Source organism: Mixophyes fleayi, chromosome 3 (assembly GCF_038048845.1).
Source record: "Mixophyes fleayi isolate aMixFle1 chromosome 3, aMixFle1.hap1, whole genome shotgun sequence".
Taxonomy (NCBI): Eukaryota; Metazoa; Chordata; class Amphibia; order Anura; family Limnodynastidae; genus Mixophyes; species Mixophyes fleayi.
In genome coordinates, this window is record NC_134404.1 from 262,143,475 (window position 1) to 262,215,563 (window position 72,089).

General features: G+C 40.0%; 1 protein-coding gene across 1 annotated transcript; it reads left to right on the plus strand.

Moving 5' to 3' along the window:
- The first annotated feature begins 2,000 nt into the window (after positions 1-2,000).
- On the plus strand, positions 2,001-53,285 carry MEMO1 (mediator of cell motility 1). The gene is made up of 9 exons (XM_075203525.1): positions 2,001-2,630; positions 15,155-15,236; positions 18,795-18,863; positions 31,735-31,847; positions 32,064-32,175; positions 33,115-33,257; positions 48,325-48,401; positions 50,932-51,036; positions 52,572-53,285. The coding sequence occupies exons 1-9, from the start codon at positions 2,570-2,572 to the stop codon at positions 52,701-52,703; spliced, it is 894 nt and encodes a 297-aa protein (XP_075059626.1). The 5' UTR covers positions 2,001-2,569; the 3' UTR covers positions 52,704-53,285.
- Positions 53,286-72,089: the final 18,804 nt, after the last annotated feature.

The window sequence follows — 72,089 nt, forward strand, 5'->3', positions numbered from 1 at the left end:
ATAGTCAATGCCGGAGATGATGAGTGCATGAATTAAGGTTTTTGCAGTGTCTTATGTGAGATATGTGCATATTCTACAAATGTTTTTTTGATGTATGTAACATGATTTAGATATAGAGTCGACGTGGGGAACAAAGGATAGTTATGATTCAAGGATTACACCTAGGCATCGAGCTTAAGGGGTGGGAGTTATGGTCATGTTGTCAACAGAAATAGAAATGTCAGGCAGGAAGCTTTTGTTTTTGGTGGGAATATTATTAATTCTGTTTTTGAAAAATTTAGTTGATTCTCCTCTATTAGCAGTTGTTACCTGACACAGATTGGATGACTAACTTCTAAGGATCATAGACATTTATTACAAATAGTTGGGAACACTGCTGCCTATTGTGAGGACAGTGTACAAGAAGTATCTACCTGTGGCTCTCCAAGTCTCATTATGCTCTGCCAGCTATTGGCTGGCTAACTACTGTCAAAGCATGTTGGGGCTTGTAGTTTCATAACATTTAGTAAGCTACAGGTTGGCCAGGCCTAAAGTAGAACATCAAGCCAGCAATACAGGCAGCATGGTGGCTAAGTGGTTAGCACTTCTGCTTCACAGCGCTGGGGTCATGAGTTCAATTCCCGTTCATGGCCTTATCTGTCTGGAGTTTGTATGTTTCCTCCCACACTCCAAAAACATACTAGTAGGTTAATTGGCTCCTATCAAAATTGATGTGTGTGTGTTAGGAAATTTAGACTGTAAGCTCCAATGGGGCAGGGACTGCTGTTAGTGAGTTCTCTGTACAGCACTGCGGAATCAGTGGCACTATATAAATAAATGATATGATGATATGATATAATACAAAATGCATCCCTCAGGGCCTGGTAACAGTGTATGCTTTCCAGGTCTCCTCACAAAATTGTAAGAAAATTATTAGAACCACATGTGGAGCATTTAAAATGTCTCAGTCTATAAACATTAATACACCAGTGCTTCAGCTAGGAGATGGACAACATTGCATCATAAGACAGTGGTTCCCAAACTTTTTCAGTTCGTCGCACCCTTAGAGTCTCCATAAGTTTTTCAAGGCACACCTCCAAAATAATTACAGAGCAGTCCTGTTTTATAAGTAGTTGGGTCAAAATAAGTATTTAGGTCAGGACAGAAATACTTAGTAAGTTGTTTGCAAAAATAATACACATAAATCTAAGGGAAAAGAATATTTTTATATATTTTTTTTCAATTATATTTCTGTAAAAGAACAATTTATAGCTAATATTAAGAATAAGAACAAACAAAATAAAACAACATGTACAAAAATCATCACATTGTGCCCCTCTTCATCCACACACTCTGTGGCCCTCCTTCGTCCACATTCTGCCCCTCCTTCATTCAATAAAAAAAAAGGTTTCCACCTCATCTTTCTCAGTTGCAGTCTTGGTAAAGAAAAAATGAATTACAAATTATTATTATTTCTGGAGCTCAATAGTTGTCAATGCCAAAATATGCTATAATAGTTCTAAATCCTTGTGCTTCCACTTGAGTTAAAAGTCTTTCTCTCCTATTCAAATAAAAATGTATCCACCAAGAGATTGATGCGCACTGTATCCTAAACTAATCAATGATAGTGGCGCTATATAAATAAATGTTGATGATGATGATAGTTTCTGTACCAGGCTTGGGGGACTCTAACGCTATTTAAATATCAATACCAGCAGGACATGCTGTAGTTAATTAACAATGAAAGCCACAGGTATCCTTCTCTTGTTCCACTACAAGGTTCTAAAATCTGCCTCTACCCCCAGAGACAGATTATCCAATCCGTGAATGCACTGGTGCTCCACCCTTATCCATTATTTCTCCTAAGCGTGCACCTTCCATGCCCTACCCAGACCCTCCTGACCAATCTCCGCCAGAATCAACCGGCTTCTGACGTCACCACCGGCACAGGGACAAGGCTCCGCCCAGTCATTGAGCCACGAGCTCCAGCGTGTGAACCAATCGCAATCCTCCCCTCCCTCGTGACCTGTTCCTTAACCGCCGCCCAGAGGGGACAAATAACCAACGCGTTTGCACTACCTCTGCCCACCTCCCACTCTCTATATCTAGCGTTTCAGGCCTTAAATCACCACTGCGACCAGCGCCCCTCTTTGTTCTCACACGCTACTTCTCTAGTGCGCTCACTATCCATCCAAAGCACTGACAGGACGTGTGTCAGCATTACGTTTATACGGAGCTACTGAAACTGCTTTTCCCATCTCATTGTTTAAGGCAAGGCCAGTGGTCTCCAGCAGGGATACCCATGTGTACGGCCGAGAACAGATGCGAATCATAGCCGGCGACTACCTCTCAGTATACGTTTGAATTACGGCATTTCTATTACTATCACTCGCTCTTTGTTGGAGGAGTGTCAGTTCTCTGCTCCGTCCGCCACCTCCCCCTCCTCCTCTCAGTGGCTGCACCATTCATCCAGCCGTCACAGACACAGGGATCTATAGACTGGCACAGGGTGTGTACACACCGTCTATAGAGCCATCTCATCCTCCCAGCGCACCCCCGGCCACACACCATAGGCGGCTCCGGTACCAAGATGTCCAACCGAGCGCTGTGCAGAGAGGCGAGCCACGCCGGGAGCTGGTACACTGCCTCAGGTACCGGGGCTGGGGGCGTGTGGATGGCTATGTGTGGGGGATGGGGCGGTAAGAGAGTAATGGTGTCCGTGTGATGGGAGGAGTGGTGGAGTCATTTACTGTTTTGGTTAAGAGTTGGTCAGTGGAACTACAACGTTGGCTAAATATTTGGGATATGACATCAAATCTTTAGGAGTCACATATTAGGGTGCTTGTGCCAACTTATGTGTAATGTTTGTCCTTCTGGAGAGACATTAATATACACTATTGAATGGGGAAGGTGTTCTATAAATAAATGCCACATAGCTTGCCTGAGTAAAATGATCTAATATGCCCATTGTTCACTGCTCAGTTTGCATCACTTGTTCCTCCCAGCACAACTAGGCTGTCTGGAAATGTCCCACAAGCCAAGCAATTTCACTGAAGTGGCTACATTTTCTGCAGTGTTTGTCTACAGTTAACTAAAGGAGGAATTGAGAATATGTCTCCTCTGGTGGGGAGAACTTTGGGCAATGCTTTACTTATCATTCAGAATGATGTTTAATGTATCTTCTAAAAATAAGATGGGTGAACACATTATATAAATGTCTAATTGCTCAGATTTATATATTTTTCATAAGATCTTTCTAATGCAAGCATAGTGCACATTAATGTTTTTTCTAAAAGCGTTATGTAGACCTTTTAAGTTTCTTGTAGCATCATCTAGGATAGGGGTGGTCAACCAGTCAGAGATGAAGAGCCAAAAAATATCTATAGGTACCACAAAGAGCCAACTTTACCTTTTTATATGTGTGTGCATATACATATGTTTACCCAGTGTAAACATGCACACACTTACCATACACACATAGATTGGAAATATAATATAATTTAAAATATCTTGCTGTGCAAAACGGAAAATATCCAACACACTGCCAAAATATTCAGAATAATCATAAAATCAGCACAGCTCTTACCTTGCTGCTGTGTCCAACAGATGATAGTTCAAAGGGCTGCTTATAGTCTCTCCATAGCTACACACTGCTTCTGCATCCACAATCCTTCAGACCTCTTTACATGCTCATTGGATCTCCCTTTATACCCCTTACATACACATCAGCCTCTCTACATGCCATCAGTCCTCTCTACATGTCATCAAACATTCCCACATGCCCATCAGACCTCCCCATATGCCATTATACCTCTACACATGCAAATCAGATCACCTTATCTGCCAACAGATTTCACCAACATGTCCCTTACATGCCATTAGATCATCCCACATGTCCCTTACATGCCCTTCAGCCTCCCTGTATGCCATCGGCTCTACCCACATTTCTCATACATGCCACCCACCTCACACATCCCTTACATGCCCATCAACAACCAAACATGCCATCAGATGAACCCAAATTCTCCATACATGCCATCAGATCTCCCCATTTATACCATACATACCAATCAAACCTCCCCACATTCCACTACACTCTCTCTTCCCCCTTCCCTGATTAGATTGTGACCTCCCTGCATTGTTCAGAGGAGGTCAGAAGACGTGACTGCTTCGGTAAGTCGAGTAGTAGAATTTTTTTCAATCTGCCCTTGCTGGCACATGGACATCTATACTCTGTTGATGCTCCCAGCCAGGAGCCACATTTCAAAGCTCAAATAGCCAAATGTGACTCAACAGCCACAGGTTGGCCACCGATGATCTTGCATTATGATGGAAAATATAAATTGTGTGGGTTCATGACAATTGTGACCTGATGGGCTTAATTCGCCACCTGGTCTGTAGGGGTGAAGAAGGATGAAGGGATGTTCTTCTTACACAGTTTGTCTGGGTCTCTTTCTCATAGTCAGTAACCGACTGTTACTGACCACTCCTACTGATGTCACCTTGCCACCAGACACTCACCGACTGTGAATGCCAACTGCGCAATATTTGTGGGAGAATCTCGCTGCCATCACTAGCACCACATTTAACATTCATTTAGTTAACACACATTTTTACTCATGTTTAACCCATAATTGCCTACACTCCTGAATTTTTGGGAGTTCACCCAGGAGAGCAGGGAAGCCTCCCAGGTCCTGATCACCTCGTTTGTGAAGTGGAGGTGGGGCTAAATGTCATCCTGGCCCCACCCCCACCAACTGATAAACTGAAATTGTCAAAGGTTGACAGGGGGTGTTTCATAACAATGTGATTCGTGTGGCCCCTCACTCATGATGGAGCCCCCTCCTGGACAGCTTGCTGCAAAAGTTGGTAAGTACGGTTTAATCCATACGCTGCTGCGGCATCGGGTATTAAACCTCCCAGTGCTGCATTGCACATGTAGACATATTTTAGATAATATTGCACAGACATGGTGCCTAGCGTGGTGATTTAACTCCTTTGGAGTCGGAGTCCATTCAAAGATGGCCGCATCACCCATGCAGCGACTGGGTAAAACAGTGGTTCCATATTCTTTCAAGCAAATCAGAAGCTCTAAACTCCTACATTGTAATGAATGTCTGGAAGAGATAGTGAAGAAGGTAATGTCTTTAGAACAAAGCATACTGAAGCGATTGTGGAAAAAGGTGTGCCTGATCAAAACTGCTAATCAGGGGGTAAGCTGAAGATTAAACTGGTAAAATAAATCAGTGTGTATTGATGGATATTTGTAGATAGGATTTAATTCTGTCATTGAGTATATTATTTATGTTTACAGACTAATTTCTGTAGAATGGTTTGTTAGTACATTGTATGAAAAGACTAGGACCCTGCACAGAAGTAGTGGATTTGTGTTTAAGTTGGCAGTTATATGAAAATGCCTGTGTTATGCTCATAAAGCATAAATAGCAGAGACAAACACATACTATCAAAGGTAGAAAGGCTTTAGTTTCAATATTATTGGGTGCAGTATATTTATTACTGACTTGCAACTAAATACTATTTGCTGTCTGGTAACCATCTAGACTGCAGTATTTCATTATCTGTGCAGAATCATACGATCCGTGTCTTGCTGTCTCCTGTAGTGCATGGATGGATGAAAGCATGGCCCATTTTTAATAACCCCTTAATAGTTTCCTTAAGCTTAACAATACAACAACTGGTCTTAATGTAACAGTGCTATGCTATTTAAAATTCCCTTTTCTCTAGCAGCAGACAGACTTCAATATGCGTTCTGAAACCAGGGAACTACTTGATTTCTTATATTGCTTTTAGTCACCAGTGAACGTGTAAATGTGCTTTTCTAAAATGAGACATTTTAGTTTTTAGCTATTTTAGTTAGGTATTATAATTCCAAGTGCTATAGGCATTGTTAGAGTAGGAAATGGTGCTATGAAACAAGGTGGAACACAACAGTGATCACTGTGAGGCGGATTATGTATATCTGCACAGTCCTCACAAGGAAGCGCAATTATGACTGGATGCACTGGAAAATTTTACCTTTCCCCTCATGTAAGCAGACACAAATTTGTATGTCTTGCTTTATTTGTATTCCCTTTTGTAAGGTTGTATTATGTATTCCTCTTTTTCCCCTCACTGTACCTCCATATCAATATCTTACGCCAGTGATGGGCAACCAGAAACACTTCAGGGGTCGCATGGGCATCCCTTTATCCTTCCTAAGGGCTGCACATTACCATTGTTTTCAGTAATAAGTTAAAACAATATATTTCATCAAAGAAAGAGAAATGTTTCTGTAATAACACATCAGATATTTTAAATAAGTGTTACAAGCTATAACAAACAAATCTAACAGTAGAGCAAGGAAGGAGCTGGTGGCTGCAGGTGAAGACCTGTTTATCACTGCCTTGCACTGAAAGCACACAAACATTAAGTGTTTTTTGTTTTGTTTTTGTTTTTTTTTACTAAACATATTGCTTTATCTGGTTTCTTTTTGTGCTTTTCAGCCATGACAACTTGTGTTGTCCTCTGATAAGACAAAATGTCAGTGCTCTGTGCATCAAACACAATTGTATCCAGACTTGCGGCTTAGTGTTGCATCCTAGGGTAACAGAAATAGACAACTGTGATGTACAGGCATTACTGAAACCAGATAAAAAGGCACACCAAAAAGTGAATCTGTAATCAGATTTAAATTGACTGAAATAGATAACTTTGTGCGGATAAAGGCTTATAAAGTTCCTGCAATACAATATCTTGAGCTCCACTTTTGCTGCGCCATCCTAGGAAATGCAGTTTGTACTGTACTTGTAAATTCACATTTTGCGGTATTCAGTGAATGAAGTGGGGGTATGTATATACATTGGTATTTTATTCCTGCACGTCTCCTACTGCCTTCAGTGTAAAACTATTAAATTACATTCACTTACATTCACATTACATTTTGCATACCGCCACTCCTAAATGTTCACTTCAACCACTGACGGAATTTATAGCTTGAGTGGAGCTCAGATGATGACAGTAAATTAATTCTGCTGTGTGGTAGGGGTGGATGCTGGGAACATTTAAGGGCAAATTCCTTCTGCGGAGAATATTTTACTGAAGTATAACAATACATAGAGCTTCATGAATGTTCACCATTATTCTCATGTAACTTTGCATTTTTTTTAGACAGTATCCAAAATAAAAACTGTTTTCTTCATTGGACCTTGGTAGAAAAATTTATTTCACTACCCAAGACTGTTATTCTTTTGTCTTGCATTAACACAATGTCATTGGGTTACACTGTTATTCACTTGAAATTAAGGTATTCATACACACCAGAAATCACAGGTCATGGACACATCTACCCTAACCCCCCACAGTTCACAAAGCTAAATATTGTCCTGACTGTGAGTTTGAACTTCAGCATAAATTGCATCGTAGTATTGCTGGTAGCTTTGTATCCATGTAAATTGTCAATAAAATCCAGGCTGCTGATGGTACGTCTTAAAATTTTATTTGTTCTAACAGCAAGTAATATAACAAAAAAACTTCATAAAACTTGAATACAAATGTGCAAAAGAAAGAGGATTTCTATGAAACAAATGGGGTTGGGGATGGGCCTTGGAAGGATGAGTAGCTCCTTATTCTATGAAGTGGTTATTTGGGGGGGCTTGGGGTTAGATACCTCTATTTTTTTTATTTTTTTTTTTGTGATCTGGACTCCTCATAGCCTAGTTCTCAGCCTGAGGAAAGAGCATTGATGACCAGAAGCAGGGGAACCAGGCTAGTTGATGCCCCTGCGACATAATGTTTGGGTATCAAAGCCTTTTGAGGAGCAAGGAGGAGTCACAGCTAAGGAAGGGGGCTGAATTGAGTCATCACTCTCCACAGTGTGGTTTGAATTCTCTGTCCATTTGGCCCTCAACCAGACCCTGAATTTTTAGCCTCAGGTGGAGTGAGTAAGGAACAAGTCCCAATTCTGGGCCAGATGAGGGAGTTTGTGGCGTGGCATTACCATAAATACAATGGTAAGGAACTTTGTTTCACACTCTATTGTTTAGTGGCACAGTGCTTAATTAATATGGGTGCTGGTGACCTGGCTGGTCAGAGACTGAGATGCAGTTCCCCGTCTGGTGCAGTGGAGGTTTGTGGCACCTTACAAATAAACTATCATGATTATTGTCTGTTATACTACATTTGCTGTTGGTATAATTTTTTTTTAATTTTTTTTTACCATCACTATTAAAACAGCTCTGACCATAGCTATGCTTGCAACATGTAAATGAAAAACAACATCAGAACTTATTTACCTTGTTTGGTCTGTACATCTTGTTTACATTACTAATTTTCTGTTGGATGCAAGGTAATTTTAATAGGCACGAAGGGGCTGCACTGGAGAGAAAGATGAGCAGGTGATTGGACAGCAGCGAATGAGGGGGTTTGAAAGGCAAAGAGTGAAGAACAGACTAAAGGCACTGACGGGGTCTGGCACAGCTGTCCCTGTTATCACCAACTCTTGACAGCCCTCTACATACATTAAAACCTGCTTTGTGGAAACATTAGAAATCAACATTGCCAATATGTTATCATTTATTTGGTAAACAGTATAGTTATAAAAAATGTTTTTTTTAAAAAAAAACTATAACATTTTGCTTAACTTAAATCAAAATATTATCTAAACAAATGAAACCAAGAAAGTTTTATCGTTTGGCAGACTGTACACAGAGGTCATAGGAATTTTATTGACAAATGCAATGGGTCATTAGACCCTTTGGTTTTTAACATATTCAGGTAAGAATCGTAAAGCCCCCTTGCATTAATCTTTCAATAAGTCTAACAAACTAAGAACCCAGTTTAATCTATCAGTAATTTTCCAAAACCTGTCCTAGAAGTAGTCTATTTTTTAAAATGCAGTACAAACATGAAAGCACATTCTGTTTACCATTTCAGCCATCTTTTTACTTCCACTCACTAGGTTATTTAATATGTCCCATAATTTGGACTGCAATTTGATTCCCCCCTCCCCCCCCCCCAATTATTTATAACTATATCCTGCATTTTCTTCCTTGGGTTTACCATAAATTATAACCAGTATAAGAATCAATTATTGTAAATGTAAAACTAAATGCAGTTAGAAGTTATACATTATATGTTCATTACAGAGATGTGAAGGATAGCCTTCTACTTTAACAGGTTCACTGCAGACCTCAGTGGTGTAGCTAAAGACATGAGGGCCCTGGTGCAAAATCTAGGCCAATGCTTGCTGAGTGTTCCGCAGCCAGCCCTCCCACACACAAGTCCCATGTTAGCAACATCAAGTGAGAAGCAGAGTTTAAACAGGGTTCAAGCAATTATTGTGCCTCAATTTGTATGTGAGTTCAAGTATGTTTTTGTTACCTTATAAAACAAAAACAAAATTGTAGGGCAGAAGTAAGCAACTGATTTGTGTATCTTCAGCAAAACAGGAGGTCAGGATGCTATGACATCAGGACTGGTATGTTTTTGAAGTGGGAGGAAATCCACGCAAACTCAGGGAGAACATACAAACTCCACGCAGATAGGGCCATGGTCGGGAATTGAACTCATGACCCCAGCGCTGTGAGGCAGAAGTGCTAACCACTTAGTCATCGTGCTGCCCTGTTATAAAACACAATTTTTTTCTGTACCTTTGGACACTGGAGAGTTGCCCTGCTTGCACTCTTCAGATGTTGGCAATGATAACTACCATAGGATCATTTAAATCTGTTTACTGACAAACCTATGTAATTCTTTCAGTGTACTTATTTTCATTTTTTGGGGGAGGGGGGGTCTGCTTTTCTTGTCATATCAACCATTATGGTAAAATCCAAAGCATTAGTTTCAAGGCCAACAAAGAGTATTATTGCAAAATCTCCTCACACCTGTATTCAGCCATTTAATACACAGTTGTTTTTATGCTGAAACAATTGACATTGAGTTCAGCCTTTCACCCTCAAAAACCCTAACTGATCAAAAGGAAGGAGAAAAAAGCCCTACAAAACATAGTCCAATTTAGCACTATACATTCTGTTTATTAGGGGAACGTTCCTTAGATATTTATTGTCTCCTAATACCAGTGGTTGTGGATTCCAGTTTCATGGTGCTCACTGTAAATAACTATATAATTATAGTTTTCTATATATACAGTGGGTGAAATAAATATTAACACATCAACATTTTTCTCAGTAAATATATATTTAATGTGGCTATTGTAATGAAATTTACACCAAATATAAACAACAACCCTTGCAATCCATGCACATGCAAAGAAATCAAACCATAGATGTCCATAATTTAAGTTTTGTGTAATAATGTGAAATGACAGGGAAAAAGTATTTAACACATGAAGAAAGGGAGGTGCAAAAAGGCATGGAAAGCCAAGACACAATCTGAAATCTATCAGTAATTAAAAAGCAATCCTGCCAGCTGCTTCAGCTGCAACTGATGGCCTATAAAAAGGTGTCACACAAGAAACATCTCATGATGGGAAAAGCAAAGAGCTCTCTCAAGACCTTCTCTACCTTATTGTTGCAACTTCCTTCTGTAACTGATGGCATTGGATACAGAAGGGTCTCTAAACTGCTGAATGTTGCAGTGCGCACTGTTAAGGCCATAATCCGGAAGTGGAAAGAACATAATTTCACAATAAACCGGCCACGAGCAGATGCACCTCGCAAGATTTCTGACAGAGGAGTGAAAAAATTATCAGAAGAGTTGTCCAAGAACCAAGGACCACTACAGGGTGCGTCTTGAAGCTGTCATTACCAACAAAGTATTAAATAAATTTCAGAAAGCGTGTTCAATACTCTTTCCCTGTGCCATTTCACATTATTACACAAAACTTAAATTATGGACATCTATGGTTTGATTTCTTTGCATGTATGGATTGCAAGGGTTGTTGCTGACATTTGGTGTAAAATTCATTACAATAGCCACATTAAATATATATTTACTGAGAAAAATGTTGATGTGTTCAATATTTATTTCACCTGCTGTGTGTGTGTGTAATATACATACATACATACATAGTCCCGTTATACATAGGGATTTCCTGCTAGCTCTGTACTCAGCAGGTTGGCATTGCTAAATATTTTGACCACCCTCGCTAAATGCATAACTTTACATTTATCTGCCATGTTGCTGTCTAAATCTCCCAATTTCTCTACTATTCACATTTTTATTTTATACATTTAGGAACTTGTAGTTCAGCCTAATATTTAAATTCAATTTGCTTATATTCCTAAAATGATTCAATGATGATGATGATGATGATGATGATGAAATATCCACTTCAACATAAATTAGTTTACCAGTATAGTGTTCTATCAGGTATGGATATTGTTACCACATAGAAATAATCAGTTATACTCCTTAGACAATTGGTTAAATCATCATACTTGTGCAAAGCCACTGTTCATGAAACTGGCTGCCTTAAATGCCAACTTGTGATCGTCTTTGTAAATATTTTTTTAATTATGTTGTAGATACAGGGAGGATAGAACATCACTACAAGCAGCTGCTCAGGCCTGTCTGTCTAGCTTGTGGTAGCTTTACAAAAAATGTATTTGTCAACATGTACCTGACGTTAGTAGATAATACAATGTAATTATTTGGGAATTAAATTTAGCATAATGCCTTATGAAATTGTTGCTAAATTAGCCAGTCATCTGAGCATCAAGAATTGAAGCCTGTGGCTGGTTTAAGACTTTTTTTGCTTCTCTTTTTCTATTTGATCCAAGAAATCTCTTCAGAAGAACATACTGGGTTTCACTGTCTGCTAAGAACAGGAACCTGAGGCTACAGTGGGGACAGACAGAACAAAATATTGCCTGGTCTGACAAATCTAGCAAATTTCTTCTACATGCACATAGTAGGATCACAATTTTGTGTACACATAAATCCATGGATCCACCCTGCCTTGTGACACAGGCTGGTTGGTGGTGGAATGATGTGGGGAATGTTTTCTTAGCACACAATGGACCCTTTAATACTAACTGACCATTGTTTAAATGCCTACATAAATATTGCTGACCATGTTCATACCTTTATGGAGTATAATGCATGGTGTAACACCACACACACCCTCCCTCTCTCTCTCTTATGCTGGTTCCACAAACGTGACAATGTGTTAAGTTTACTCAACTGATCTCCACATTCGCAGCACAGATGTGCAGCCGATAAATCTGCAGCAACAGTGTGTGATATATGTATGTGTATATATGTGTGTATGAAGGTATGTATGTATGTGTACATATATTTCTAACTCCAGTAAGTGGAGGCAGTAAGTTATTTAGAATTTCTTCTCTGTGAAGATTTGCAACTGGCCGCGATCAAGTTTATAGTTAGGGACACGAGAATGCTAATATGCAATAAAATGCTCAATACACATGTTCTTATAGGAAGAGTTTCTTTACAGTCCTAGGAAAAAAGGAGAGGACCAACTTAGTGCATACTTGTCAACTTGTGGAAGTTGGCTTCCGGCAGCGGTGGGCGTGATGGGGTGGGGCTCCAAAATTTGCGTTATTTTGGACCTAATTCTGCCCACTTTACTAGGAAGTGGGCAGAAGTCTGCCAGATGCGGGAGATTGCCCCACTGTCCCGGGAGTCTGTGAGACTCTCGTGAAATGCGGGTGTCTCCCGATATTCAGGGAGAGTTGGCAAGTATGACTTGGTGTAGTAGTTCAGCTGAAGCTTTATTGAAACAATGGTATAAAAAACTGGAATAAAAGCTCACGTTTTCCCAATGAAAATGAATGCGGTCTCTGTTCCCGGTGTCTTCTCTGGTAAACTGTGTCTACATTATATTGTGAATGCTACCTTTAGGCAAAATATACATATGTTACAGATAGAACTCACAGGGGGGTATTCAATTGTTTCTTTTAATGCGCTAAAACAAAAAAAAACGAGCGCTCTAAAAATATTACCGTTAATATGGTAATTACTCGCTAAATTTCATCTCGCAGCTCCCTGAGCAGCGAGCTGAAATTCAGCCCGCTGGCAGCGAGTAAGTACCGTATTAACTGTTTACGCGCGCAAAATTACCGTATAATATGAAGTTTTTTTAGAGCGCTCGTTTTTTTGGGTTTTAGCGCGTTAAAACAAACAATTGAATACCCCCCCTAAATATGTATACAAAAAAAATCACTTTATACTACAGAATCCTGTCTTTAGCAGCTTCACATCTGCTTTCTGTGATGGTCCATTTTCAATGGCGCAGAGACGCATTGGTTTCGGGAATGCAGGAAAAGAAAAGTCTGATCATTTTAGAATGTGCCAACACTATCTGCAGTGATGACTGATTGTGATGAAAAATCTATTCAAAACCTGATTAAGGCACGGATCTAAAATATACTACCTTCCCTGCTAATTAAAGATGAATAATCTGCAGGAGAAATGAGGGCTAGCAAAAAATTACACCGGATGAAGGAATTTTGTTTTGCATGTCTCCCCTATCCGATTAGGCAAATGCCTGAATAATTATTTTCTTACTGCAATACTTTTATATAGTTGTAAAATAGTTATGGTTAAAGGAATATAATGATCAAAGTTGTGTGTAACTTATTTTTAAACATGACTATAAATTTTTCACAAAATTGTTTGGATAAAAATCTTTTCTTGCTTGAGCTGCGGTTATCTCAAAGATCTCCTTCAGTCTCTTTGGCTTTTGGTTAGCTAAATTAGATAAGATCCGTTTGTTGAACTACTCTGTCCAAACATCTGATCCAGTTTTGGCTCCACTGGTACGGTCAGAAGATAGGCGCTATCTGCTGTCATCTTACCAAATTTGTTTCCATGACTAAGTGGTAACTATGGCAGAATCCTGTATTTGTGGCATCCCTACAAAGTGGTAATACTCAAACAGCATGTTTCATTAGGAACACCACATACTTGGGTAGCAGCACCTGTGTAGAGAGCTGCAAATGAAGAAAGTAAATATAAGTGAAATATTTTTTGCTTAATATGAAATAAAACCTTCGTTTGCTCCATAGTTGGAAAGTCAAATTGGACAGATCTGGTGCATGTTTCTTTTCAACTTTTCAAACGTTGGCTAACAGATTTGATAGTACAGAAAATCTTGATCTAATTTTTACAATGTTTGGTTAAGTCCACCCATATGCCAAAATAATTCCAAATGGACCAGACATAGTCTTTTCTTTAACATACCCTTTTTATTTAAATGTTTGTAAACATTTTACAAACAAGAATAATGGTTCGATATTTGAGAACAACGTTGCCATATAATCAGCTAGTCTGTTGCCACCACGAAAGATCTTCTCCTCCATTTCAATTAACTTTTGCCCAGGCTAACCAGTTCTTCCTTATTGGCACCTGAATAGATTCCATTTTTAAGTCCTTTGCAGTGTTTAGTAAACAAAACAAAAAATAATCATTTATTTTAGATTTTATTTGAATGTGTATTGTGGTGTAGGGTTCTGAAGGTAGTTTGATTTGCTATTTACATCCCTCCCAACACAACTGCTGATTCCTGCTGCAATGCCGCTAAATATGTAAGACTGTGCACCTCCACAGGTTTAAGACTGACTTGCAAAAACATGTTTAATGACCATCAGAAATGAAGTTTATACCTAGATCTCTTTGCTCCGAGAGCACATATGAGTTAGCAGGATTATCTGCTGCTTAGTCACTGTATTTTTGTATTGCGCTGCTGGCATCCGTGTCCTTGCAGTATCATTCTTCACCTTAAGGGAAGTGGTCATACAAATTCATTTTTTTTTTTTCAGTTTTCTTAAAATGTATTAATGTTATGTACATGGGACTTTACCAATTGTTTTCAGGACTGTTGTAATATTTACTCTTTCTTTCCTGATCTAATAATACATTGGTTAGCTGAATGAAAGAAAAAGCCATTTCAACAGACCTCAAGCATTTTATGTAGCAATTGGTGCTTTTGTTCTGCAGCTTCCTAACTCCTCCTGCAGTAACTAAAGTGCTTGGGCAGCACATTGAAGATAAAGTGTGGGTGTATAGGATCTGGGCATTATTTATATTAGTCCCTGTACTCTGTGAATTATTAATGTTAGCAAAAATAAATAAAAATAAAACTGCTCCCCTTTTGACAGCTTTCCCTATTACAAGAGATGATATATTTGAAAAACAGAAGAGGAGAATTAATAATTGTAAGCGTGACTAAAGTTTGCTTGTAATTTTGTTTTAGGACCCCAGCTGAGCGCCCAGTTGGATGGTTGGCTGTCCCAAGCACAGACCTCTAAAAGACCAGCAAGAGCCATTATTGCACCGTGAGTATTGTCTTAATTAGAGTTTCATCAGTTCTATCAAAATTAAGCCATTACCTTTTTGTGCAGTTTTGAATTCCTTTTTTGTTAATATATTCTGTCGGTTATTTTTGTGTTAGCTGGCAACACACTTTGTGCTATAAGTCAGTTGGTGAGCATGATTGAGTAATCGTAATATTTGGAATAGTTATCGGGCATTTATGTTCATCTGGTAAATTTCACCACTTTCTAGTCCTCTTACAACCCAGTCCAGTTGGTGTGTGTTGATGCAAAGTGATCCAGCTGCTCTATGTGCTGAATAGACAGTCTCATCCAGTTTGGGCATCCACCTTCTGTCAGGCGCTGTCTCCGCACTGACACTTGGGGCAGGAGACGGACGCCTGCACCTTCCAAGCAACCATGTCCTGTTGCCTAGCAGCAGGACGCTATCTCTGCTCACCTGTCTGCAGCCAGCATGTGTTACCGCCAAAATCTCATTAACCCTATCAGGAGGCACCTTAGGGTATATAAAGCAGCCTCTGACACATGTCTAGTGCCAGAGTATTTGGTCTTCAGCCTTGCTCCAGCATTTGTTCCTGTGTTGCTGTTACTTGGATTCTGACCCGGCTTGTTCCTGACTTCTCCTTCGGTTCCTGATTCTGGCTTAGACTGATATTTGGTATTGACCCGGCTTCCTGACCATTCTCCTGCTTCTGATTTGGCTATATCCGTTCCTCTGGTTGTGACCTGGCTTGTTGACTACTCTTCCATCCTGGTGGGCTGTCACCGCTGCCTCAATTGTTACCTCGCCAGCTGACTGATATTGAGGGCCGCGACCTGCGCGTCCCTTGCAGCGAAGTCCATACCTCCTTGCGGGGGTTCCTGGTGAAAACCAGGGGTGTGTTAGACTCCGCGCCTCAGTACTCAGTAGCGCCAACTGCTGGCAGGTATCATCACTTCCACAGAGTAATTCTGACACCTTCATAGCCAACTTGGACAAAGATCCTGATGTTCAGTTGTGTTTTATTCTTTCTTGTTAGCCAGGACACATCCTGGGTTGCATGGCTAACACTAATATTTATTTTTTACTTTTCTTGTAATCCTTTTTTACAACGAAGATGTATCAGAGGTGGATGGTCATGTGACCAAAATCCAGACCTGGGGATAAATGTATTAAGGTCCGTTTTCTGCAAATCGCCGGTATTCGGCGACTTCGCAGGCAAAATTTAAAACAACAATGTGTTTATAGGCAAGTTTTGCCTTTAAACACATCGCTATTTTAAGTTTTTCCTGCAAAGTAGCTTGTAGCTGCTTCTCTGTTTTTTCAGGGTGTCGTTTTAGAAATTTATAATGGGAAGTTGTTACAGGATGGACCGCCTATGCCACCCTGTCTGTTGTTGCTGGGAACCGGCTGGGCTTACTTTGTTACAGTCCCCTTTAGTTATTCCGAATGCGCTCCTCCTGTCACAGTAGGAGGAGCCTGCTGCCACCACTGCGCTCCTTTATGGCGCCCAGAACCACATTCCTTCTGGGTAACTGTCGCTGCTAGTTTACTCTTATGCTGGTGCACTTGGACTGGTACCCTTGACTGCTTACTATGGATCAGGGTTCTGTGGATGGATCCTCCTGGCCTATCTCACTGGCCAGCTGGGTCGAACCTCAGAAACAGCCGGAGAACGGATTAGCTTTAGGGTCTAATCTGCAGGTCACAGGATTACAGCAATATTTAAGAAGTTGTCAAGCAGGGTCTTGAAGCAAAGAGTGATATTTTATTTCACTCAGGTGCCCTGACAAGGACAGTTCCACTGATTAAAGGTATCAGTGGTCAGGTCAGATGGAACATGAGAATAATATATTTCAGAGTACAAGACAGTGCTTTTTATACTGAATTGGACACAGGCTATTTTTAGAATCGGTATGCAATGTGTTTACACAAACATGGATTTACATGCACTGCAAAGCTAACAATATTCACGCTTATCTGTGATATCTTAAACCTTGCTGTGATATCCTGCATCTTACAGTGGACAGCAAGTCTAATTACATCTTCCTATGACCCTCAGACATCAAAAGGTCTACTTAGCATGAAATTAGCATGAGTCCTTTCTTCCAACAGTTGCAGAATACACATTTCTTCCAAAGAAAATAAATTCCCCAGGAAAAGTTGTAAACCCCAAACAAGACATTTCCTTACACCAAGATATACAAAAGGTTTTTAAAACAAAGGCTTATTGTATCATATATACATCAGAATTAAGGCATTTTCTCTAGAAATGTTAAAACAGAAAAAAAAAGAATTTTCTCCCCCTGGTCTCTGAAATTAGAGATTTCCCTTGCCAAAATATACACAATATCACAAATAAGTACATGTGCAATTATATAAATAAGCGCCAAGCCCTATTTCCTTTAAATAAATTTGTACCACAAGTTATTTATTAGTGATCCAGTCTGTGTAAAGAACCTAAACGAAACATTGTTATTGCGAAGAACCTAAACAAAACCTTGTTATTGCAAACAACTTATTTGCAAAGATATCAGTTAAGTGTAAATTAAGGCAAATAGCCTGTTCCATAAACATTGTACTGTACTTTGTCTATTTTATAAATTTGGTATATTGTCATAGGATGCGGGCAACCATGAATACAATTGCACAGGGAAAAAAGAAGTTATGACATCCAAAAAAGATCTTTTAATATGTCGAGCACTAGAATGTTAGAGGAACATTGACAGAGCAAACAAAACATGCCTCCATACAGAATGCTTCAGGGTGTAAAATAAATCAGCTGCTTAAATCTTGGAAAAGAAATGGGCTAAAATTGTTTACTTCAAACTTAGACAATAAAAAAGTGTCATGTAAACCTAGTATATTATAGGAGTAGAAAGAAGAGGGCTTAAAGAATGATAGGTATTTGAAATTTGTAATGTCTGTTGCCATAATCTTCCCAGTATCAGATCAACATGGAAGGCTCCCTGTTTGAATAACAGTTTTTTGGGAAACCAGTTGAAGCATATATTGGGGAATGGGCTTCCTCTTAGTCTTTGGTGTTGTGGTACGAATGTCAGCAGTACATCAGATGTTCATGGACTCTCAGTAAAAATATTGATTGCCAACCCTGCTTAGTAGTTTTATAAATCTATCATGTAAAAGATGTTATCCACATCCAACTTAAACCTTTTATTTTCACATAACTTTATAAAAAAAAAAATACAACTACTCTTCAGTGTGCCCTGCTAGTAACGTGATAACATACCTGCACTACAAACATATTTGAAATATTCCATAGTTTCAAATCCAAGCTACCCGTCACTTTGGCAAATCTGTTTTTATTTCTTCTGCTTTATACACAGGACCTAATAATTTTAACCTTGTTGGAAAACTTTCTGCATATGGGTTATTGAGTGACAAAAGTAGCTGTGTATCTTTAACAGAACATTGTTTTGTTTGACAATTTTTATATTATAGTGTTAGTGTCACTTTTTGGGTGTCTTTTTTAATGTTAGAATATCCACATAGTAAAATCATAGACATCAATGTGACATCTGTGCTCCAGTAATTTAACTATTGCTCAATCCGTTTTCTAGTCATGCTGGATACACGTATTGTGGATCTTGTGCTGCTCATGGATACAAGCAAGTAGACCCCTCCGTTACGTAAGTTTTTTTCATTACTGGTCTAATTTGTGACACTAGAATTTGTTTGTTTGTTTTTTAATGAGCATCATAACCAAAGGTTTTTAAAAGCAAAATTCTTGACAAAAAGCCTTAATGGGAGGGCTTTTTCACTTGTCTATCTGTGTTACATGCTTGTAAACCTCTATGTAACGGCAATACTTTGTTTGTATTTTTCCATTGACTAACGCTATGCAATGTTTTTTTAAGAAATAAACTGTCTGCGTTTCAGCATCTCTGTAACAAAATATAATTCAAACTTTTTTGACATAATGTTCTGAAAAAATTATCATAGATTTGTATGGTCCCACAGTGCTCCGCAGCGCCGTACAGTAGAGAAAACCGGTCATATAAAAAGCAAGGACATCCAAGGCAGACAAATGCAGACAAAGGGTGTGGAGGGCCCTGCTCATTAGAGAGCTTACATTCTAAGTGGAAGAGGGGACAACTGAAACAAGAGGAGCAAGTCTGGCTCAGAGGGGAGATTTGGACAGCTGTGAGGGTGTCGTATGCCTATAGTTCATTGGAAAGACCATAATGTGACATTAACCTTGATCTGGATAGAACTTTGGGATGCACCAATGTTACCAACCATAATCTTTGGGACACTAAACTTTAAGATGGAGCGAGCTATAGTTCAATGTCCATAATTGCCCTAGGGCAGTGGTTCACAAACTGTGTGCCGTGGCTCCCTGGGGTGCCAGGGCAATCTCACGGGTGCCTCGGCCAGGGCCATTTGTAAGCAAGGCATGGGGACTTCTTGGTAAATATTTTGGCGTTTGGGCACCTTGAAAAAATTATGGAGACCCTAAGGGTGCCTTGAACTGAGAAAGTTTGGGATCCACTGCCCTAGGGGATCTTTTAGGCAGAAGTGGAGGTATAAAAAGAGGTGATGTCTGTACTCAGAAAACTAGTTTACCTGAAATTGAAACTATGATAAAAGCAGCTTGAAGATAGAGCTATCCAGGCTCTCTATAGCACATAGAAGAGACAATAATCAAGTACTGCAATTACTGTTTGAAAAGGCAAATTATAGCATGTGATTTGTAAGTGCAAGAATATACAACATTTGTTTTAGACACCATTCAACATGAGTAATGTCCAAAATGTGGTCTAACTAGTGTCTGTGTGTTACTCAAATTGTTCTCCTTTGGTGGTATCCTATGCTGCTGCAAAACTGATCTTCCTCTCATGTACCAGCAAATCCTATATTGGCTCCCTGTGTCCTCCAGAATCCACCTTTTCATACATCTCATATCCAAATACTCTCCCTGTCACCCTCTTAGATATACCTCTGACCTTTGCCTACAAGACTTCTCCCATGCTTCTATCCACTTATAAAATTCCATACCACGCCCAATCAGGCTTCCCTACAGCCTTGAAATCTTTAGAAACCTATCTTTTTGTTTTGTTTTTTTAAGAGCTTACCTTATCTCTCATATTACTCACGCTAGTGCACTCTCACAGCTATTCCAATCTCCACTATAACTACACGCACTACTCTTGTTTCAGCTGTGCGTTCTTTCACGAGCAGGGCCCTCCATACCCTTTTTCATGGCTACATTTATTTTGTATCCCTGTTTTATGTACGGCCCTGCGGAGAACTGTGGCTTCTTACAAATCTGCAATAATAATAGTGTTCCATTCCAGTTCATACATAAATAGTGAGAATAGTTCCAAGTGGAAAGAAAGTCTGTTTAAAGAGAGTCTGTAGGCAAAAATATCCTGGTAGGACGATTTGTTGTTTTTGGTACTGTTGTGTTTCCCCGATCCAGTTTAGCTCATGTGCGAAAAAGAAATACAAATAGTAATGCACCTTCTGGATGTGTAATGGCAATTTTTAATGTAAATTGCACTCGCATTTAGCTATTCCTGTACAGATGTTGATTCTCAGCAGTACATATTCTGTCTGTGGTCCCTGTTGTGTTGTCATGTTTCAGTCTCTGTTTTTCTCCAGGTGCCATTGTAGTTATTGTATCTTCTGCCTTATATTAGAGGTAGGGGGCAGGGGGAGTGAACAGACGGTACAGCAATATTGAAGCATGGACACAATATATTAATGTGAAAACAAATTTGCATGACATTCGGTAAAATAAGGCAGGCATATAGTGGTTCTTTTTACTGTTGTCCTCGTTCATTATCTGTATGATGCTGGTGGTGATACTTGGCATCACGGAGGGGGAAAAAGGGTTACAGACCATGGTGAAGTGCATTCACAGAATCAACAGTTTATGCACTCAGATTAATTGAAAAAGACAGAAGCATGTATATGTCTGCCACTGTTCACTACTCTCCATGTAGAGTATCCTCCTCCGGATCTCGCTTTAGTCTTGGAAGTCTCAATGAGCAGGTTCCTGGGAAAGTGAAATTTGGTTAGTTGAAGTATTGGATAGTTTTGTAATACATTATAAAACTTGTGTACCAAGATTTTTGATTGTAGCATTGTCTCTGCTTTATTCCATATGTTGAAGAACTCTTACATTAAGGCTTGTTAGTCCAGTCAGAAGATCACCAAATACGCAGACCAATAGTAATCGTATTCCAACTACATTTTCACTATTGGGCCACATGTGCTAGTGTGGAGACAACTGCCAATGTGATATTGCAGTCACTGTGGCCAGGTTAACTGATACAAATGTAAACATTCCCAAACCAAAACATGAAAATGTTCTTAACTTGCAGTATATTGCCTTGCTCATGGGTGTTTTCAGTGGCTTTTATAAACTGTTGCAGTGCTGAGCTAAAAATCTGCTGTTTGCTTTTCTTTCCCAAGTAAAGACTTGACTTGCATTGTTTTGACATCATGCACCATCTGTGTTGATGGATGCTGATCAGAGATTTACATCTCTAAAACGTTTTTAAGATCTGAAAAACATTTTTATCCATTACAAGGATGATTTGGACTCTAAGATTTTCATTCTAATGTTCTTTTATAACTGAAGGCTTTAAATATACCATACTGTTCCTTTATATTTTGTTTTGTTCAGGATAGTTCAAACTGATGACATACAATCAAAGAATGTTAGAAGCGGGCAAAAGTCAGTTGGCTCATTTCTATCCCTTTTCTTTTTGTTTAAAATACTTTACTGTTTGATTTGCTTATAGCCACAAAACCGCTACTGTTCACCAGATACTTACCGAACTAACTCTTCTATAATGGTTAGTTCCGCTGCATCAGCAGCTCAGTCAGGAACTAAGAACTTTAGGAATGTGAGGATTCAGCAAAGCCACCACTTACCGCTAAACAGTATTTTGTTTGCAGCCAACCACTGTATCCCTCTTACAATAGGCCAGTACATGATATCCAAAAAGATTGTTTAGGTAAGAATGTCCCACACACTGTGCACTCAAATTGAATAATTGAAATAAAGTACTTTTATTTAATGAATAAAAACATATAATTTCATAAGACTCCTTGTTGTAGCGACAAATTTTACCCATAAGCATGATTCCAGCAAAACATTAAATTATACCATCAGTGACCAGAAAATATATGTAAAAAGTTAATTTATACATAGTGTTGGGGTACATTCTGGACAATTTGACAAATTAATGTTATCGACATACAACTAACATCATGTTGGCATATTTTTGCTAATTATGTTTTTACATTGACTGTGTGCAGTGACCGTTTTCATTGAATTTGATGCAGAAGTCACAAGTAACGGGAAATATTTGCCATCACAATAAGAGCTTTATGAAATTTTTGTTCATTAAACAAATTGCACTATATTTTAAATGTTAGTCTGAACATGTGGGTTTTTCATGGGTTTTTAGTTTACCTTTACTTCACCATTACATCATTGTTTTCAACCTGTTTTGTATCAAAGTATGCAATAGGGATAATACACGCACTGCTGTCAAGTATATGGATATTAGGAATCATTAGGGAGTTATATGTATAAACAAGCCTACAGTGTTGTGCTTGTAAATGTCACATATTTATAAGGGTTTATACATACTGGTAACATCACTTGTATATTAAGAAATGTTTTAAAACATGACATTTTTCTACTTTATTTGATGTATCTTCCATTTTGACACATATGCCGTATATATTGCTATGTATCTTATATTTTACTTATATTTTTAAAATATGAGTATTTTTCAACTTTATTTTGTGTATTCTATTTATCCAGCACTTTATTCTAAGTAGAGAGGGGGGAAATATGAAGCACTATTAATTCTCACCTTACTCTGTGTTTCTATTCATTTTTAATGATAAAGGGGGAAAAAAGAGTTGTGCAAAACTTTTGCTGAATAGGATAACACCATTATTGAAACAAATACAAAAGATAGTGTTCCTGTTAGATGTGGTTGGTAAATTTGACTTTATATCCTAGCACCTCTCAATGGACGCACCATGACCTAGATCTGTAAAATCTAGTATTTGGTAAATTAAGGTTCCCAAGCTTTTTTCCCCTCCCTATATCCCTAAGAAAAGTTCTAGAACATTTGAGTGTCTGTCAACCTTTTTTTTTGTTTTTTTTGCAGTGAGTAAAACTTTTTGTAAATGTAACCATCTTGATTGCATGTTTATCTTCCCCAAGAGAAGTATCAAGTATCTCCTTTATTTCTATTTAGAGATATTAAAACTATATTCTAGTGATAGGCAGGCTGGTAAAACAATCCCCAAATAGTTGACAGTGAAACTGTAGCTGCAAAAGATTAGTTTGGCTGCTATTTATGGAGACCCAATGCACTGGATTCTGCTGGAGGGTCATCAACTGACAAAAGGTAAAGATGCTCTGTTTGAGGTAGTTAGGATGATAATCAACTGAGGTTGAGTTTGATTTTGACTAATATTTGGATCACAAGGAACATGCAAAGCGTCGCCTCTCAGAAATGGATACCTCCATCACAACCTATAGAGGACATTTTTTCGTGAGGTCAAATTCTTCATAGATTTATTTATTTATCAGGATTTTTGCTCAAGTAGCCATATTTGTGGTCTAATAGTTCTATTTATTTAATGATTAGTAGAAAATGGAATAATTACAGAAAAATAGGATCTCTCTTTAGATTTACCATACATAGTAGTGGTTAAATGTATTCATAGAATAGCATTTGGTAATGTAATTATAAAACGTTTGTGAGCAGGTGAAAGCTTGTTCTGATACTGTTCTGTTAGTCTTACATTTTATTTATTCTTTAGTTATAAGGTACATTGTTTCTGTTAAAACCTTGTTTTTTTTACTTTTTTGTTTTATTTAGTAAATGCATCGTTTTTGCATATTTACTTCATAGGAATTTAGTACTGTTTTCTTGTTTCGAAACCTTAAAATATATTTTATGTTCAATTAATCCAAGTAGACTTATTAACAGTGTGATTAAAATGCTTTGTGCTACCATTCTACTACAGTAAATTTGTTCCAAATTTATATACATTTTTCATTCAGTTGTAAAATAGAGGAGTCTAAGTCGAAGGTTCGGCATACCAACTCTACAGCTCTGGTGTTGCCAACAAACGTCTCTGGGTCCATCAAGGTCTTGGATTTCTTTTAATTCTGAAGCCCTATTGAACCAGCCAAAGATTTGTACAATTTCTGATATTTCTGTTTGAGTTTTTTGTTGGTAACCAAGCTATTGACATTTACAATCAATCAATTACTGTTTTCCCCACTGGCTCTTATAAGGAACATTCACATGTTTATTTTATTGTGATATCATTTTACATACATTTTTTAAAGCTAAGGACTACACACTAATAGACATAAGTGGGCAACATTTATCTCATCTTTCATATCTAGCAACATCTGTAGAAATATTAACCACATAAGGTTGCTGTCCAAAATTTCAACTTTATCAACAGTCAGTCCATGTCCAGTTTAATTCTACCACCAAATTAACTTAAATAATTTTTACACATTTACCTTGTTATTTTCACTCATCACTCTAACATCACTATAATGGATGAGATGACTATGAATCACCAAGATCAACATAGAAATGAACGGAGGACGTCAAGTGGTGATATCATTAAGAGGACTTGGTGGCGGCATTCAGTAACCAATGTTAGAAAAATCCTAACGGTCCTCCAGGCCTTGGAGGGTTCAGGGAAAGAAGACCCAGCCTTATTACTCTCCCTAGATGCCGAAAAGGCATTTGACCTGGTAACATGGGAACATTTATTCACTACCCTTCACAAATTCGGATTCCCTGCACACAATACATTAATACCCTGAAAACATTGTATCATTCACCTAATACACAAATCCTGTCCAATGGTTATTTATCAGCTCCGTTTACAGTAGAAAGAGGTACCAGGCAGGGGTGCCCACTATCCCCGTTATTATTTGCATTGGCTTTAAGAAAAAACTCAGACTACATAGGCATAAAGGTTTGGAATCAAGAAGTTAAGTTAGCCCTCTTCACAGATGACATGTTATTGATGGTGTCTAACCCAGAAAAATCAATCCCGGCTATCCTGAGCACAATTCAGGAATTTAGTTCCTTTGCAGGATATAAGATAAACTTTGATAAATCAGAAATGCTCCCACTGGCAGGTACCCAAGCTATAATGAATAACTCATTCCTCACATCTCACTTCACGCTGAGTCATACCAAAATCACATATTTAGGAATTCATATCCCAGCTAAGCTCCAAAACTTGTATGGGGCCAATTACCCAGCTATTATCAAACAAATTTCAATGCTCTTAACCAAATGGCATGATCTCCCACTTTCTCTCCTAGGGCGTAATGCGGTCATAAAAAGTGTCGTTTTTCCAAAGCCATCTTATCCAATAGGATTAAACAAGCTGGACACGCATGTTTGCACAAAATTATTTTCCAAATTTATTTGGCACTCTAAAAAAACCTCGTATACCAAGAAGCAAACTGATTCTTGGAAAAACACAAGGAGGAATAGGCTTGCCCGATATAAATTTATTCACACGAGCAGCATTATTCAGATATATCTCTGACTGGCTTTTTCAACGTAATTGCTATACTGATAAAAAACTTGAAAACGCTCTATTTCACCCATACTCCCCGGCAGCACTTTTACATTTACCTAAAGCCTTGATACCGCCACAATTTGATAAAAATATCTTTTTTTAAGGATACACTCAAAGCATGGATCCATATTAACAAAAAGTATAATAAAGACTTCAAAACAACTACTTTTCTCCCAACCTGGGGTAATCCTGCGTTTCAACCCAGTTTAGAAAATATCAACTTTCTCGCATGGCGTGATAAAGGAATAATGTCAATAAGGGACATTTTTGACCCGGGTGGCAGGATTTATTCCTTTGAGCAATTAAGAGAAAAACTAGGGACCCCTTATTCTCAGTTTTTTGTGTATCTCCAACTTAGGCATTACGCAAACTCAAACCTAGACCCGAGGAAATCTATAGAAAACCCAGATAGTTTGGAAAGTCTGCTCTCCTTTTTGAAAAACATCAAATTTAAAATTAGGTATATATATGCAGATCTATTATCTACACAACAGTGGACAGTGGAGCCGAACAGTGAAGGCGTGGGGAAAAGACATCTCTAGTATAAGTGAGCCAATCACCTTAACTCGGCACTTTGAATGTATGTGGAAATCCTTATCTACTGCTCATCTCCAGGAAGTACACTTGAAGGTGATTCATAGAGCATATATACCATAGTCAAGACGTAGGTTTATGGTTGAGGGAGAGACAGGTCTTTGCCCAAAATGCAAATCTCAAAAAGCAGACTGGCTACATAACTTTTGGAACTGCAGGAAGATTAGGAAATCTTGGTATAAGGTTGTTGATTTTATTAACAACACATTTAAATCAGGGGTGGCATTGGCCGCAGAACCCCTTTTGTTGGCTGACTTCAGCAGTTGGAAAGAATGCCTACCCGGCTATGGGATATTACCTGCTCTGACAGTAGTGGTTACGGTAGCAAAGAAACTGATTCTGCGATTTTGGGCATCGCCAGTGCCTCCATCTCTAGAGATGCTTAAAATTGAAATTTTGAATATTATTTATTTGGACAGAAGAGCCACTCTTCCAGACATAGAAAAAGGTGGAGAGAGATTTCAGAAGAAATGGGGCACTTATATTGTGTCGCTAGAACCCTCGATCCAACAAAATATCTATAAACTATTTGAATATACTACTTGGTATTTACTTAAACAATTAAGCTGATTCTCGACCCGCCTAATGAGAAAAATCTATTCTTGTCTAAAGATACTGCTCATTCTCGCGAATTCTGAGGACTTGAGTTCACTCTGAATATAGAGAAAATTAGAAAAATAATCTCTGGACTTATTCCTTCTATACTCCCTTAAAGACACAGGCAACTAGTAGGTTGGGAAAAGATTGATCTGTATTGTTTGTCTGACTTCTGCTTGCTAAAGTGGCAACTATTTCCCCCCACCCCTCCCCCTTTTTTTCCTGCCCTCCCCCCGATTCCAGGTTTCCTTTAAAACCGTGTTTTTCTTGTTCTCCTCAATATAGATTTTAAATTGATATAAGCATAAAGTTATACATAATGTTGATGTATAATTTAAGCAAATTCAGTCACTGGACTAAAATTTTGAATGTATATGAACGCATCTAAATAAGTGATTGGTGTTGTATACTTTGTGTTTGTTACTGTTATTGTCATTTTTTCTGACTTCTGAGAAAAACGAATAAAAAGATTTAAAAAAAAAAAAAAAAAAAAAGAGGACTTGGTAAGAAGCATTATTTAAGGCCAATCAGAATTACCCCTTGGCTTGTCTTGAAAAAGCTATTGTATCTAAATGCGCGTCATCATTTTGCTTTATTGTCTGGTTGGCTCACAACTTCACTTTATAAAAATATGAATGGATGGTATCCTTGTTAGGTTAAATAATATGCCTTTCAAAGGCAGAGGGGCATCTGTTTAATGTATGCAACTGGTATGAATGAAACTGAGACTTCAATGAGATTGGAGCATCTAAGGCATTAAAATAGGCAAGTGTTGTTTTCTGTGAATAAGGATTACGCTGCACTCGTCTAGGATCCCTTTTATAGTAATAATTTAGGGATTTAGTAGGACACTATTACTGTTACCATTTAAGGTAATTAGATGGAGAGAGTAATCTATAACTAATTTGATTTTATACATTTTAATATGTTGCTGCTGTCCAAGTAATCAGGATCAATGTTTTAATGAGAGCTAATAAAGAGTGAATATCTTTTAACCATACCAAACATCCCAGAGTGCCCCATTAAAATAAAGCGCTACGGAATTTGCTGGCGCTATATAAATAAATGATGATGATGATGAATGTTCTTTTTTTCTTCTCACTTTTCTAAGCACTAACTGAAGAAATTGCATTAGTTCAGCCACAGATATGGAACTGTTAATTTCTCTATCTGTGTTACACAACTTTAACATATATAGAGGCTAAACAACTAGTAGAAACCTGTCAATTTATTTGTTTCCAATAATTTTTATAATCTTTTTTTTTTTTTCTAATTTTTTTATTTATAAAGTGATTGCATATTACACAGTGAAGTACATTAAGCGGAACCACGGCACACATTATGTACAATGACATGAAACAGAGGGTAAAGAGGATCCTGCCCAAATATGCTTTCAATCTTAGAGGTGTTACATAATACAGAAGATAGCGGAGTAACAATTGTAGTTGATGGAGAATGTATGTGTGTGTGGGGCTATTGGAAGGCAAAAGCATTATCAGCCACCAATAGTAAAGAAGTAATTGGCATTTGCATTTCTGTGCAGCTTTTGGGCTGCGCGTTTGGCACAAGGAGAGACAGTGGAAGGTGGAGACATGAGAAATGAACCAGTCACTGTAGAAATTACTAAACGGTTAGCTGTTAACGATAACTGTTCTTTAACTAATTGGCATGTTGGGTTAGATTTTAGTTTATAGGATTGTTGGAGATTTTTTATTTATTTTTTATTTTTTTGCACCATCATATTCAATTATATATCCCTTAGGTTTATCTTTCCATATATTCATCATGCACAGTGTTCTAATCACTCCCCAAAGATTTGGTATGGGAGACCCCAAATTTGTATGGTATTTCCGCAAGAAAGAAAGGCAGGTTAGTTGTATTTGGTACATTTACATTGATACAGCAACATTTTTCCTGATTAATGCACACTGACAGATTCTGCCTTATCTAAGTTTAGTATCACACAAAAGGCTTTGACATCCTTAAGAAACAAACGGCAGTCTGGAAAGGAACACCTGGCCTACATTTTTAAAAGGCACATTTTAAATGATCTCCGTGCCCTAAACGCTCTATGCTAGATGTACACTGTTATCCTTTTAATACTTAAAAGATATGAAAGCAAGAAGGGTGTCGGTCTTGATGGGGAAGACAGCCTGTTTAATTAAATTAGGACCAACAAGATACATTGCCACTAATGTCTTTGTCATCATGTATTTTGTAAACTTTGGTCAAAACTGTTAAAACTTTGGGGAGGAGGTTTGCTTGTTCTAAGAGCACTATGGTTTATATTACAAAATTGAAATACATTTATGGACTACTGACTCCTTTAATTTTCTACTCTGCCATCAAACACATCTCATCAGTGATTTCTCAATGCTTTAATCCTTATTATTAGGCAGAATAATATAAAAAATAAACTTCATTCATTTGTATTCAGTGCCTTACAACAGACATTCTGACTTAAGATCATGGGAGGCACACATGGATGGATGATCAAAGGTGGAATTATTAAATATGGAAATATGGATTAAAAAATTGGAGCACAGCTTAGCTTTTTACAAGAAACACACAAGCAAATACCTCTGAAAAGCTTGCAGAACATGGAGGTTGTGGATAAAAACAAATCTAAATATCTATATAGAGTCATTTTAATAGGGCTTTGGACACACTATGTGTGGCCAGCATGCCCTGTATATTTCTACCAGTGTCTAAAATTGTGCAGGAGAGACACCTGGTTATATCCGAGTCATGCACCTAAAACCACTGGGCGACCACATATGCGCTGTGGATGGTCCCTTTTATGTAGTGGGTGTTGGTAATGTAGGCGGCAGTCATATGGATTTAATGTGCATTTTACTTTTTCTCAGTGCTACAGCCTTGTGACACACAACACTCAAAGCATATGCTGTATACAGCTCATACATGCATGTATATTCATGTTATTACTATGTATAGCTTTCCCATCATACCATGCATGTTAAAGTATTTATGTTTTTAGTACAGCACTGCTCAAGATTTATCCTTTTTCCTATAACATGGCCACAGTTTATGGGCACAGTTTATGACCCTCCATCATTAGGTCAAAAATAATTTGGCCTCCAGGTTGTTAGAAAGTTGGAAGGCATTGTTACAGGGTAATGCCACATTAAAGAATGATCTGTTACTTTAGGGAAATACATAATCTAGTATGTAATCTGTAACCCACCGATACTGAGAATAAGAACATATTATTGGTGGCCAACTACGGTAGACAGTGCTTGGTTTACCAAAAAAATAAATAAAAAGCCTTAATTTATGGATGGTCCCATCAGTAGGTAAATGTATAATGAGCAAGGTTTCTACAGATTGTTTACCCTATTAGTAAATATGGTTTATGGTTTTCACTTTTTATTTTTTTATATAGGTTTAGTGAATCTTTCACAAAGAACCTTATTTATGCACTTCCAAATTTCGTGAATAGGCACTGCTATACTATTTACTATCCAAACCTAGAATTAACATCTCAATAAATTAAGTGTAAAAACAATGTTTGACTGCCCAATGCCAATAACTTTTCTTGACTATTTTATGTGGGAGCATTCTTATATCTGCAAAAGCCAAATTAAACCTAAATTGATTTTAAATATGTTTTAGTGCACTTTGCTGTTTTCTATTTCAATACTTATTGGATTTTTAGTTTATAATAACATGCATAAATAAAATGTGTTTTACTACTGTGCTTTATGCTTGGCATTACATTAAGAGTAAATTTTCTGACCTTTACTCAGCTCCAGCCAGGCACGTATAGATATTAGAAATAATCAAAACATAAAATGAAAAGATACACAAGGTTAAAAAAAAGCACAGAATAGAGATAAGAGAAGTAAAACCAAGACATGCAAGTGAAAGAACAATAAAAGAAAACAAAGACTAAACCCACTTCAGAAGAATGCCATAATTTCGGTGGCACTGTCAACCCCAACAACGTTTTAAATGACAGGGGAATAACAATGCCTATAAGCCCTACAGTAGTAAAATTACTACTTACCATATTTCAGACATGCAGTTTTTCTGGAGCTTCAAATCGACGTCCAGTATGAAATTACGTCATTTAGTATGGACAGAGTGAAAATGTCGGTTTTAAAGCGGCAATACCCGGACCCCACGCCTGTTTTACATTATACAGACATGGGGTCCGGGTATTGCAAACAACTATGTATCATTTATATATATAACCCTTTACTTCCCAGGTATTTCAGGGAGATTTTTTTCAAATGGCTGTAAATCTGTTAAGGAACCCTTAGATACAAGGGAAGTAAGGAAATGAGGGTGTAAGAGGAGAACCTTTTTGAAGGATGTTTTTTTTTTTTTCTTTTGTTTTTTTTAAAAGATATTAAATAGGTTCAGCTAGTTTGTACGTTAAGGTCACAAGCCACCCTTATTCCAGGTCTGTCTCCAGTGTTTAAAGTGGGCTTCATGTATTCCTGACGTCCAGTTGGGCATGAAGACTGTTTTGAGGTCTACATGATTATTGAGAAATAGTTTTATTCAGTTTGCATTGAAAGGCTTCAGTTCGCTTACCCTGCTCATTTGTCTCTTTGTTAAGATAGGAAGTTATTTTTGTAACTACAACTTCCAGTTTGGAAGCATATTATAACTGTTTTATATTGAATTACCTTTGTATTATTTTGTATCAGTTGTTGTCACTATTTTATTTTTATACAGACGAAGAGTTTTCATTCTCGGTCCTTCCCACCATGTGGCTCTTTCTAGATGTGCACTTTCCACTGTGGATATATATAGAACACCCTTGTATGACCTCCATATTGATCAGAAAGGTACAGTATGTGTCAGAGTTTCACAATCCCCCACCTTCCCTACTTGGTCTGGTTATAAAGTAGATATAACATCACCAATCAAGTGAAATATTTTTATTTTAATTTAGACTTAAAATATCTACTAATCATTTTTTGTCTTTTTGAAGATCCTGAGAACTTCTATGTTCTTGCTATTGTAAGTGCAAGTTATCAATGTATTATGTGTTATATTTTTAGTTTATGGAGAGTTGTGGAAGACAGGAATGTTTGAGCGAATGTCTCTGCAAACCGATGAGGATGAGCACAGTATTGAAATGCATCTACCTTATACTGCTAAAGCAATGGAAAGGTATGGTATTATTTTTCCAGTATTCTATTGCAAAATGTTTAAATTTTCGAAATTTTAAATAATCTAATTTTTATAGCTTAGTTGTTGCCTGACCACATCCAGTAAATTATTTTAAGAAATGGGTTCCTTGCTTTCCATGAAGAAGCAATAGCTTTAGGCCACAATTACATTTCCAATACGAAGAGACCTACTAAATATATAATGCTTCTGTAAAAAGATTTATACATGCACTTCAGCTAGTAGTTCCAGGTTTGTTATTGAAAATATTGATTCGATTTGTCAACATTATTTGTTATTTTAGATACATTTGTCAGCTCCAGAGGGGGGAATTCAATTGGCCCACTATTACCGATATTATGGTAATAGTGCGCATAATTACCATCAATACAGTAATTTCAACACTGGCTTTTTGCTCAAGGCTTCCTGAGCCTCGAGCAGAAATCTGTGTTAAAATTACCGTATTAAAGGTACTGCACTTAGCGTGGCGCTATTCTGAGGGGAGTTCCCCCTAGACTGTCCTATGTGATATCAATGCCATGAAAATAGAATGTCTAGAATTAATTTCTATTATCATATATTATTTTTGCCCTCATTATTTACAGCACTATATGACCCACTCATAAGAGACAGAGATTGCACAGAACTTTAGATAGTGGAGAAAAAGAAATACTTATAAAATACACTATTATTATTCTGAATAGATGGACTTTAGTTATGATACCATCACCTTTGCAAAGAACAAGCTGTCATTATAGTGTTAACTGTTCTTTAAAGGGGAAAGCTTTACTAAACAGCAGTCTTATAATCTGCTATGACTAGATGCTAGTAAGCATTCACAATAATTGTTGCTGCATTTCAAGTGTTTTCTCATTTTTGCAATCACTCTTTTACATGTTCCAGAAATGTTTCTTTTACTACTTCTCTATTTCTTTTTTTTAGCCATAAGGATGAGTTTACCATTGTTCCGGTGTTGGTCGGAGCACTTAGCGAATCAAAGGAACAAGAATTTGGGAAACTTTTTAGCAAATACTTAGCCGATCCTACTAATCTATTTGTAATTTCATCAGATTTTTGTCATTGGGGTAAGTGAAAAAACATGCAGTTACCAACTTTAGAGTAAATGCTGATTTTGAAAGCACAAGTTCTCAAGACTATTTAGTTCTCTTTATCAAACATGTTATGCTATTTACTGTCGAATTATTCTCCTTACTCAGACATACAAGTTGGATATGTAAACCACTGAGAGTTATACACATTTCTGATCAATAGGTTATGATGCTGGCATGTGAACTGGTAATATAAATATTAGGAACTGTTGACAGGAATTCACATGGCATGGTTATGATTTGATGCAGACAGTTGCTGAAGTTAAATGTACCTTATTGTAATGTTGGTGAACGGTTATGGCACAAAATATGACAAGTACTTCAAATTGATAACTGCCAATAAAAACTCTGCTCCAGTTCATACTCCTATGCCTTTGATTCCCTATTAACATAGTAACAATTAGGTTCTTTATATTTTAATTATGATTACAAAAACATAATATCTGTGTCTTCCATTTGTTTACAGTAAATTTACACACAAAATAGTCTTTTACATTTGTAACAAAGGAAAACTTACAATCTATTTGTAATTGGCAAGAAGGAGCAGATACCGGGAGAGGCTCACTATAAGTGTAAAAAACATAAACAAGATCCCCTTCCATCATCTCTATTCCTCTTACATATTAATTTTATTATGGAAGGTAGCTAGTGTTGAGTATCAACACTTAGGGGTAAATCTATCAAGCTGCGAGTTTTCGGCGGGTTTGTAAAGTGGAGATGTTGCCTATAGCAACCAAATTCTAGCTATCATTTTGTAGTATTTACTAAATAAATGATAACCAGAATCTGGTTGCTATAGGCAACATTTCCACTTTTCGAACCTGTCGGAAACTTGAAGCTCGATAAATTTACCCCTGAGAGATATTTTTTCCTTTTTTTTTTTTCTTTTTTTTTGTCCTTGCTGGCAAACATGAAATCCTTTTCTCACAACTAGAAATTAGTAAAGATTGAAAATTCAAGTTGCTGAAATGTATCACGGGATTCAGAAATCTACAAATTTATATCTTTTTTTTTTTTTTCTTTTTTTGATCCATTGTCTTAGAACCTGACACGTTGCAACTGTTATTTTAATCACTGTAGCGGGAATAAAAGGGAAGGCTTTTTGGTGGTGGCGGGAAATTCATCTTGGAACCCATGTTACAAAATATAGCTATAGCATTTCTCTGTGTAGTAGTTTGAAACGTTATGTTTACAAAATAAAACTAGATGTTTTTTAAATTTCTCTATATATATATATATGTGTTTGTATATGTGTGTGTGTGTGTGTGTATATATATATATATATATATATATATATATATATATATATAATCTTGTGGCAAGAGCCCGCTACTGCAGAAGCACACGCGTACAACTTCTTCCTTTTTATGGTTCTTTATTGTCAGGATGGTAATAATGTTTTGACACCGTATACTTGCACAGCAATTATGAAGACCCTCAACGCTTACTATACATAGTCCAGCTCTCTGTCCAGATCAGCCAGCTAGCCCAGCGTTGATCTCCCTGAACAATGAAACAAGCAGGGTTTTATACCTGACACTCCTCCCACAGGCCTAGCTTGATGGACAGGTGACACACCCACCTTCTCTTTAAAAGGAAACGCCCATCCCTGGCTCTGTTTAGACTATCAGACCCACCCTGTCTGTTTGCTGAGAGGAAGCAGCTTTTAAATCATGTAAGTAAACCAATTTTAAGCTACACATATGTTTTTACCTGGTTTAATCTCCACCTGGGTACATAGCTGTGCCAATGTTTTACTCTACTTCCCTGCTTTCTCTGCATATTGCCAGCTAAATGCCTTCTTTTGTTACATATCCCTCCCCCTAGCGTCTCCAGGTAGGGGGACGCGGACTTCGCGAGGAGCGCATATTTTCGTGACAACGCATCTGCATTTTTGTGTAGAATCCCAGGCCTATGTTCTACTGAGAACTTGAAAGGTTGTAGTGCCAAGAACCAGCGGGTTACCTTGGCATTTACCTCCCGGTTGTTCTGCATCCATCTTAATGGTGCATGGTCTGTTATTAGGGTGAACTCTCTGCCTAGGAGATAATAGTGCAGAGCTTCTGTAGCCCATTTTATGGCGAGACAATCTTTCTCCACAGTGGCATATTTTTGTTCCCTTGGAAGCAACTTACGACTTAGGTACAGGACAGGATTTTCTACTCCATTCTTTTCCTGTGACAAGACTGCACCTAAGCCAACACCAGAAGCATCAGTTTGGAGGAAGAACCTCTGGGTAAAATCTGGTGCTTGTAGAACTGGAGAGGAACAAAGGGCTAACCGAAGATCAGACCAGGCGGTTTCTGCAGAGTCAGACCAGGTAAATCTATCTGGACAACTTATTTTTAACATGTCCGTAAGTGGAGCAGCTCTAGTGGCGAAGTGGCTTACAAACCGCCTGTAGTAACCTACTAAGCCTAAAAAGGTTCTTAACTGTGACTTTTTATCTGGTCTTGTCCAATTTTTGACTGCCTTCACTTTGCTAGCTGGGGTTTTACATGCCCTCGACCAACAATGTACCCCAAATATTTGGCTTCTCTCATGGCTATGGCACATTTCTCTGGGTTAGCTGTTAACCCTGCGGACCGTAATGAAGCTAAGACCGCCTCAACTTTGGCTAAATGTGATCCCCAGTCTGGGGTATAAATCACTATATCGTCCAAGTAAGCAGCTGCATAAGCTGTGTGAGGTCGTAGCAATTTATTTATAGCCCTTTGGAAGGTGGCAGGTGCCCCATGCAACCCAAAGGGTAGGACTTTATATTGATAGAGACCATCAGGGGTGGAAAATGCAGTCTTTGGCTTGGCCCGTGGAAGTCAGGGGAACTTGCCAATAACCCTTTGTTAGATCAAGGGTTGTTAAATAATTGCTACCAGCAAGATGATTTTCCACTAGTTCATCCACACGTGGCATCGGATAGGCATCAAACTGCGACATACTGTTTAGGCGCCTAAAGTCATTGCAGAACCTAATTGTCCCATTGGGTTTCGGGACAAGCACAATGGGACTATTCCATTCACTAGTGGACTCTTCAATTACATCTAACTGGAGCATCTTCTCGACCTCCTTTCTCACGTCCACCCGTCTGGCTTCTGGAATACGATATGGCTTCTGCTTGACAATGACTCCTGGCGCAGTGACAATGTCGTGTTCGATTAAGGTAGTGCGCCCAGGAATGGAAGAGAAGACATCCCTGTTCCGGCGAATCATTTCTTCAGTCTGTTGTCTCTGCTGAATGGACAAGGCTGGCTCTATGGGCACTTCAGACTTTTCAATGGCAGTACTCACTACCTGAGGAGAGGTTTCCTCATCATGCCAGGGTTTAAGGAGGTTCACATAATATATTTGCTCCTCCCTTCTCCTACCTAACTGGTGGACTCTGTAATTGACAGGTCCGACAGCCTCTAGAACTTCATATGGACCCTGCCAGTGGGCGAAAAGTTTGCTTTCCTGGGTAGCAACCAGGACTAGGACCTTGTCCCCAGGCTTGAAAGATCGAACAACAGCACTTTTGTCATAACTTTTCTTCTGTCGTCCCTGAGCCTTTTTTTACATGTTGCTGCACAATGGGCCCTATCTTTCCTAGCCTCTCATACATGTGGGACACAAATTGTACCAGATTTGGCTCCCTGGGACCTTGCTGCTCCCACCCTTCTTTTAACATATCCAAGATACCCCTGGGCTGTCTCCCAAACAATAATTCAAAGGGACTAAACCCTGTTGAAGCTTGAGGTACCTCACGGATGGCAAACATCAAATAGGGAATAAGAGTGTCCCAATCTTTTTTCTCTTGAGCCACCGCTTTCCTGAGCATGTGCTTTAATGTGCGGTTAAAGCGTTCCACCAAGCCATCTGTTTGTGGATGGTATACAGAGGTGTGAAGCGCCGTAACCCCTAGCAACTGGCACATGTCCTTCATCAGTTTAGACATGAATGGAGTACCCTGGTCTGTGAGAATTTCTTTGGGTATTCCCAAGCGTGTAAACATCAATACAAGTTCTTTAGCTATGGTGCTGGACTTTATGTTTCGTAGGGGAATTGCCTCTGGATACCTGGTTGCGTAGTCAAGCACCACTAGTATATATTGGTGCCCTTGTGCGGATTTTTCCAGGGGCCCCACAAGGTCCATAGCTATCCGTTCAAAGGGAACTTGTACTATTGGTATTGTAACGAGAGGTGCCCTGTACATGGGTTTGGGACAGGTTCTCTGTCAAATGGGACAAGACCGGCAATACTTTTTCATTGCCATGTGTACACCGGGCCAGTAAAACCTAAGCAGAACTCGTTCCCGTGTTTTATCCTCCCCTAGGTGTCCCCCACAGACATGTGTATGTGCTGATTTTAACACTAGGGTTACATGGACCTGGGGAACCATTAATTGTTCTACTTTTCCCCCCTGTACATTAGCAACTCTATACAGGAAATTATTTTTAACAATAAAATATGGTATACCTTCTGCAGGCTGGGCGGCTTTCGCTACCCCATTTACCTCAGTCACACTTTTAAAGGCATGTTCCAAAGTGGCATCATTAAGTTGGTCTCGAGCAAAGTCCTGCAAAGGAAACAAAATTGGTATTGCAGACCAGTCCGTATCCTCACTGACAGGCGGGGTGGGCTCATCTGCGACATCACCGACCAATGCTAGTTTGGACTGTCCATGTTTCCCCACAGTTGGATGCTTTTGTGGAACTCCTGCTGTGACTCCCAGGATGGCATTCCGGTTTGGCGGTTCCCAAAGATCGATCTCCAGATGTTGTGAATTCTTAGGCGGTTCCTTTAAGACCGGGCTTCCGACCGTTGCATCAGTTGCCGGCATGTCCGGCCGGATCCGCTCACCGAGGACATCATTAAACAGTGGGAAGTCTCGACCCAAAATGAGTGGATATGGGAGTTTAGGTGCTATGGCAGCTACCACCATAACAGTTTTGTCTTTGAGTGTGACTGGTAGTATTGTTCTTTCATACTCCTCTGTTGTGCCATGTACGCAAAGAACTTTCACTTTGGGCAACCGAGAGGTTATGGTTTCGGGTAAAGCAGAGCTGGAAACCAATGAGAGTTCACTCCCCCCGAGTCAACCAAGGCCAGAACAAGGTTTTGGTTGATTAGCACAGTCACCCGGAACAAACAAGGACTTCCTGATGTAGGACTCATGGTAAAACATCTTGGAAATGCAGCTCCAATATGTGCTACAGAACAGTCCATGGGTTCCTGTAGTTTAGGACACTCTGCCTTAAAGTGGCCTGGCTCACCACATTCAAAACACTTTAGATTAGACAGCTTTGCACCTGGCCCTCTGTCCGTAGCAGTTTTGCCATTGGGCCCTGTGGCAAGGATTGTCAAACCTGGCTTTTGGCGTGGCAGCGGCTTTGGCACAAATGCAGGTTCTTTAGTCATTTGCTGTAGCGCACAAAACCTTTCTACCACGGTGGCAAGCTCTTCATAAGTTTGTGGGTCTGATTGTAGAACCCACCTTTGCAAATCGCGGTTCAGCCCTCGGATGCAGTGATCTATCGCCAGAACTTCAATAATCCGAGAAGGCGAATTCTCCTCAGGCTGCAGCAATTTCTTTAAAATTTTAGAAAGCTCAGCCACTTGCGTTCTGACCGTTTTTTCTTTATCATAGTGCCATTGGTGATAGCGCTGGGCTCGGCCTGGCCCGGAAACTCCAATGCGAGCCAATATCTCAGACTTTAGACACAAATAATCAGAGGCCCGTTCCTCATCTAGATCCATATAAGCTCGCTGAGCTTCACCAGTCAGATATGGCGCCAGTCTCTCAGCCCAATCTTTAGGAGGCCATTTTGCCCGATTTGCAAGTCTCTCGAAAGACACCAGATATGCTTCTACGTCATCAGCTGCTGACATTTTCTGGAGAACAGGACCAGGTGGTTTATTTCTGTCATGCCTCACCTGGCTTAACTCTTCTCTTAAGAGCCTTGTGTTTTCCACCTGTGCCTCGGCGACTTGTAGCATCTGAGCTTGCTGCTGTTGCTGCGCAGCTGTCACATTCACAAGGGTTCTCAGTACTTCCTCCATGTTGACGTCTGCGCGGGTTGGGTAGCGGAAACTTGCTTCCCGGAGCATCCCACTCCTGACACCACTTGTGGCAAGAGCCCGCTACTGCAGAAGCACAAGCGTACAACTTCTTCCTTTTTATGGTTCTTTATTGTCAGGATGGTAATAATGTTTTGACACCGTATACTTGCACAGCAATTATGGAGACCCTCAACGCTTACTATACATAGTCCAGCTCTCTGTCCAGATCAGCCAGCTAGCCCAGCGTTGATCTCCTTGAACAATGAAACAAGCAGGGTTTTATACCTGACACTCCTCCCACAGGCTTAGCTTGATGGACAGGCGACACACCCACCTTCTCTTTAAAAGGAAACTCCCATCCCTGGCTCTGTTTAGACTATCAGACCCACCCTTTACTAAAAGGAGGGTACCACTGCACTAGGTATCGCTATTCCAGTATCAAAATATAATTATAAAGGTTGGAATGATTTACTGGGTGGTGCACTATTACACAGATAGCTAATATTGAAGCATGAAGAGGATAGAAAGAATTGTGTATTGGAAGGCACTCAGCGATCTTCTTGTTAAAAATAAAAAACTTTTACTTTATTGATATACTTTAAAATATTAATATATACCTCCTAATTGAATAGCGAAATATTTAAGTGACTAAAGTGAATTAAAATAGCAAATTAAATTGCTATGCCCTGCTACTTATTATCAATATATATAAAGAAAATCAGTATATAATAATCACTCCTATTATAAATATATTTGACTACCTAAGATACCATTGCAACTGAAAATGTGTGATGTGTGTACTATAGTCACCTTGATTGGAACCAATGGTCATATGATTATAGTTGACACAATTTATAAGGTAATGAGCTTATATGTTGACTCAGACCTCTGGTGATTATTTGACTGTAAGGAGCGCTTTATTATATAAGTATACCCCATATACAATCTCATCAATAAACATTCATGTTTATATAAGCTCACACCAAGTTGAGCATTAATATATATTGTTAAGTAGTATTACTGGGGCTAAAAGGAACTCTGACTAGTATTTATTAGGTTGTATAATCTAGTAATCCTTTGTCCCTGTAATCTTCTTAAATAGTTACTGAACTGCTAGCAATCAGGCACTTGATATGTCTGTTGTTCTCCTACTAATATCGATAGTGCCGTTTGGCTGCATACATCTCTTGGAGTCTGGCAGATGACAGGTCCTTAAGATTAAGTTCACCTACGTGGGGGAAAAAAATTCATGGCATATACATTTCCGCACCGTGCATGCACACCAAAATGCGTACATAATCATCCATATTCAGATTGTGGTGTTTTGTTGATTTACTGGTATGTTCACGTAACTGCTACACAGGTGTGGATGCTTCCCCAAATACACCTCTAAGGAGGCGTATTTCTTGCAGCTCCTGGAGGGCTGGTGAAGCATACACAGTGCCGCTGATGGCCATTATTATTTAGCAACTGCTGGTATTGACCCCTCAAGCTGATTTCAAGACACTGTTCTCTTTTGTGTATATGACACTTTATTACATTACTATATTGTGTCCAGATAAGGTAACCTGACCTTAGCATTTAATGCTGATACTGTCAGCCACGTTTATGCTACTGTGCTGCATGAGTATACACACATTTGGTGCGATGCTATGTGTTTTTTTTTGTGTGTATCTGACTCAACATATGCATGTAAGTGCAGTTTATTTATTTTTTGTGTGCAACTTTTCCTTGTACATTTAGGGGGCAATTCAATATCCCCCAGAATAGCGCTATAATAAATGTACTAACGTTAATACGGTAATTTTAACCCCTGCTTTTTGCTTGCAGCTCAGGGAGCTGCAAGCAAAATGCCGGCGTTGAAATTGACGTAATTACGCGCACTATTACCGTGATATCGTTAATAGGACACAGGCCATGTTATTTTTGACAGTAACGCAGCCAATTGAATTCCCCCCTTAGAGTGCAAATGCATCCAGCTCAAAATGATCCCCATGTTTAAAGATGAAATTCAATGTATTTCCAGAAAATCTAATTTCCACCTCTCAAAAGAACCTTTTCAAACAATTAAGCACATCGGTACATATTACCTCAGAAAAAGGAAATTTTTGAATCTAGAAGATCTAGAAAGTGAGACCATAATGTCAGTTTGTTTATCTCTAACATCAGCATCTGTTCAGTAGGAAGTTTCAATTTCCTAGAGGCCTCTTAAAAACTCAGTAGGCTAAAATCTTTTCATTAGATACCAGATCCTTAAAACTCATAAAGCTTTTCCTCTCTGTGCAGAATTTTGCTTCTTAGACTTGGCGTATAAATAACCCCTGTTTTTTGTCCCCTTTTTCACAAGTAGACAATATATAAGGCCTTTGTTAATCTAGTTTTAGGGGTATTATATAAGTTGGTTAAATAGCGAATAAATCGGTCATTAATGCCGCTATTATTATTTAGTTTTGTATGCTTTCTCCGAATACAAGTTCAATATACAATTAGGTTCCTATATCTGGTTTTCTACCAAATTATTGAATTGCTGTAAAGTCGTTGCCCAGATTGCAGAATTTTCTACCGGAAACTATTTGATGTTTATCAATAGTATGCGGAAGAATTTAGCAAGATTCTTTGTTAAAATTTTATATTCAGCATTAAGAAATGAGATCAGTCTTATACCCCTTTCACACAGAGGCATGGACCTGGGAATTTCCTAGGTCGTGTGTCTGTGTGAATGGGGTGACCAGGGTTATTTCCAGGTTGGAGCCAGATACATTGCTGTCTGACAGGTGTTCCTGGGTTATTCGACCCAGGTTCAGTTAAAAGCAGCTCATTGGAGGGGCTTAACTTGAAAATGCAGGGCAGTCACAGGTCCAGTGTGAAAGGCAGCGACCCGTGATATACCCGGGACCAAAGTGCAGTGCGAATGGTTGCAGCTGTGTTCATTATCCCGTGTCTGATCCCGATTTTGTTGAGAAAGGGGTATAAATGATTAAGGATCTGTGAGATCTCTTCACTGTTTTGGCAATACTTTAATAAAAGTGTCATCGAACACCTTTGTCTGTCCCTTTTACTAGAGCATGCCAGTTATATTAGGAGATATTTTATCTTAGTATCTGAGTATTTTAAAAAAAAAAGATTCTGCAAATCCATCTGGTCTTGGAGATGTAAGGTTTTTAAAATGCATAATTAGTTATATCTCCTCTGGTTATATATTTTATTTAAACCTTCTAATTGCATCTGTGACTTTTGGTCATTTAATATTATTCCAGAAGTTTGTCTTGTTCAGTAAGTGAAAGTCATCCTTCCGATACGGTTTACTGTAGAATTCTCAAAAAATTCTGAGACCTCTTCATCATAGCTAAATTTATTTAAAAAATTGTGGAACTTCCATTTCTGGAATACCATCACTCTTTTCTATGCATGCATTATAAGGTTAAATTCCTTCTTTATTCTTGGTAAACATGATGAGATCAAGGGTATTATTCACTTAGAGATTCCCAAAAATATAATTTAGTCTGGATAATGAACTAAAAGCACTGGATAAGCAACTTTTATCTAACAGCTTGCATAATTCTCCAGACGTTCACTAGCTGGAGCTGCATACTAATATATGCTATACCAAAATGAGGACAAATTATTATTTTTTCCAGTTTTTGTTTTTGCAAATTGTCTAAATCTGCATCTGTTATAATATTAAGCGAGGAAGTTATGCAGCAGTGCTGCAATTTTCAAGGAAAATAAAATCTTCTTTTTTTTCTTATTTTTAAGTATAAATTGCATAATTGTAGCCCTTTACCATTATACAATCTGTTATTACATAGTGTACTTCAGGATCAATAATTCTAGCATGTACTATAAATGGTATACTCTTTTGATTAAATCCCAACCCTTTTAAAGAAAATCCTTTCAATTCAAATTTTGGCACCTGTATTGCAGTTATGCATAACATTATGACAACCTGCTATGATTAGGGTGAGGATATATTTGCTGCCATTGTACTAAAAATGTATATGGCATATATATTATAATATACAATACATGCTATATTGAATATAATAAAATTACATTTCCTCAATAATTCAGCACTAAATAACTTTTGTATTAAGTTGTTTATCAATCAAAAATCTGGACTGAGATGTAAACTATGAATGATAACTGTAATTTGTGATCATAAAATGAACTGAGCAGTGCCAAGTTTCTGCAGCTTTTCTGAAGCTGTATTAACCTTTTAATGTATCCCTACTTTGGTGCAGGTTGTACCCTAGCAATCATCTTAGGAGGGAGTTGATTGTGTCCTGAATAGATCTGCACAGGAACATTCAACTAGGTGGTTTGAAAGGTCTCTATGTTCTTTGATTATCTCTGTTTACTGGCAGTCGTGTCCCCCTCACCATGTGGCATGGTAGCTGCTGTCAATTCCATTGCATCCTCTGGTAACTAGGAATCCTCAAAAACCAAATGGGGTGAATATGCGCATACAAGCAGGAAAGATCAGTGCAAATGTTTTGACCTTGTGAAAATAACTTGAAGCATATAGGTGTAAAGTTTCTCTGAAATCTCATCAACTCTGTTGATAAATCTTTAAACTGGAACAGCTTCTTTTCCTCCTTCCTTATTTTTTTATTTAATGTATTCTTTATTTAAATGTTGCATAACAATCATCATTGATTCACAGTAACAATTCAATGGAAGCTAATGTAACAAGACAGCAACATAATGAAGTTTTCAATGAATATGAGAACATAACTACTTACAGGTGGGAAGACAGACAGACAAGGGAAAGTGGGGGGAGGTGAGGGAGGTGGAAGGAAGGACAATAAGGTGTGCAAGAGGGCAACAGGCCAAGGGGGATAATTCCTCCATAGACATGTAAAAATCAATGCAGTGGAACCACTCAGATACAGTCAGAGGAGAGGGAGACTTCCAACAAATCAAAATCAAGGATTTGGCTGCATTGTTTAAAGTGTTTAAGGAGCGATTTTTTTTTTTGATTTTTTTTTTTGTAGAATGAGAATGAAATGTTGAACAAGTGCCAGAAACCAGTCAGTTGGCACATCTGCCCCCGTGATCAGTTTGGAGAGATGTATTATTTTGTTCCAGTAGGGGGAGATTCTAGAGCATGACCACCTTATGTGGAGCTGCGAGCCAACGGAATAGTTGCATCTCCAACAAAGGAGAGAAGCACTTATTGAAAATGTATATAACCGTTCGGGACATCTGTGCCATCATGTCAGAATTTTATATTGGATTTCGACAATGGCTGTATTTTGTGAGCATGCATGAGTAGCCATGAAAACTTGTGGCCACTGGATTGGCTCAGTTAGGTCCCTAAGGTCTCTTTCCCAGATCTCTGTGTTAACGAGGTTATGTCCTCAATAAAGCTGGGTACACACTACAGAAATTTCAACCAACTTTTTATGCCGAGCGATTTTACATGCGATCGATGGTCCGATCGCTCGGTCCATGGACTGCATACACACTAGCCTTGTTTAGGATGATAAATGGAAGAGCAGATGTCCCTTTAGCAACTTTTTACAGCCATGTTGTCGTGAGCAATGGCTGTAATTTCTTACTGTTGTGGATCGGTCGGAAGTTTATACACACTACACAACGGAAACGAGATTGGAACGAAAATATTAAACGGTACGACCAACCAAATGAGGCGACAATCGTCCATTTGGGCACACTTTCGACCATCGTGTCACTGCACACACTGACCCGCTTTTGAACGAGCGGTCGTATGTCGGCTGTTTGAGACGATTATTGGATGAAAACAGTGTAGTGTGTACCCAGCTTTAGTATTTGGTAAATAGCAGAGACAGTGTGTTTGTGAAAGTGCAAAAAGTTTCAAAGGGTGTTAGCGGACTGGTGATATTGGCTTGAGTGCTTTGTTTGTGTAGAAGAGAGCAAAATTGTAAATATCTCTGTGACTGGATCACTGATAAATAATTTTTGGTATAAATTTATTTAAAGCAAATAGCGCAGACCGCTTATTTATATAATTACCAATGCACTTATTTTTGATATTGTGTATAATGTGGGATAGCAAATTGTTATCTCTGAGACCAGGGTAGAAAAGTTGTTTTTTCTGTTTACCCTTGTTAAAGGAAATACCTTATTTCTGATGTATATATCTGATACAATGAGCCTCTGTTTACAAAGCCTTTTGTGGATTGTGAGAAACTGGCTTGTTTTTGGTTTTTGTTGTTCTGTGTGAATATGTATTCCGAACGGTCTAATGAAAGGCCCCATGTTAATTAGATCTTTTGATGTGTGAAGGTCCAACATTGAATGCAGGGACTTTTAATTAAGACTGGCTTCTGGATTCCCTGCATCTGAAAACCAGGTGCAGGACATCACAGCATTTCTAGAATTTCACATATAAGTGTAAATATGGCTAGCTTTCAAATGTATGTAAATCCATGTTTGTGTAAATAGAGTACATCCTAATGCTAAAATTAGCCTGTGTCAGAACTGTGTAAAAGATGAGGTGTTGAGCATGTAATGTATTCTTCTGATTTCAACTGACCTGATCACTGGGGCCTTTAACCAGTGAGAGCAAATAAACATCTTACTTCAAGACCTGCTTGAAAACATCTTCAATATTGCTGTAATCCTGTGACCTGCAGATTAGACCCTAAATCTAATTAGTTCTCCAGCTGTCTGAGGTTTGGACCCAAGCTTTTCCAGTACCACCACTCTGCTTGCTACCCATGCAGCCCTGGTTAGTGCGATAGGCCAGGGGTGGGGGGATCCATCCACAGCAACCCTGATCTATAGTGAGAGGTCAGGAGTACCTTCCCGGGTACACCAGCAACGAGGTACACTAGCAGTGTCAATTACCCAGAAGGAACGTGGTTCTGAGTGCCATAGAAGGAGCTCTGTGGTGGCAGCATTCTAAGCCCCTCCTACAGCAGCAAGAGGGCGCATTTGGGATAACAAAAGGGAACGGTGCAAAGTAAGCCCAGCCAGTTCCCAGCAACAACAGACAGGGTGGCATAGGCGGTCCATCCTGTCACAATCTCCAATATTCATTTGCGAGAAGGGAGGCCTCCGATTGCAGTTCATTAAACTTTTGGATTGAACCATCCTTGATCAGGTGGCATAGTGTTTGGATCCCTCTTGTAGACCAAATGGGAAACTGTCTGGATTGGAGTCCAGGGGGTAAATTTATCAAGCTGTCGGCTTGAAAAAGTGAAGATACTGCCTATAGCAACGAATCAGATTCTAGTTATCATTTATTTAGTCCATTTTACAAAACGACATTTCCACCTTTTCAAACCTGTAGCTTGATAAATTTACCCCCATGTGGGAATTCTGAGTTTCCCAAAAATGAGGTCAGGGGGATATGATTGTAGAAATACTTTTGCTCGCCCTAATCACTTTCCAGCAATCTAGAATTGGACCTATAGTGGGGTGAGTGAGTTTGGGTAGGTTTGAGAGATACGGTAAGAGGTTCAATGGGGGTAGGCCGTCCAAGCCGTCAATAAGAATCCACTGGTTTTTTTTTCTCACCAATCTTATCCATTCCAGAACTCTAGTGAGGGTAGAGGCCTGCTAATAACACCAGAAGAATGGTAGTTGTAGGCCACCTTGGTGACGATGTCTATAGAGTATGTCACGTTTGATCCTTGGCTGTCTGCCCCCCAGACAAAATCCCTGATCACTCGTAGATCAATAAAAAATTGCATGGGTAGCCTTTTAGGAACTGTCTGGACAACATATAGTACCTTAGGGAGAATGTTTGTTTATTTTTGACACTTGTTTTCCCCAACCAGGAGAGATTTGGTTTGGACCAGGATTGTAACTTGCGTGTTTTTGGCTAAAGGAGGTGAATAGTTCAAATCTCATAACATCGTGTTATTCCCAGATATCAAACAAAGGCTGAATGCCACTTGAAGGGAAAGGAAACTTTTATGGTACTTACAATAGGGTCTGGGAGGGAGATATTGAGTGCAACCGATTTTGAATAGTTTATTTTTAAGTTGGACTGGTGGCAGAACTTATTGAAATCAGTCTTTTAAATTAGGTAGGAATACAATGGGATTTGTCAATATACAGCAGAATATTGCTGGAAGGGTATGCTGGGAATGTAGTTTCACAACATCTGGAGTGTCACAGGTTAGCCAACACTGTATTAGGGTAAGAGCTGATCTGGCTGCAGCAGTAGTAATTGTGGTGCATAGCGCTGATTCTATAAACCGAAGCTAATGGTTCCCGGCAAGCAAACTGGAGATTGGACTGACATCCATAATCGCATCTCTAGTCCAGGAAAAGTGTGGAGTGCAGAGAGTTGAGGCATGTTCTCCAGTTTTCTGGGAATATTTTATTTTTTTTGACGTCTTCGCAATTGGGATTTGTCCACACTTGTGTTAATGTGCTATTCTGCAAGGGGTATTATTTATTTACATTATGTCATGAGGTCTGACTCTCTAATTGACCTGCTTTGTACATTTTTATACATTTAGATGGATTGTTTCGCTCATTTTTACTCACTGCGTTCTTTAACTTAAACTGATTTCTTTAAACTTGTTAATATTAACCACACATCAACTCACTGCACATATTATACAGCAAACAGTGTCACTGTACATATTTGTTTCAGTACACCTGATAATGACTATACATAGAATTTTTTACTGGTGGTCACAATTCCTAGATCTCTGAACCAGTAATTAGCATGTACATGGTGGAGGGAGTTTGGCACTAGAGAATGATGGACTGTTGCACAAGGTGGACCTTTGTCACTCCCCCTTTCTATGTCAATAGTTGACAAGTTGTTTTTTGATATGAATTTAATAAAACCCTATCACTGGTAAAAGGTATTCTTTAAAACGCTGGTAGCTGCCCTGTATGTTATTATTGCCCATAGAAAACGCTCCCTACCACCAGACTGTTAGTCAGAAGTTCTAGTTTTGAGGAGCGTAGTATTGAGTGTTTACTCACTAATATTATGTTGATCTACTTATACATTACAGAAGAAAAGTAAACTGTATATAATTTCTATTCTCCTTTACAGGACAACGATTTCGTTATACTTATTATGATGAATCTCAAGGAGAAATCTATAGGTCAATTGAAAATTTAGACAAAATGGTAAGAGTACATTTTTCATAATCTCATTAGTGAGTACTAATACAATTGTTGAAAAATATTTTTCTGTTGATGTGGGATTTTTTAGTTCAGTTTTTAATTTAGCATTTGAAATCAGGATTTTCTCCATTAAGGTCAATTAAATGTAACCCCAGAACAGAAAGAGCAACAGAAAATATTTTGTGCCTGGTCCACAGTATTGTCCAGCCCCAATTTTGTTTATTCATTTAAAGCAATGAAGTGTTTGCATGATATTATTTTCAAATAATATCATTTTTAAATTGTAAGACATGCAGAATATGTGGACATTTTATGAACCCTGATTGCCAAACCAAATTTCACAGTTTATAATGTGTTGCTTTAAAGTAGAATAACTTTTTCAACACCTTTTTAAAGTCATTTGTTAGAAGAGTTGACAACCACTCCTTATTCAAACACATCCTGAACATATATATATTAAATAGAGACTCCACCTAGTTTCGTTTTGAGTTTTGTTTCTCTCATCAATCTTATTTGCTACTAGGATGGCTAAATTTGTGCAGTTGGACCAATTCTGTGTTTACACTTAAGCAGTATTGAATCACTTTTACTATTTACTATTACATTTGTATTGCTGCTGAGGGGCAGCAACAGATAGTCTCTCCTGTCCTATTATGGCCTTTAACATAAAAGGCTGCTTTGTCATCATAATGGCATCATATGACTTCTGTGGCAGTCTCAATGGTGAACTCTGCTTCTGCTTTGGGGATCACAGCGATCACATGGAGTGATTGAACAGTCCAGGCACCGCAGTAGAACAAGAGGCTGTAACTGTCAGCTAAGTTCTAGCACACTAGGCTACAAGCTCAGCATTTCTTCATGTTAGAGACCTCTAAATGGTATTGTAGGATTTTTTAATCTTATGTAAAATATACTGTATATTTGCATCTATTGTAATGATCAGACTTTGCCTCCCCCCACCGTATTGAACATCACAGTGCTCTTCTGCTGGATTTAATGAAAACTTTGAACATTTTCTATGATGGTTTCATGAGGGTGTCAGTGCAGTGACAACAACCTAAACAACTTTGATCTATCTCTTCAGTTATGGGTCTCACATTGAGGATGAAGCATGAGTGCTATTTGAGCCATATAATCAACTTTTTAGAGGACATCAAGCATATTGAAAGCGAGGGCTTTCCGAAAGGTGTGTGTCATGCTTTATTTAAGCAAATAATGTCCCAGCATGGACTGGGCCATGTATAGAAAACTGCTCTGGTTTTTCTATAATTGTGTCTAGCATGGCTGCAAAAGGAGATATCAGCAACTATAAAAGATTGGTGATAGTTGGTGCGAGCTTGGCAGCAGCTTTAGTGACCTCAACAGCTCAACTTGCTTATTTTTTTATGGGCAACGGTAATGTCCGCATAGAATGGAGAGAGAAAATCATAATCGGCAAAAGACAACAGTGGGCTAATATACATACTGCAGAATCACAGTATGCTGCATTAATTCATATTACACCACAAAACAACTGAGCAATCTAAAAACTTTCAATCTTTGGAGTGAGCACCAGTTTAATTAAAAACAGTCTGAAGAGAACTCCACAGAATCTGGTTGCAATACACGGAGAATACTGTGTCAATCTATTAAGTGTTCAGCACTGAGTATAAAATGCTGCAAGGAAAATAGTTAAATTATACCCCTCATAGCTTCACATTTCTCACTTTCATTAAATTATTGCCACTTTCATCAGCCCTCTTTGGATGGTAGATAATCTTTATGTTAAATGTAGTTTTTTAAGACACTGTCTCTTGCCTCATTACTGATCACTATTAGTTGGCCTAAACTAGGCCTGGCCAATCTGTGGCTCTCCAGGTGTTGTGAAACTACAAGTGCCAGCATGCTCTACCAGTAGATATCCAGCCGATAGCTGGCAGGGTTTGCTGGGACTTGTAGTTTCACAGCACCTGGAGAGCCATAGGTTAGCCATGGCCTCTTCTGTGTGGAGTTTGTATGTTCTCCCAGTGTTTTTCTCCGGGTGCTCTGGCTTCCTCTTACACTCCAAAAATGTATTGGTAGGTTACTTGATTACTGACAAAATTAAAACTAGTGTGTGTGTGTGTGTATGTATGTATGTATGTATGTATGTATGTATGTGTGTGTGTGTGTGTGTGTGTGTGTGTGTGTATATATATATATATATATATATATATATATATATATATATATATATATATATATATATATATATATATATATTTTATAGTGTGTGTGTGTTAGGAGATTTAGACTGTAAGCTCCAATGGGGCAGGAACTGATGTAAATGACAAATATTCTCTGTACAGTGCTGCGGACTTGGTGGCGCTATATAAATGGTGATGATTTACTTGTTCTAAAAATCGCTGCCAGCATTAAGAAACACTAACCTAGTTGTTAAACACATTTATTGGGTTGCAAACTGAGACACTTTGATGTAGTGCAGTTGGTACATGTTTGTATTTTTGCATAATGCAGAATATGTATATTTAGTAACTTTTTGTCTCCATTCCAGGGTATGAGTATTATAGAACAACTAGATCCTGTACCATTTAGTAATTACTTGAAGAAGTATCATAATACTATATGTGGAAGACACCCAATTGGGGTATTATTAAACGTAAGTATAATTCTTGCCCACTGACTCTTTATCTTGCTCTTACATTTTCCCATTATATGCACAAATTGCATCTCTTTGTTTCTTCTACTTCAAACAGATATTTACTGAGAATTTCTCATTCTCTTCCATGAAATTAAAAGTGTTATTTGCATTAATATATCCTGTTGGAATGATTTGTGACTGCTCTCTTCTTCTCTAGTGTTGGTATGCTTCCATCAGATACCAGCCAAGTATTTTTCTTATCTGTATTTGATTTTTATTAAGCACTTATAAATTGTGTTTGTCTTTTTAAATTACATTAGTGAATTATTCATTTTTAAATGAAACCCCTTTAAAATATATCTCATATTTTTTTTTTTAGAGGAAACGAAAATATATATTACAGAAAAAGCTATATAATTACATAGTGCCATTCCAAACACATCTTAATGTGCAATAAATAAGCATTAACATATGGGTAAAAAAAAAGTAAACCAGACTCCACCTTTTATGCACGTGTTTCTGCCTCCTTGTAACTTAAAAGTTTTGCTGGAAATGTCATTTTTAGTGAAGCTCAACCCTGTCTTCAATTACACAACAACCTGGCCTACCCGCCATAAAGTGTGACCATGTCCTTATAGAACAGGTTGTCGCTTTTGCTAAAATCTAGTAACCTCTGAGTTGATTTCAACACTTCAGTTTTGTTTTTTGTTTTTTAAGATCCTGACAACAGGTTTGCCTTAAAAATACTGTTAAGCAAGAATATACCAATTCGTTTTCATTTCAATTTCTTTCATCTCTGTTTAAAGCTTTTGACAATGTAAAAAGTAGTGAGCGAAAATCACAAATATCTAATACCTTGTCACTGCCATGTTGCAGTTGGTAATTCTAGTGTCTAGAGGAAGAGAAGGAAAAATACTTAAATGTCCAGCTGTTGTTAACCTTTTATCCATTTTCATTTTAAATCATCCCACTGTTTAACACAATCCCTCTACTTATCATTACTCGCTTCCTGAATCCCATTTTGTGCCTTTCCTGTCTTTTTTAATACATATTTAGGGGCGTATTCAATTGTTCCGAGATCCCGCCGCGTAAAAACTACTACCGTTATTACGGTAGTAGTTAGCTGGATTTCAGCTTGCGGCTCAGGGAGCTGCGAGCTGAAATCCAGCTAGAAAATTACAGTAGTAACGGTTTTTCCACGCACTATTACCGTAATAACGGTAATGGTGCGCAGACCGCTGGATTTTCGGCGTTTCCGACGACAATTAAATACGCCCCTTACTGTGTTAAATTGCTAAATTGCCAGTGTTTCATCCAGTATAGAAGAGGAAGAATATGATAATGGCTTTCTTAAAAGTAATAACCCAGAGGCAAACTGTCAACATCATTATGCATTATTTACTTTTAATGTCAAAAGGTCATAGAAATCTACATTAAAACAGAAGTTAATAGGGACTGTTCTATACCACCTGTTGCTTGGGGTTTGTTTTTTGTTTGTTTTGTTTTTAAACCATCCTCTGAAGTGATACTTACCCATATTTCCTCTTTTTAAGGCTGCAACAGAGCTTCAGAAGAGCGGAGTTAACATGAGTTTCTCGTTCTTGAACTATGCTCAGTCTAGCCAGTGCCGAACCTGGCAAGACAGTTCAGTGAGTTATGCTGCTGGAGCCCTTGTGGTGCATTGAACCACTAAACACTCAGGAATGCCACCTAGAAACACAATGCTGACACAACCTTATTTCTTTCTGTTCATGGGGTCATAGCCAAGCAGTAGCACAGTGCTGCTCTGTTCTGTGAGATAAAAGGAGTCTCAACCCAGTTCATATCTTCCCTCTTCTTTTCATTTAGGTGTAGTCCTATCTTATTTGTTTTTCCTTTTTACCCAATTTAAAACAAGAGTTGCTTTCTTGGTTATGGTATCAGAAGTTAAGTTGTGTCAAAGTGTTTGTGAACTTGAAAACTAATAATGGCAAGCGGTGGCAGATGTTAGTATCGTGGAATAAGTTAGCGTTTACCATAACCTGAATTTGCACTGTTTGCAGATATGTGCACATGTACTCAGCTTTCAGAATAGTTTTGCAAGTTGTAAAACAAAAAAATAAAAAATAAAGGGTGGAAGCTTTTTAATAACAAAAAATGCATTTATAAATTATCCTTTATTCTCTGTTAGAATATAATACAATTCATGTATAGTCGGTTATTACCAGTGTTGTACAACAAATACTTTCTATTTTAGTTGCTAATAAAGGGCTACACAAACCAAATAATGTGGTATTTTATTTGCACTAGAGGTTATCATAAAAGTAAGTATCCATTTGCACTATATTAGAAGAAAAATTTGTAACAAGTAAATTAAAAGCTGGCTGCACATGTACAGGTTTGTGAGACCATTGTATTGTGTGCAACCTTGACTTCTCATCAAGATTGATTGGATTTAATATGGCAAGAAGAAAAAAAAGTATACTATGATCTTTGTTATCATGTGAGGTCCCTGGCCAAATCAGAAGTAAGTGACAGTACAGAGAGGCAAAATGAGCGTTAGTGTTCCTGCATTGCCAGACCTGTAGAATTTGGCCTTCGTGTATGGTCAGATTGTTTACAAATCTTGTCATTTTGCTCTCATGTCTGATAAACATCTAGGCAGCATTAGTCTGTTTAATTAGTCATTTATTACTGCTAAGTACTATCTTTTCAATAAAATTGTATTTTATAACATTAAACATTATTGTAACTCCCTTCTCAACTGTTTTTATTAATAAAAGAGCTGTTATTGCTAGCACAGTTAGGCTGATTTTCCATTGGCATTGGGTTGAATACCAGTAACGCTACATGTTGGTTAGCGATTACTTGCGATCAGGCAGCATCAAAAAATGTTATCACACAAATGCTAATGGGTCATTGGAACCAATAGGTTCCATTCCTGTACACGTGTGAATTCTTTTAAGAGTGAAAATACACTAATAAAAGCATATATTTTATCTCCAGTGGGCCTTTATGTTTTAAACAGTGCAATTATTATTTTATTTGTCCATATTAGGTCTATGTTCAGGATTTTTTCCATCATTTTCTAGTACATTAAAACTCACCAAATCTACAGATGGAATAGAATCCTGAAGAGGGATTTAAATGTTTAATTGCCTGTTAAAGTTATTTAAACTGCTTCACTTTCACAAATTTATTTATACTCGAAAGGAAGGAAATAAAATGTGCCAAGCAAGAATGGAAGATAGGAAAATTTTGAAGCATCAGCCAGGAAGGCCTTGTTTTACAGAGATATGTATTAACTGCTGATGCTATCTTGTTCATTTTAATACTGATGACAAATGGTCCACAAAACATAAAGCCAGATAACAACAGTCTAGTCTATAAAATTCTTTTTGACCATGTCACCACCATTACATCAAAACTCCTTTTTTTTTTGTAACTCCCAATTTGACCTCCTGCTTTGATCTGTAGCCACAGGGCACTTTCTTTTACATCTTCAGCCTGAACACTGATCTATTTATGTATACCTTTGTTCTTGCTGTTCGACTGACATTAAACTTCGAAAGCTATAAAAGGCCAGGGCTGCAGATGTTATATCTTCATTAAGTTCCTCACTTTGTCTAGATATTTATCTGATGCTTAGAAGGAATAGTCATAAAGGCAAATACTTGACCCTCATATGTAGGTGTAAAATAAATCAAACACTATATATATTCTTATATGCCACATAATTGAAACAAATAGTGTTGACAAGCAATTCTGTACCTATATGCAATGATTTTGAAACTGGTCTACCCACATGCATCGTGGAGTAGGTGAATTATCATGTTTACTGGATATACCATTAATTTCCTTTCCTTGAAGTACTCCATGGCAACCCTTGCAATGGGTTAACTCCCTATTCAGCTGAGTGTAGACAGGAAATATTAAATAGACCATGAGGATATATAAGGTGACTCCTCCTCCATACCAGTGTTTTTAGTAACTTTCCAAGCTGTCCTACAAAACAATAAACATACAACATAGGTGGAAACATGGGGCTGCCGTGGAGTACTTCAAGGAAAGGAAATTAACAATTTGTTGGAGAACCTCTCCCAAACTACGCATCAGTAGCAGATGAGATAGCTAACAAATGTCTGGTAAACGTGTGCATTGATGACCATCCAGCTGCTTTACAGATATTTGCTGATGTTTGAGCTCTGTGTTCCCAGGACGTAGCTACAGCCCTTGTCGAGTGTGCCTTTAATAGTTCAGGCATTTCACACTCATTCCCCTTGTAGGCATATGCATTAATATCCTTGATCATCTTGGTTTTGATGGAGCACATCTTTCACGGCGACCTCCAGGAAGCTTCCTCTGTTTTCCTGAAACTCCTTCTGGAAAGAATAAATTGATATCGCTCTAAAAAATCTAGAGTATAAAATAGTTCTTCTTTCTCATTAGTTGAATGTGAACAGAGAGACTGCGGGCCTGAGTCATTAAGGCAAAAAGGGAGTAAATGTAATCTGGGACAAACCATGTTACAATTTAAGGGGTGCAAATTAGTTTATTATTTTGCACACAAGTTAAATACTGGCTGTTTTTTCATCTAGCACACAAATACTTGCTAGCTTTATTATTACACTGAAATTTAAAGTTGATCTAGGACATGTTCTACCCCAAGTATAAATTTGTCCCAACATTTTAAATTTACCTCCCCCTCCAATGCAACATGGTTTTGCCCAGGTGCAAATGTTACTCCTTTTTTATGCTTTACTCTCCTTAATGACTCAGGCCCTACAGGTTATTTCTGGATTAATATGAATGGAATAAACAACTTTGGGTAAATGAGCAGGATTAGTTCTTAAGAATACTTGGAGTCTCTGAAGTTCTGGTATTTTTCGTTTACTGTTTGTAATGTTTCACCCTGTTTTAGTCTACTGTTTGTGCTGTGTGTGTACGGCGCTGCGGAACTCTTGTGGCGCCTAACAAATAAAGGATAATACTTTATCAACATAGATTAAGAAAGGCTCTTTATACCAAAAGACCTGTAGATCTCCCACTCTACGGCAGATGTAATTGCTACTAGAAACAATACTTTAAGGGCGAACCATTTGAGAGGAATATCCTGCAGGGGTTCAAATGAATCTGAAATAAAGGCATCCAAAACAATATTGAGATCACAAGGTACCACAAAAGGTTTATTTCTTGGTCATAGTCTTTTTACTGCTTGGGGGAAAAAAATTAATAAGGCTTTGAGATGCCAACTTGACATCAAGAAGTGCAGATGTTTGTTCTTTCAGTGTAGAGAGAGCCAGACCTTTAACAAAACCATCTTTAAGAAATTCCAAAATACTTTGCATGCCTGCAAACATAGGATCTTCTTTCCTGTCTTTTGACCACAAAATTACCTTTTCTAGATTCTGTAATAAATGGTAGAACAATTATTCTTTCTTAATAACTTCATCAAAGACACCTTTGTGTTTTAAAAATGACCGTTCAATCTCCATGCAATCAAAGAAAGGAGGTCTGGGTTGAGGTGAAGAACTAGTCCCTATTGTAGAAGATCTAGCCAGCATGGTAGAGGCCAAGGTTATTCTAGAAGCATTCTCTAAGCCACTGCAAACCAGGGATGGCGAGGCCAAAATGGGAGGATTGCTTTTTACCTACATTGTATCTTTCTTTTCCTCAGAACACAAGCAATCATGGGAAAAGGAGGGAACACAACCCAGTTTGAAATTCCTTGGTACTGATATGGTAGCTATTTCGAATGTCCTGATATCCCTGTGACGGGAATAAAATTGGGGCACTTTTTCATTTTGGGCTGTTGCCATAAGATCTATGTCAGGGAACCTGAAATTCTGGCCTAGCAGGTAAAAGGTGTCTACGTGTAAGGCCCATTACCCTGGGTAGATTTGACATTGGTTTTGCCCGCTACATGAAGGGCAAATAGAGATTTCTGATTGTTTTCTGCCCATGGCATCACACCTGTCACTTTTGATATCATTGTCTTGCTCTTGGTCCCCCTTGCATCTTTATAAAAGCAACTGTTGTTCTGTTGTTGCAATATATTTTTTAGATGTTTGTACTGTAGGCAGTGCTGAATTGCATGCCAAACGTCTCATTTCTAAGTTGTTCCCTTGGAGATGCTTTTAATCTTTTAGCCACGGGTGGGGTACGGAATAATGATGAACATTATTCTGTCAAGACTTACCCCGACATCTTCACAGCGAACGGATCCTTCCCGAGACCAACGACTGCAAGGCATCGCGACAAATGAAGGTGCCGGCGAGAGTTGATGATGTTATCGGCGCTGCTAAGGGGGTATTGTAAGTATGCGGGCATGGACAATGTACTTTGCAAAGGAGCCGTTCGCTGTGAAGACATCGGGGTAAGTCTTGTCGGAGTAGTCAGCATCAATATACTGACTACCACCGTTATTCACGTGCCTTGTTTTACTTCTGTATGCAGATGGAGCACCCCAACCTATAGAATTGGAATCTGTTGTACGCACTGTCCAGCCTGGCTCTGAAAGAGTCATACCTTGACTCTTTAGTTTTGGCTGTTGTCACCAGTTGTGGGACTGCTTTGTGATCCTTGAAAGATTGAGCATGAAATCTAAAGAATCTTAAGTTGTGAGCGAACTTGGCAAGTAGATCCAATTGGAGGTCTTGAATATGCCATCTTGCACAAGGAAAAATGCCTATAGGAAACATTCCTGGCAGGTGGAAACAAGTCCTTGCTGCAACCCATCTTTGAGACTGAACGTGTTGTGACAGATATTGAATCTTGACAAGTCTTACCCGTGAGAGGCATACTTTGTCTTTTGCAGCATCTGTCTAAAATCCCAGGAGTTGTTGCAAAGGCACAAGATGACTTTTTGCTATGTTGATCAATCAACCATGTTGCTGTAGAAAAAGGATCAACTGAGATGTAATATTTTAGGCAATATGTTCTGATTTCGCTAAGATTAGGATGTTGTCTAGATGCGGCCACAGGGTTATGCCACGCTTTCTGAGAGCAGCCATAAGAACTACCAATACTTTGGTGAAGGTTGTTGGAGCTGTCCAAAGGCCGAATGGAAGGCAGGTGAACTGAAAGTGACAACCCTTGATAATGAATCCTAGAAATCGATGGTGGGATTATTCGTCCTGCAGGTCTATAGAGGTAAAAAAAAGTCAATTCTCAGTGCAACAGTCAAAAGAGATTGGCCCCATTTGGAAATGTCTTGCTTGTACAAAATGATTGAGACTTTTTAAGTCCAAAATGGTTCTGAAACCCCCTGATCATTTTTGAACTAGGAACAGTTTCCAATAAAACCATATACCCTCCTGACTTGCAAGAACATGAACAATAGTCTTTTAAAACATGTCGCTCCAGGTGGGGAAGATAGATTTCTGGACATGACAAACTTGTTCTCTTGAGGCAGAATGAGAAACTCTATATTGTAGCCCTTGGTGACAACCTCTTGTACCCACTGATCCATGAGTGGTGTGATTCCAAACCTTTGCAAAGTATGTGATTCTGCCCACTACAAGAACAGAGTTTGGACTTGCCTGCCTTTTTTTGCTTTAAGGGCTGAAAGGACTTCTGACAGTTTGGACCTCCTATGCCACCATGTCCCTGCTGCTGGGGACTGGCTGGGCTTGCCTTGCCACCGTCCCCTTTATCACAAACGCAGTAGGAGGGGCCTGCTGCTGCCACCACTTGGCTCCTTTGCCGGAACCTAGAACTGGTTCCTTCTGGGTAACTTTCGCTGCTAGTGTACTCCCTCGCTGGGCAAGGGCTACTACCCCTGACCTCTTTCTTTAGATCAGGGTTGCTGTGGATGGTTCCCCCTGGCCTATCACACTGGCCAGAGCTGCAAGGTAGTGGGCAGAGAGCTGGTAGTGGAGTGCTGGGTTCCAACCTCAGAACAGCCGGATAACGGATTAGATTGGTGTAATCTGTAGGTCACAGAAAATGCAGGTAAGTAGGCATCAATAAAGGAGCTTTAAAACAGTAATATTTATTAGATCAAGTGTCCTAATAAGGACAGTTACACTAGTTTGTGGTACTAGTGATTTTCAGAAGGTACAGATGGTATAATAATACTCAACTTGGTAGAACAGTGCGCTTTTAATACAGCTTTACACAGATACCCCTGCAGGAGGCAATCCAGCCTCCTGCCCCTCTAACCAATCCAGGCTGCTTCATGCAGCCTGCATATATATTAGCTTGGGGGGTTTAACACCTTTTCACATTGCTGCTAGCGGCTCCACAATATCTGAAGTTTATTATTAAATATTTACCATCAGGATGTAACATTTTCTCTAATCTTGCTTTTAACGCAATTAAACTTGCAAAATTCATATTAATCTGTGATCACTTGCATCCTGATTCTTATAAACATAGGAAGTCTATCAGCAAGTCTAATTACCCCTTCCTGTGCTTTCAGACACAACAGCCATGTTGGTCACTCAGCGATGAAAAGGTCTAATTACCATGAGATTACCTGTATCCACAATTGCAAAAACATATCCCCTCCACACATATGCCTACTTGGGATTTCCTCTAGAAAAATTACAAAACCCATACATGATATACTGTCTCAGAAATCAATAGATTTCCATACAAACCACATACCAATAATATAAATTGGCGCCTGCACTACTAATTGGAATACATTTCTACAATAAATTATTTCTATGTGATACAGCTACACTCCACCCCTTGTCCATGCGGGCCATATCCCCATGATTTGGCTCCTGGTCCCACAGTCTTGGGGTTACCGGGTGATCCGCCGAGACAGTCCGTCAGCATTTCTGATGGCCTTTCCTTGCTTGTGACCGATATGAAAGTCATAAATTTGAAGAGCAAGGCTCCACCGCAAAAGTCTGCCATTCTCCTCTTAGGTGTGTTGTTGCCACTTTAAAGGATTATGATCAATCACCACAGGATTATGTCATCCATACAAATAAGGTTGAATTTTTTTCACTGCCCAAACAATGGCCAAACATTCCTTTTCAGTTGTGGCATACTCCACCTCCCAGTTCACCAGGTTTCTGCTCAAATAGGCCACAGGGTGCTCCTGCCCATCTGGCCCCACCTGGCTAAGTACTGCTCCCAGTCCATACTGTGACTCATCAGTTTGCACAATAAAATACTTGTCATAATTGGGTGCCAGCAGTACAGGAGTGCGAGCTATTGTTTTCTTTAACGACTGAAATGCCAGCTCACAAGCGGGTGTCCAGTCCCACTACTTTAGGAAGTTTCTTCTTAGTGAGATCTGTCATGGATTTCTGTACAGTATTAAAGTCTGGGACAGAATGTCTGTAGTACCCTGCAGTCGTTAAGATTGCCAATACATGTAATTGGGTCGTAGGCTGGGGCCAGTCTCGGATTGTCTCTACCTTAGCTGGTTCTGACTTTACCTTTCCTTCCCCCACTCCATGCCCCAGGTAATTCACCTCTGACAGCCCCATCTGACACTTGTCTGCCCTAACAGTCAGACCTGCCTCCGAATCTTCCCTAGCACCAGCCCTATATGCTCCAGATTATCTTCCCAAGTCTTACTGAAAATGGAAATGTCAGCTAGATAACCCTGAGCTCTGACTAACTCATCTACAAAAGCGTTAATAGAGGGCAAGGGGTAGGAATCGGACATGGTCTCATTATTCAACTGCTTGTAGTATACGCAAAACCGCATTGTCTTGTTGGGAACCAATACAATGGAAGACGCAGATGGACTGCTCAATGGCTGAAACAAACCTAGCTCAAGCATCTCCCGCACCTCCCTGTATATGCATTCCTTGGCCTCTGGTGAGAACTGATAAGTGGGTTGCTTAATTGGTCTATGCTTAACAGTGTCCACATGGTGCATCACCAAAGAAGTCCGGCCAGACTTCCTACTGAACTGAGTCACAAAGGGCTGCAACACTGCCTCAAGCTGCTTCCTCTTGCGGGCACTCAACTGTTCATCCCAGCCCACTTCCTCTACATTACCTTCACCTCTGGCATCTGTGAGAAGTCAGGGAGTGGGTCCTCAGTTGGTAAGCAGCAAACCACAGCTACCGACTACACTGCTTGTAGTATGCCTTTAACATGTTTACATGGTAGGTACACTGCCGCCTACTGTCGCTATAAAATGTTTTGAGACCATGTATGGTTCAGCCCAGGCAGCCTGGAGCATGTTCTAATGCATGGGCATAAGAACAGGTACCATCTGCCCTACCTAAAATACTCTGGCACACATGATCTGATCATAATGAATCTTCTGCTTGGCCTGTGCTACTACTAGGCTAACCGGCGGGAACCCCATGAGATTCTTTAACTTGCTCCCCTTCCCATGATTCCCGGAACAGGTCAAGAGGTTCATGGACTCTGCACCCATATGGTAATTCGAAGGGGTAGATACCAGTAAACCTGGTAAGCAGAAGAGACCTGATAAGCAGTAGGTGTGGTGTTAGGAACTCCCAAGTCAGTACAGTGAAACTCGGGAACTACTCAGAAGGCCAGGTGTTCGCTGGAGCCCCTAGTGGTGGGGACAGACTGGGCTGCGGGCCGACCGAGGGTCGAGAAACGTATACTGACTTAAAGGAGTTCCCAGGAGTGGAGTGATTGGTGGACAGTAGTATGAGAAGAATCCTAGGTCAAAAGGTCACAGGCACAGATGCAATATCCAAGGGCAAGAGAAGGGTCAAACTCACAGGCAGAGAAGCAAAATCCGAGTTCCGGGCAAAAGGTCAAGGTCAGAAGAGAAGAGTCACAGGTCCAATAACAAGCAGGGGTCAAAACGCGGGTAGTCAAATCCAAGGTAGCAGGAACCAAAATGGATAGCACAAGCAGGCAGCAGAACTGAGAACAGAACGCTATAACCGGCAGTGAGGCTGCAGACCTCACTGCCCTAAATACCACAAGCCACCAATCAGAGCCTAAGCTCTGAGTCTCACACAGCCCCCATGGTAATTGCATTAATCAGCCCACAGGCTGTGTTAAATTAAGCGCATGCGCCCGGCCACTAGTACCGCCGGGACACAGCGCTATATTATCAGCGTTGGCCGACCAGGAAGCGGAAGTGACATCCCGGTCGTCAAGGTGACGGCCGGGACACAAGCAGGACCAGGAGACGAGCCGCGGCGGCTCGTAACAGTACCCCCCCTTGAGGGGGGGGGGTTAAGGAACCCCGACATCCCGGTTTAGTAGGAAACTTCCTGAAAAATTTTCTAATGAGTCTCCCAGCATGGAGACGCCTCCGCGGTATCCAGCATCGCTCCTCAGGGCCATAACCCTTCCAGTGCACCAGAAACTGAACTTGGCCTTGGACTCTCCTTGAGTCAAGGATTCTTTCAATGATATATTCCTGGTCTCCATTCACATCCAATGGCCGGGGCCTGCTAGAGGAAGGCTGACTGAATCTGCTGGGAGCAGCGACCTTCTTCAGAAGCGAACAATGGAAAGTAGATGGTATTTTTAATGACGGTGGAAGTTTCAACCTGAAAGCCACCGGATTTATCTTTTTCTCAATTGAAAATGGTCCTGTCACGGGCACTAGGAGTCTTTACCCAGTATCACCCGCTGATGGTCTTATCAGAGCAGTAGAGTTGGTATATGATACTCTGGTGGCAGGGTGATAATGGAACTGGAAACAGCAGATGGTTAGAGAATGCTCAGAAAGTCTATGACTAGCAGCACTGGTAAACAATAGGTAACTGAACACAAGGATCCGGATGGACAAAGACACGTGAGGGTAGTCAGTGGTCTGCGCACGGCAAGTTGTACCACTGCTATAGTGAGAAGGAATGTCCAGGAGTAATAAGGAGGTGGAAGTCAGCGGTCTGCGTATAGCAAGTTGTACCGCTGTCTGTAGTGAAGGAATGGAATCCAGGTGAAGGTAATGGGGAAGTCAGTGGTCTGCGTGTAGCAAGTTGTACCACTGCTTATGTGAGAGGATATATGCAACTGGTGACACAGGGAAACAGGAATCAGTGGTCTGCCTCTAGCAAGTTGTACCACTGAATATATATGTGAGGAAGGACACGAGGAGATAAATGCAATGCAGAGCCTACACGGGTACACTGAACTTGATCCCACGTTGAACTGCACACAATAATAATAATGAATGAACAGCACTGCACAGATAAACAAAGTCACTAGAATAGTCCAGCAAAAGGAAACACAGTCAATAATAGCAAAAGTCTCAGAGGATGGAAACTCCGGAGGAGAACAACTCAGTCCAGATGGATATGCAATACACCAGCACAGTCAATGAGAAGTATGCATACCGTGGTTCAGATGAGCAGGCTGTTAGAGATAGCTGCAGGGATACCTGAGCGGCAGGGAACTGACGAGATGAGAAGTCCTTGCAGAATGGAAGTGGCAGGTAGGTGCAGCGCACTGTAGGTAGGCCAGCAAGGACGACAAAATACTCAGGAAGCAGTAGTATATCGAATTGAACAGCAGGAGACCGCGGGAGAGCTGAAGCGATGTAGCAGAGCTGGAAGCCGAGGAGCGTAGACTCGATGCTAACAGGCAAGTTGACACAAATGGACACACTGTAGAAGCAGTAGGCAGCGGGTCAGCTGACGGCAGGTAGAATGCAGACTGGAGCGCTGAGACGAGCAGGACTCTGTAGACACGCTGAAGTAGCTAACAGGAATCAGCTGGAACATAAGCGATGTAACACAGGAGAGTTGGAGAGATCTGTAACTTGTTAGACACACGGAGGCAGCGGATAGGAATCAGCTGCTGGAGTTACGATGAAACACAGGAGAGTTTGAAGTAATCTGTAACTGTAGATATACGGAAGCAGCGGATAGGAATCAGCTGCTGGAGTCACGATGAAACACAGGAGAGTTTGAAGTAATCTGTAACTGTAGATATACGGAGGCAGCGGATAGGAATCAGCTGCTGAAGTCACTAGGAACACGAGGAGTAGAAGTGGTCTGGAAACCACAAACGGCAAACAGGAATCAGCATAAGCTGAACACACGAGGAGGCACTGGAACACCTTCAGAGACTCATGAGGAATGAGACTCCAAGATCAGGCAACGTGGTATTGACCACAGGTGCTTAATATAGGGAGTGTTGCCTGATCAGCCAATTAAGTTAAAGGAACAGAACTGAAGGTAGAAGGGACTGCACATGCGCAGTACCTAATTATAATGGACGGACACGGTTCCTAGCTACCTTAGAAGTAGCACTCACAGTCCGGTGAGTGACAGGTCCAATGTATCGGGGGCCCAGTTTCTTGCAAGGTTGCCTCAACTTGATGTTCCGTGTGGACAACCAAACTCGATCTCCCACCTTCAGAGAACATGGCACACGATGGCGATCAGCGAAAGCCTTGGATTTCTGCGAGGCTTGACCCAGGGCAGAGTGCACCTTTTTCCAGATAGATCTCAACCTAGCCGTAAAGGCAGGTGTTCCAGAATCCCCCCTGGGAACAGCAGTAGAGAAAGCGTTAGACTTCGGGTGAAATCCAAGGTTGCAGAAGAACGGAGATGTGTGTATTGTGGAATGGCAGGAATTGTTGTAAGCGAATTCCGCCCAGGGCAAGAGAGAGGACCAGTTATCATGAAATTTTGAAACATAGATGCGTAAAAACTGTTCCAAGGACTGGTTGGTTCTTTCTATCTGTCCATTCGACTGCGGGTGATACGCTGAGGACAAACTGATAGTGATCCCAATGGACCTACAAAAAGATCTCCAGAATCGTGCAATAAACTGAGATCCTCTGTCCGAGACGATGTCTTCAGGAAGACCATGGAGACGAAAGATGTGGGTCAGGAACAAGGTAGCCAAAGTCCTGGCATCCGGTAGTTTGGGTAAGGAAATAAAATGTGCCATCTTACTGAATCGGTCCACGACTACCCAAATGGTGTTATGGGCTGCAGATACTGGAAGGTCAACAATAAAATCCATCAAAAGATGGGACCAAGGTCTGCTTGGAGCAGGCAAGGGTAGCAGTAGACCAGCAGGACGGTTCCTAGCAGACTTGTTTCTAGCACACTCAGGACAGGCACGAACGTAAGTCTCCACGTCATCCGATAAGGTGAGCCACCAAAGCCAGCGAGAAAGGATTTCAATAGTTCTACGAATTCCCGGATGACCAGCAGAGCGGTTGTTGTGACCCTCTATGAGGACAGGTCTCCTTAGATGAACCGGGACAAACAACTTGTTGAGAGGTGTCTGAACGGGAGCAATTTTCTGGAAGTGTTGGATAGTGGCTCCCAGATCCTGGGTGAGTCCGAGATTAATTAAAGTGGAAGGAATAATAGACTGCGAGTCAGGAGTTTGGGGATGCTGAGCCAAAAAACTTCGGGACAAAGAATCAGCCTTAATATTTTTTGCACCTGGACGAAATGTGATGATGAACCTAAATCTGGTGAAGAATAGGGCCCAGCGAGCCTGCCTGGGATTCAGAGTTTTTGCGGTCTGAATATATTGGAGGTTTTTATGGTCTGTGAAGATGGTAATGGTGTGTGCAGCCCCCTCCAACCAATGTCGCCATTCCTCCAATGCCAACTTAACAGCCAATAGTTCACGGTTTCCGACGTCATAATTACATTCCGCTGGCAGAAATTTTCTCGAAAAAAATGCACAAGGATGTAGTCTTTTACTCTGGGAGTCTTTCTGAGAGAGGATGGCACCAGCACCGACATCCGAAGCATCCACCTCCACAATAAATGGAAGTCCTGGGTCAGGGTGTCTAAGGACTGGGGCGGAAATGAATGCAGCATTGAGAGCTGAAAAACTCACCAGTGCTTCTGCGGACCACTCCGCTGGGTTTGCTCCTTTTCGAGTGAGGGCAGTGATAGGAGCCACTAACGAGGAGAATGAGCCAATAAACCTACGGTAATAATTGGCAAAGCTAAGGAATCTTTGGATCGCCTTCAAGTTAGTAGGCAGGACCCAATCCTGAATTGCCTGCACCTTGGCGGGATCCATAGCGAATCCTGATGAGGAGATAATATAACCCAGGAATGCCACTGTGGACACCTCGAATTCGCATTTCTCCCGTTTTGCGTACAGATGATCGCGCAATCTCAATAAAACCTGGCGGACGTGCTGACGATGCTGAGATAGGGATTCAGAATAAATTAAGATGTCATCCAAATAAACAACCACTGTTTTTCCCAAGAACTCACGTAATACATTGTTAATCAGATCCTGAAAGACTGCCGGAGCGTTGCACAAACCGAATGGCATTACGAGATATTCGTAATGTCCCGAGTGGGTATTAAAGGCAGTCTTCCACTCATCCCCCTTCCTGATTCGGATAAGATTGTAGGCCCCTCGGAGGTCAATTTTAGAGAATACAGTAGCTGTCTTTAATTGATCGAACAGAACAGAGATCAAGGGTAACGGATACATATTCTTAATCGTGATACTATTTAGTCCACGGAAATCGATGCAAGGCCTCAAGCTGCCATCTTTTTTAGAAACGAAAAAACAACCTGCGCCATCCGGGGACTTAGAAGGGCGGATGAACCCTTTCTCCAGGTTTTCTTTTACGTATAATTCCATGGCCTGAGTTTCAGGAAGGGATAATGAATATAAACGCCCTTTGGGCAACTTAGAACCGGGTACCAATTCAATGGCGCAGTCGTATTCCCGGTGTGGTGGAAGTGAATCAGCTTTCTTCTTGCAAAAGACATCACTGAAGTCCTGATAGGGTACCGGCAACAATTCTGGAGTAGGCTGCATAAGTCTAAGAGGCAAGGTCAAGCAGGACGTAGAGCACCCGGGACTCCAACGGACAATCTCCCCTGTTTTCCAATCAATAAGGGGGTTATGACTGCGAAGCCATGGATACCCCAATATCAAAGGAGCAGAGGGACAAGAGATGAGATAAAAGGAGAGCTCCTCCATATGGAGGACCCCTACAGACAACCGAACCATTGGAGTCCTGGCGAGAATCCTTCCCCCAGGCAAGGGGTTACCGTCCAAACCACATGTGGTGATGCTTGATCCTAACCCGATATGTGTAATATCAAGTGTCTGAGCCAAATGCATATCCAGGAATTTACCAGCCGCACCACTGTCAAGAAAAGCTTTCAGGTCCATGGATCTCTCACGGAAAGTTAGACGTCCAGGGACTAATAAGGAATTGTCTGAAGAGGTAATCTGAAGACCCAAGCGCACCTCTTCACCTGCACTTAGGCTTTGGAGTTTCCCGGCTTGCTGGGACATGAACGGACTAAGTGGCCTTGTTGACCACAATACATACACAAACCTAGTGAGCGTCTTCTGGAGCATTCCTCCGGAGGCAAGCGATAAGCGCCCAATTGCATAGGTTCAGAGGAATCGGGCAAAGTGTTATCAGAGCTTGTGAAAACGTCCATCGGAGCGGCGGACTCCCGTTCAGCCTTTCTCTCTCTGATCTGACGATCAATTTTTATGACAAGTTGCATCAGGTTCTCCAGCGTGTCGGACATCGGATACTGAACTAAGGAATCCTTAATCTGCTCAGTAAGTCCTAAGCGAAATTGGCTTCGCAATGCTGGGTCGTTCCAGGCGCTATCAGTGGACCATCGCCGAAATTCCGCACAATACTCCTCCGCTGAGCGACGTCCTTGCCTTAGCGTACGGAGATGAGCTTCAGCTGAGGCTACCCTGTCCGGGTCATCGTACAATAGCCCCAAAGCTTGAAAGAAGGCATCCACAGACTATAAGGCTGGACTTGTGGAAGGCAAGGAGAAGGCCCAAGACTGCGGGTCGCCCTGGAGCAATGAGATGATGATCCCTACCCTCTGCTGTTCGGAACCAGAGGAACGTGGTCTCAGACGGAAGTACAATTTGCAGCTCTCTTTGAAATTACGGAAGGCTGGCCTGCTTTCAGAGAATCGGTCAGGCAAATTTATTTTAGGCTCCGGTGTGTCACCAGCGGGAACTTCCTGGAGCTGCCGGTCTCTGGAAACCCCTCCTTGGACTGCCAGACGCTTGGATAACGTCTGCACCACTTGGGAAACCGCCTGTATCTGGTTGGCCAAAATCTGGGCTGGAGACAGATTTGATTCTTCTCCGTCCATGGCCGTATGATACCAATCTTCCTTGGCCGGTTATAATGTTAGGAACTCCCAAGTCAGTACAGTGAAATTCGGGAACTACTCAGAAGGCCAGGTGTTCGCTGGAGCCCCTAGTGGTGGGGACAGACCGGGTTGCGGCACGACCGAGGGTCGAGAAACGTATACTGACTTAAAGGAGTTCCCAGGAGTGGAGTGATTGGTGGACAGTAGTATGAGAAGAATCCTAGGTCAAAAGGTCACAGGCACAGATGCAATATCCAAGGGCAAGCGAAGGGTCAAACTCACAGGCAGAGAAGCAAAATCCGAGTTCCAGGCAAAAGGTCAAGGTCAGAAGAGAAGAGTCACAGGTCCAATAACAAGCAGGGGTCAAAACACGGGTAGTCAAATCCAAGGTAGCAGGAACCAAAATGGATAGCACAAGCAGGCAGCAGAACTGAGGACAGAACGCTATAACCGTCAGTGAGGCTGCAGACCTCACTCCCCTAAATACCACAAGCCACCAATCAGAGCCGAGCTCTGAGTCTCACACAGCCCCCATGGTAATTGCATTAATCAGCCCACAGGCTGTGTTAAATTACGCGCATGCGCCCGGCCACTAGTACCGCTGGAAGTGACGTCCCGGTCGTCAAGGTGACGGCCGGGACGCAAGCAGGACCAGGAGACGAGCCGTGGGGGCTCGTAACAGTGGCAGGTAGCATTCCCAGTCCACCCCTCTGAAGTTTCAAATGCCCGTAGCATGTGCTTCAGAGTGCCAATGAACCGCTAGTTAAGTCCGTTAGTCTGGAGATGGTAGGGGGCAGTATGGAGTTGCCGCACATTGCCCAGAGACACTGGAACAATTCACTCATGAACTGTGTCCCTTGATCAGTTTGGATATCACTAGGGAACGCTAGTCTGATAAATTTTCCCAGCAGCACATCCGTTACCTGTTCCACAGTGATGGAGGACAAAGCTACTGCCTCAGGATACCTTGTGGCGTAATTCACCACAGTGAGGGTGTACAGTATGTCTTCCCCAATCTACTGGGCACAGGCAGGGGACTTACTATGTCCACAGCCACTCACTGAAAACGTTCCCCAATTATTGGCAAGAACCTGAAGGGAGCACGAACACTGGGATGCCCAAGCCGCTGACACACATCACATGACTTACAGTATGCCTGGACATCATCCAATGTTCCCGGCCAGAAAAAATTCTGTCAGGCCTTTCCCTGGTGTCCAGCCATAGAGATTTATTATTATTAAACTTGTTTCCGGACTGGTCTATTACCCTCTACCTTCCTAGCTACACAGTACAGCAACCCTTTACCCCAGGTGACACTCCCCACCTCAATCCCCGGAAGGCCGCTGCCAGCTTGGCACCTCATGCTTTCCAGTGAGGGTTTAGGGAGCTGAGCTGTCCTGAACTCTTTCCTGCAGCCCTCACTATGTCTAAGTCGGGACACTCTGCAGGGGTGTCTATGTTGGGGTTATTAGGATCAGTCAAAGGGAGGTCACTGTGGTTAGCTATACTGACTGCTGGAGCTGGCATACTGCTAGGGGCAGGAGCATCACTCCTGCCCCTAGCAGTATTGGATTGGCCATAGACAACATCCTCTGCATTGCTAGGGGACGTAGCCTTTCCAGAGGCAGTTGGCTGGTTCCTGAAGAGATAGCAGCTTGAGACTTTTCCTCTGCGCTGGCTGATGCTGTGGTTGCTGGCGATGGCTGTTCTCTAGTAGTTGTAGTCTGTTCCTCTGAGCTGGGTTGTGCTGGTGTAGATCCTTTAGAGTGTAGTGTGTGAGTTTCACTACCCCTCCAGGTTGCATTGTGGTGCAGAGGATACATTTAAATTATGTGTCTGTGTTTTATTTAATTTTACTCTTTTGGTATAATGGCCAGGGATCTTAGGGACCTAGTCCAAAACGTTGGGACCACTGAGGTGATTAAGGTGCCACTGTAAGCGTACCAATCTTATGAGAAAGAAAATAAATGGTCCCTGATAGTGTAGTAATTTAAATGCTCGCTAATGCAAATATATCCACAATAAATAAAATTGCGTATTTGATCAAATTTGGAAGGCTTAGCTATATACTCCTCAAATTTGATAGATCTCCTGTGCTCATATGCTGAGATACACGAAGTAGAACAAAAAAATAACAATGATGTAATTCTGTAAACAATATACCACACATGGAAGACCATCAATATGCCAGCAATAGTAGATTTCAAAACTGCCAATCTTTGAGCCGAATAGATGATCTTTGGCTCTGTGCTGCTTCAAAATCTAATAATTGCCTGCACGCAGCTTTTAAAGGTAGCTACATTCAAGTGCCAATTACTATCTCTTCTACCTAAAGAAGATTATAGCCTCAGAACTCTAGACACATATCCCTGAACTTAGAACGTAATGTCATTGACTCCCCAGAACCTGTCAGCTTGTGGCTTGTTTCGTCTTAATTACTGAAAATGTTGCCTCTATGTAGGTTATATGGACTCTGAGAAAATCTGTTAGAATCCTTTGCTTTATTGAAGTTACCATTGTAAAAATGAATCCAGCTCATTGCATCAAAACCACGTGGGTTAATACACATGCAATGTTTATAAATTGGGGCATCTTGGACTTCCAAATGACACATTAAAAAAAAAAAGTAGAATCAGTGCATGAAGCACTTATTTTATGACGAGTTTTTTTGCAGTTTCTGTTCTCCATTTTTAATAAAGTATCCCAAATTCACTGCTGGATTGGAACATTGTCTAAATAAAATAATATCACTCTCAAAAACGTCAAAGGCAGGGACATAACTATCACTGGAGCAGCCTACGTGACTTTTTAGTGGAATCGAAACTTCTGATTCAGTGGGTCTCCTTCCCTAGGCAATTCTCTCATTTTTTCTGTGGACAATCCCATTCTCCCCCTGTTTCTTTAGCTTTGATTGCTGCTATTATTCAAAGACTCTTGCTTCCTGCTTCTCTCTGCAGAATAAGTTTGATTGCCTGGTGGAGAAGAACAAATTATGGTCTCCTGGGCAACTTGCTTCTACAAACGAGGGATGACATGATGCTTTGTCCACTATGAGATATGTGCCTACAAATTGGCTATATTCAGGAAAGCACATTGAGTCACATGGTCCAAATTAATTTTCACTGCGCTGAATTCAAGGAACTTCTCTGTAGGTGGGCACTGTTGAAAGTAACAGCATCTGTATAGATGCCAATTAAGTAATAGATTGTAAAAGGGCAGCAGACAGATCTGGAAGCCACCATTTCAGAGATTTCTTGACTTGTAAGGGAATTGTCTCTTGGAGATTGAAGTATCTATTTATTAGGACAGCATTCTGAAATATTTATAGATGGACTGGGCTGCTCCAAATTTGATAATAGATAGGACTTTGATGTGAGCTCTACTTTTGCTGAAGAGCACAACTCTGCAGTATTTTAGCTGAACAAAATATATATTTTTATTTTTAGCACCACAACAGAGGTTGGTGCATTCAACTGCTTTCACTATGTTCGATTGAAAGCTTTTACTCCATCCCAATCAGCGCTTTCAATTCTAGTCCTCATTTACCCCCAGTATATCATGTTTAACTATGGACAAATTAATTAATCTATTTGTTATCAATATATCCAATGTAACTAAAAGTTAAAATACAGTTGTAAAGCACTTTTAGGTGTGTTTTGCCAAGGACACCTGCATCACATGATTCATAGTGAACATATTCCTCAATAACTAGTGGACATATTACTTCCATGTCAGGAGCAGAGTAGAGAGTTCTTCAGGTTTCAAATATGCCCAATGGTGTAAGTAAAAGTATTTCTTGCTGGATACAATAATTTATTCAGCCCCAAATGATCCCCCCACTCACTCTGTCTGTGAGAAACTGAGAAGCAGATGGAGTAAAATCACTACTCATTAACATGTTTCCTCCCCTGCATATAGGGAGTCACATTAAACCAGTCCTATCACTTCCTTGGTGCTGCTCACTTCCAGAAATTATGACTCTCCATTCTAATATGATAGCTGTCCCCAAACAACCCCTCTCCCAATTGATGTCATTTGGTGTGTCTGATGGAGTTGATAACTACTAACTGGCCCAAAGACTCCATCCAGTGGTAC

Bases quoted from the DNA above. Each gene is read 5' to 3' on its own strand.
- MEMO1 (XM_075203525.1), top strand. From the start codon at position 2,570: ATGTCCAACCGAGCGCTGTGCAGAGAGGCGAGCCACGCCGGGAGCTGG. The intron at 2,631-15,154 runs GTACCGGGGCTG...ATTTTGTTTTAG, and splicing joins GAGCTGGTACACTGCCTCAG to GACCCCAGCTGAGCGCCCAG. The intron at 18,864-31,734 runs GTAAGTTTTTTT...ATTTTTATACAG, and splicing joins CAAGTAGACCCCTCCGTTAC to ACGAAGAGTTTTCATTCTCG.